Source organism: Lithobates pipiens, unplaced genomic scaffold, assembly GCF_037356315.1.
Source record: "Lithobates pipiens isolate NorthernLeopardFrog02 unplaced genomic scaffold, aLitPip1_a1.2 Scaffold_28, whole genome shotgun sequence".
Lineage (NCBI taxonomy): Eukaryota > Metazoa > Chordata > Amphibia > Anura > Ranidae > Lithobates > Lithobates pipiens.
In genome coordinates, this window is record NW_027507789.1 from 166287437 (window position 1) to 166359525 (window position 72089).

The 72089-nt window shown below is 44.2% G+C and overlaps 1 protein-coding gene across 2 annotated transcripts; it reads right to left on the reverse strand.

Annotated features, from left to right (window-relative positions):
* Nucleotides 1-9842: 9842 nt before the first annotated feature.
* TOP2A (DNA topoisomerase II alpha) lies at nucleotides 9843-57226 on the reverse strand. Of its 2 annotated transcripts, none has more exons than XM_077459849.1 (34): nucleotides 57064-57226; nucleotides 46412-46567; nucleotides 45728-45818; nucleotides 45447-45510; nucleotides 43981-44126; nucleotides 43631-43728; nucleotides 40950-41162; nucleotides 40689-40862; nucleotides 40120-40221; nucleotides 39886-40023; nucleotides 39402-39540; nucleotides 37962-38119; nucleotides 37154-37279; nucleotides 36955-37065; nucleotides 36746-36851; nucleotides 34812-34921; nucleotides 34604-34696; nucleotides 33208-33322; nucleotides 32854-33124; nucleotides 32501-32732; nucleotides 32128-32262; nucleotides 31839-32039; nucleotides 28938-29133; nucleotides 28761-28852; nucleotides 28031-28171; nucleotides 26408-26491; nucleotides 23533-23733; nucleotides 20133-20268; nucleotides 19906-20055; nucleotides 16449-16614; nucleotides 15425-15570; nucleotides 14991-15185; nucleotides 13483-13670; nucleotides 9843-10757 (listed from the first exon to the last, which is right to left on the reverse strand). In XM_077459849.1, exons 1-34 carry the CDS (start codon nucleotides 57082-57084, stop codon nucleotides 10617-10619), a joined length of 4836 nt encoding a protein of 1611 aa, XP_077315975.1. In that variant the 5' UTR covers nucleotides 57085-57226; the 3' UTR covers nucleotides 9843-10616. The 2 variants fall into 2 exon arrangements, with proteins under 2 accessions (XP_077315975.1, XP_077315973.1); XM_077459847.1 differs by having other exon boundaries at nucleotides 14991-15188.
* Between the last annotated feature and the right edge of the window lie 14863 nt (nucleotides 57227-72089).

The window sequence follows — 72089 nt, forward strand, 5'->3', positions numbered from 1 at the left end:
CAAGGGAAATTTACTTCACTCTAATCTAATTTTCCCCTTTTGGGACATCATATAACAGTGAAAACAGGGGCCGCCTTACCTCATAACCATGTATCACACAACAAATATCTTATTACTTTAATGCAAATGCGATAGACAAGAAAAGCCAGATATAGCAAAAGTTTTGTGGGTTCCGGGGATAATTGCCCCATTACCCTTTTTTTCCTTCTCCTTCCCTAAAGGAGCCTAATATTAGGTTTTTAAACAGAGTCCCACCAAGGACACAGGCTTCTCATAAGCCACAGGCTTCTCAAAAGCCACTTCTTAACAGCCTGGTCCGTCTCACAATTCTCTTAACTAAAATTTATCTGGCCAGGGTTGTGTCTGTCAAAGCTTCAACGCTTGACCACACCCTGCCAAGTCCTAAATTCCTAAATCTCAGCGAGTGCCTCTATTCTGTTGTGATTAAAATGGTATTTCTATATACCTGACAAAGACCAGCTAGAGGTATAACGAACGCAATTACAATACTCACGAAACCCTTTACTTAACACTGCAGTGCTAAGGAGACAACAAGAAAAGAGATCAGCCAAGATTATAGTTCAGCAGTTGTCTGGTGTATTGTGGGAGGGGCTGCATTTTATATGCACCCTTATCAGCCAATCATTGCATAGAACATGGGTGTGGTTAATACAGAGGCATACATTACACATCATCATGACATATCATATTACTCATGCCATCTGCTTCTGAATCAGTCATGGGATATGTGGCTCAGACATATTGTGACACAATTTCTTTATTTAGATAGCACAGAACTGCCTATGCAAGCTATATTTCCTTATGTGCATGTCCACAGAAAAACTGCCTATGTCTGCAGATACAGAGTTTAAGCTAACTAGCAAAGTTACCCAAGTTAGTCCTTTATGAACTTACAAAGATGGAGTCACTCTGGTTCAGCCATATCACAACAAGACGACCCCCGCCCCAGTATATATGAATCACCTTCAACGGGTGGGTCGTTGTATGCTGCCATGAAGATGTGACAGGAAAGGAAAATTACGGAAAGGTAAGTATACAATTTTCCAGTTTCCTGACGCATCATGGCAGCATACAGTCTGGGGAGTAACTCGGTGGGAATGCACGAATAAAATAAATTTATTAACAAGAAACAGGGGAGTTGGCCTTGATGACGGCCCTTCCAAAGTTTACTGTTGAAAGTCGTGCAGAATCCACCTTATGCAATATAAAGGTGTTTCTGGAAGACCAGGTGGCCGCTTTACAGATAGTCTCTGTCGAGACCCTACAATAGGCCGCCCAAGAAGTTGCCACTGCCCTGGTGGAATGCACCTTTAAGCACTCAGGAATTTGTAGTTCAGTGAGTAGGCCTTTTTGATAGACTTTACTAGCCATGAGGCGATGGTGCGAGCCGATGCCGCCTGACCTTTCCTACAGCCATATGGAACAATTAAGAGGTTTTCCGATCTTCTGATCGACTCGGTTGCTGAAAGATACTTTAGAATGTTGCCCCTGACATCCACAGGATGAGGATCACCTTGATCTGTGACAAAGGCTGGAAGGTTGATCTCCTGATTAAAGTGGAAGGAGGACACCTTAGGTACAAAATGGTCTGAAGGCCTTAAAACTATTCTGTCCGGATAGACGACCAGGTATGGTTCTTTGGCCATCAAGCCTTGCATCTCCGAGACTCTCTTTGCTGAAGTTATAGCAATCAGGAATGAAACCTTGAGCGTCAGATCCCAAAGGGAGATGTTGTCGAGCAGAGAGAGAACGGTTCCTTAGACAAGACTCCCAAGACAACTGAGAGGTCCCATTCCGGGACTGGGAATGAAGATTTCCTAGGTGGCCTTAGTTTAAGGCAGGCCTATTAAACTGGATGACTAAAGGATCATGTGCCCATTTGACCCCGGTCAGGGCGGATAAGGCTGATACTTGGACTTTCAGGGTACTGGAACAAAGCCCTTTCTCTAGGCCTGACTGCAGGAATTCCAGAATTTGATAGGCTGCCAGAGAAGATATGTACCAACCTTGTTGTTGAGAAAAGGTGGTAAACTTCTCCCAGATCCTTCGGTAGGTGTTGTTGGTAGTCGGCTTCCTAGCCTGAAGCAATATCTCCACTACCCTCTCAGAACAGCCCTGTTCCAGATACCTAATCCTCTCAGCCTCCAGGCCATCAGATGTAGTCTCTCCGGGTTCGGATGTAGAAGCTGGCCCTGAGAGAGCAGGTCTGCTAACAGTGGGAGAGGAAGCGGATCCACCATGTTCAACTGAAGGAGAGTAGTGAACCATGGCCTCCTCGACCAAAAGGGGATCACTGCCACTACTAATGCTGCCAACCTCTTGAGCCTCAGAAGAAACCTCGCTATGAGGGGAGTCGGAGGGAGATGTAGCCGAGGTTGAAGTTCCAGGGATGTTGAAGACAATCCATGCCCTCCGCTGAAGGAAAGGGGATTCTTGATAGGAACCTCTGACATTTTGCATTTCCTGGTGTAGCCGCCAGATCTATGTCCGGTGGGCCCCAGGTCTGAGTTATGAGCATGAATGCTTGGGGACTCTGCTGAGTGAGTCGGGCCAGGAGATTCTCGACCCCTGGGATATAGGCCGCTCTCAGGTCCAGTAGGTTCAATTGCGCCGACTCCATCACGGGGCGAACTTCCTGCATCAGGGAGGAGCTTCTGGTGCCCCCCTGCCTGTTGATGTAGGCGACAGCCACCCTGTTGTCCATCCTCAGGAAGACTCGTTTCCCTCTCAGGTGAGCACTGAAGGCCAGGAGGGCCTGAAAGGCTGCCTTCATTTCCAGTACGTTTGAGACTGAATCTTGGATCCTGAATGGCCAGCGCCTCTGAGCATGATGTTGGTAGTGTGCCCCCATCCCTCCAGGCTGGCATCGGAGGTTACAGTTTCCTGAAGAGGAGAGACTATATACCTACATCTCCTCAGATTTCAGAGACGGGTCCACCACTGCAAGGATTGTTTGACCTCCTCTGAGATGTAGATCGGTTGGGTCATGGATGAGCCGTCCCACTGGCACACGAAGGAAGTTTGAAGTGGTCTTGCATTCCATTGGACCATAGGGATGGTCGCAGACAGAGAGCCTAGGAGACTGAGACATGCTCTGGCTGGTAGGAATGCTGCAGAGATTGCTCTTCTCACCCTCTGAATTAGTGGGGAAATCTTCTCTACCGTGTTTATCTGGGTACCCAACTCCACACCCAGGAAGATCATCCTCTGGGTGGCACGAGCATTGCTCTTTTTCCAGTTTATTAACCAGCCCAGTCCTTGTAATGTGAAAACTAGGACCTCTCAATGTTGGATAAGGGACTCCTGGCTGTTTGAAAGGAGGAGGATGTTGTCCAGGTAGTGATAGTGAGATTAGGATTGCTCCCTTTTTTAATCTTCACTACTTACCAAGGTAAATCCTACCCCCTTACCCAATAGCCTGACGGTGATCTGCTAGGGCAGTGGTCTCCATGGAAAGGAAATAAGGCAAGCCTAAAGAGATACATAGTGTCAAAAATGTGTATAGGGAATGCAGGGAGGAAAGAGCACAGCAGAGAGGCAGCAAACATTAGTATAGTAACAGGTGTCCACTCATCTAAGCAGGATGGATGAAAGTTTTGTAAGGAAGGTCAGAATACTGGCAATCCAGAGTCTAGGTACAAGTACACAGACAAATTCAATGAAATCCCTTTTAAATCTGCAGCCAGAGCCACGCCCAGGAAGTCTGCCAAAGGATACACACAAGGTAAACAGGCAAAGACAGAGATGGAGACCACTGCAATTTATCCAAGCCTGTTTAAGGCTTATGTGCTGAGTATATCGCTAAGCCTGTTTAAGGCTTATGTGCCAAAGACATTGCCAAGCCTGTTTAAGACTTATAACAGGAGCTGTACAATACTACTAGAGCCTGTTTAAAGCTCCAATCATAGGCAGATAAAAATGCAAGCCTGTTTAAGGCTTATTCAAGGTCACAGAGAGAGTGCAACATACCCCTGAGATCACCAGAGTGGGGTTCCTTCCACTTAGCTTCGTTTAGAGGCTGTACCGGTAAGGACTTCCATCCAGGAGAGGCTAGAACCTGGCTGGGGCGAAGCGGTAATGATCCGTGCGGTCCCAACAGGTGAGGGAAAAGTAAGAGAATACTGGGGCGGGGGCCATCTTGTCATCTTATAGCTATGTGGTCCTATCAGGTTGTGGAGGCGGAGTCACAACCCAGAGTGTATGCTGCCATGATGCGACAGAAAAGCGGCTGAGCTTGTTCCCCCTTGGCGATTTATGTACGCCACAGCCGTGGTGTTGTCTGACTGTATCCTGGTCGGACATCCTTGAAGACACGTCGACCATGTGTGGAGACACAGCCTGATCGGCAACTTGGATTCTTCCATCGACCAGAGGCCCTGAGCCAACTGAATCCCCATGACTCCACCCCAGCCGGACAGACTGGCGTCCGTAGTGACCACCGTCCATTTCAGAGGAAGGAACGACTTTCCAGACTGAATCACCGGGGACCTGAAACACCAGATCAGGGAGTCCCTGACTGGCTGGCTCACCTGGATCTGCCGATCAAGGGACAACAGAGATTTGTCCCATTTTGTGAAGATCTCCTTCTGCAGGACTCTGGTGTGGAACTGGGCATAAGGTTCTGCCTCAAAGGAGGCTACCATGAGCCCCAGCACCCGCATGCAAAAGCGGAGTGATGACCACCTGCGGGTCATCAGTAGTTTGACTGCAGATCTGAGAGTCAGCAATTTGTCTGAGGGGAGAAAAACCCTTGCTTCCCTGGAGTCCAATAGTAACCCCAGGTACTCCAGATGCTTCTTTAGGTTCAATAGCCACCCAAATTCTTGCAGGGACTGCAAGGGGATCCCCACATCCTCCTTTAATTCTGAGGCGGAAGAAGCTCTAAGGAGGAGATAGTCTAGGTAACCCACAATCCCACATTGTCTAGACGCAAATACTGGAGCCAGTACTTTGTTAAAGACTCGGGGGGCTGATGCCAGGCCAAAAGGAAGAGCCGCAAACTGGTAGTGGGCTTCCCCGACTGCCAAACGCAGAAACTTTTGATGCCGAAGGCATATGGGTATGTGCAGGTAGGCATCCTGAATGTCCAAGGACACCAGGAAGTCCCCTTGATGGAGTGCAGCGACTACTGAGCGAACTGAATCCATTCTGAACCTCTGCACTTTTACAAAGCAATTTAGGGCTTTCAGGTCCAATATTGGACGTACCCCTTCCTTCTTGGGAACCACAAATTTGAGTAGAACCCCAGGAAGCGTTCCGATTCTGGAGCCGGTACAATCACCCCCTGATTCAGCAAGTCCCCCCAGCGAACAGGGGACACGGGTATGGTGGAGGGAAAGAATCTGTTTGGCAGCCAAGAGAGAAACTATCTTGTAACCTGTGGAAATCAGATCGCAGACCCATTGGTCCGATAACCGGGAGGTCCAACGGGCTGCAAACTCCCGAAGACAACCCCCCACCCGAGACATGGGTGGGGGCAAACCTTCATGTGGTAGCACTTTTGTTCGCAGGTTTGCGGTTCCAGGGACACTTCTGACCGTCCGTGGGTGTCCTGTCGGGCTGGGGTCGTTTTGCCAAAGCACCGTGCGGACGAAAAAGCCGCTTGTGAGCGGAAAGAGAGGGCCCTTGCCTGCGGCGTCGTTCCTTGGCCTTCCTGGCCTGTGGGAGTAGTGTACTCTTACCACTCGTGGCATCTTTAATAATGTCATCCAATGAGGCTCCAAAGAGCCGTTCGCAAAGGAAGGGAAGATCCGTCAGGGCTTTCTTGGATGCCTGGTCAGCATTTCAGCCAAATGAGGCACCTCAGCACCACGGCTGACACTGAGGCCCTGGATAGCAGGGGGAGAGCATCCAGGGCCGCGTCACAAACGTACTTAAGGCCATGCACTAGTTCAGGGGTGCTCAACCTGTGGCTCTCCAGCTGTTGCGTAACTACAAGTCCCATGAGGCATAGCAAGACTCCAACAGCCACAAGCATGACACCCAGAGGCAGATGAATGATGGGACTTGTAGTTTTGCAACAGCTGGAGAGGCACAGGTTGAGCACCCCTGCACTAGTTGGTCTGCTAGTTCCACACAGACAGGGGAGGCATTCTGCTCTCCCAATTCGCAGTGCAAAAGTTTTGCCCACTCAGTCAGTGTCTGCGACACCAGTGCGGATGCCAGTACAGGTCGCAAGGCTGACCCCACAACCGTAAACAAGGAACGAGCCACTGCTTCGGCCTTCCTGTGCGTGAGATCCTTGAATGCAGGAGTCTCCTCAACCGGGATCGTGGTTACTTTATTTAACCTAAATACTGGGGGGTCCACGACCGGAGGAGTCGACCACTTTTTGAGAAGGCTTTCCTCAAAGGGGTAACGCACCGTCAAATTTTTGGAGACCGGAAGGAACCGTTGCGGGCGACCCCATTTCCTGTAGATGAATTTGTCAAAATAAGTCAAATACGGGAACACCTTAGGTGAATGTGCTGGCTTTCGGGACCCAAAAGGGACCGATACATCAGCAGAGGAATCCGCTGGCTCCTGAATCTTCAGGGTATCACGCACAGCTGTGATAAGGGCTCCAACAAGCGCCTTGTCGCGGCCGGACGGGGAATCATCCTTACTGTCCGAACGGTCCTGGTCAGCCACGTCTGATAGGTCAGAGCAGAGGTCTTCAGCCGCAGCAGGGCCCGAGTCTGCATCAGAGCTCTCCCCAGAGGAGGGGGGGGGACGTCAGGGGCCTCTTACGTGCACCTTTCCTGCCACCTCTATCTTAGCAACATAGGAGTCAAGGACCACCATCACTGCAGGTGACCCAGTTGCTATAGCCTGGATTTCGGGGGAAGAAAAACAGTTTCTGAAGCCATGCTGACCCTAGCCTGTCTGCCACCTGCAAGGGGACTTAGGACAGTGAAGGTCCCACCCGCCTGCCGCGTGGGGGGGTGACTTGGTGCTAGACTCACCACCCTGGGGTGTTCTGAGATAGCCACAGCAGTGCCTGTAGTGCCTAGGAGGTTCCCAGTTGCAGAGAGGAGAAAACTGTCAGCAGCTCCCACCAGCGGTGCAACGATCTACAGAGCAGCTTCAGCGTTCAGCAAAGCCATCCAGCATCCTGCACACACAGTGGATACAGGAAGCAGCAAGAGAAAGCACATGTAATGCTGCCACAAGAGGCCAGCGGTGAAAAAAGCACTCAGGCTTTAAGAAAATGGCTGCCAATGTAATCAATAGGAATCCTAAAGAAAATGGCTGCTGAAGCTCACCAGGGGAATTTATAGCTTTCCCAAATCCAAGATGGCCACCAGAATGGCGCCATGCGGTGACAGTCAGAACAACCTCCATAAACATGTTTTGGGACCCCCAGACCTGGACCAACGCCGGCCGCACTTCACAGGTGAGAAACAGCGACCCACACACACCGCCCGCAGCGCATGCAGACACCCCCCTCAAAGGGGGGGAAGGAGGGGTGATAGGGACTTGGGAGAGAAGATTGGAAGGTGAGGTGGCCCCCGAATCAACACCTCAGCTGCTCACCCCACCGAAGCAGGGAGAGCCGTACTTACCAGTCCTGAAGAGCTGGGAGACATTCCATCACAGACCCACTCCTGCGCAGTTACAGGGTGGCTGCTGGCCTCGGTATACTGTGATCCAGACATCAGTAGCCCGGTCATATGTATACCCCGGAGCATTGAAGCTCACAGACCACCTCTGGAGCCGAGGCATGTTGTGGCCTGCCAAGCCTTAGCTGCGGCCTGCTCACGCTCGATGGCTGGACTGGGGAGACTACAAGGATATCATTAACCAGCCTGTCACCCAGTCGGCAGTTGATAGAAGATCTCAGGATCTTTCATCTTGCGCAAAAAGCAGCAAACCTGCAGCAAAAATATGGACCGAGAGGCCCGCAGGGTTTGCTAGGTCATTCTCCTTGCTAGGCAAAATAAAAACCGAGACTGCTGGGAGCAGGAGGGTTGATAGCACGGGGCCCACCCCTCTGGGGCGGGATTAAAGTTGTGTATTGTGTAACAATTTTGCCTAGTTTCTCCTGATGGCAGTCTATACATCCCATTTAGTTACAGAGAGAAGCTGTGTTGGTCAGTGAATATAAGAGAAACTTTAGCTTGTACGCAAATCTCAAAGAGGCTTGGTCCTTAAGTGGTTAACAACCCAAGACCCATCTCCTTACTCCCCTTTGCCCCCAAACTCCTTGAAAGTTTAGTATACAACCAACTGAGCGACCATCTCATTGAGAATAACCTTCTTGATCCCCTTCAGTCTGGATTTCGTCCACAGCACTCCACAGAAAATGCTCTCCTAAAACTCAAACGATTTACTAACAGCTAAAACCAATAGCCATTATCCCATACTCTTACACCTCTGCGCTGCCTTCGATAGTTTATCACCCCCTCCTCCTCAAACTCAATTTGCTCGATATCCATGGCTGTGCTCTCCGTTGGTTTGAATCTTACTTGTCTCACTGCACCTTCAGTGTCACTTACAACTCCTCTCCAACACCTCTTTCTGTTGGGGTGCCCCAAGGTTCTGTCCTTGGACCTCTACTAGTCTCGATCTACACATCCTCCCTGGGGTCAGCTGAGCCTCCCATGGCTTCCACTATCATTTATATGCCAATGACACCCAAAAGCTCTCTACCCCTCAGCTCACACCATCAGTCTCCTCACACATCATTGATTTACTAACAGACATAGCTTGGATGTTGCACCTCTTCCTCAACATGAACATATCTAAAAACTAGCTCATATTTCCTCCCCCACGTGCCCCTACCACTGACTTCTGTCAAGATCAATGGAACAACTATCAGTCCGCGCCCACAAGCCAGGGTGCTAGGGGTAACCCTAGACTCTGAATTGTCCTTTCAGGCCCACAAACAATCCCTGTCCAAATCATCCTGCCACAACATCTCTAGAATATGCCCCTTTTTAACCAAATGACACCACCATAACTCCCTGGTCATCTCTCGCCTCAGCTACTCAGTCCATAATGAATACTGCTGCAAGACTCGTACACCCTACCAACCATTCAGTGTCCTCCATCCCCACAATTTACAAAGCCGGCCACAATTCTGGCCCCAGCTACATCACTAATCTAGTCTCTTCGGTCCTCCCAAGACCTCCTGCTTTCTAGTCCCTTGTCACTGCCTCCCATGCTGGCCTCCAGGACTTCCCCCATCCTTTGGAACTCCCTACCCCAATCTGTCAGACTGTCCTCTAATCTATCTTTAGACGATCCCTGAAAACCCTTCACTTTAAAGAAGCTTATCCTGCTTCTAATACACCGTTTTAATTTCTCCATCAACTCATCCCCCACAGCTATTACCTTTTGTATCAATTGACCATTCCTCTTAGATTGTAAGCTCTAGCAAGCAGAGCCCTATGATTCCCTTTGTAGCAAATTTTAATGTAACTAATGTTAAGCTCTGTGCAAACTGTTGGTGCTATATAAATCCTGTGTAATAATAATATCTATCTGTTCCCACTAGTTTACTTACAACTAGTGACAGTAATGTACATGGCTTCATAGGTTGCAAAAATATTTTCTTGTTCCGCTAAAATAATCAGTTTATAATTTATTAATAAAAATTCTTGATTTAACTTATGTGGCATTAATATCTTTGGCACCTCAAAAAAACCCTCGCCATACCCATCAAAAAATATTTGAATGAGTAATAGTCACCCATCACAGCATTGAAAAATGGCCTGGTAATGAAAGGGCATTACAGGCTAGCACTGGAAGGGGTTACATTACCATCTATATAGGCAGGATAGCTCATCAGTCAGAGCTTCATTGTGACATGACAGCTTAATCAATTGCACTAAACACAATTTGTTTCAATATATTTATTCCAAAATGTAAAGAAAAACTGACAGACAACAGCAATAATATGTACAATGTTCACAGACAACACAGAGTATATACAGTATTAGATTGGGACTGGCCAGCTAGATAAACGCAAGATTACACAAAAAGCATAGGTGATCACCAAGTCGTACAACTGTAAAATAGGAATTAGAGGAAACTGCATAACAGATCTTAAAAAGCTTAACGGGGTGAGTACATCCAACTATTAATTCTGAAAAGGGAATCGCTACTCTGATCCACACACCTGACCTGTTAGTCTCCTGCAAACATTAACTCTGCTCATTCCTGTAAGGCCTCTTCCCTCCTACTGCTCATTACAAAGTAAGAGAAAAGTTATGCAGCCTAAGAGGCAAGCTGGAGGTTGAATAAACCAACCAGCATCTACCTACAATATCGGGCCTGGGTAAGTGGACCTTGAAAAATGTAGTTTTGTATTCTTACAAATTCTTTTACTATGGTTTAAAATACTTTTAAATGCGTTTTTAACACCTACATGGACTTTGTCATCCTAACAGGAGTAAGAATAAATAGCAATTGCTAAAACCAAGCCTAAAAATCGTTTCGTTTTAAGATACACAAATGTCTATTTATTGGAAAGTCTCACAAAATGCTGATAAGATCTTTCCACAATAGTAAAATAACTTTTTTTTTTTTTTTAAACATAGCTGCCTTCACCTTGGATCAAGAAACGTATGACCCAATAAACACAGTGTTTTTGATGGGGAGATCAGTACTTATTACATTTCATCATCGGAGTCTTCTAGGTATGTGACAGCTTTCTTGGCACGGGCTGTCCGGGAGCGCGCGGGTGCACTGCCAAGATCTGAATCTGAACCTGTGAGGTCTATATGGAAGCTGTCATCCATTCCCTTTGGTTTCTAGAACAAGGACAAAAGACATTGATAGTTATCTACAAATGTTAAACCTGCTTTCATTCCTTAAAACTAGAAGGTAAATGTACTAGACAGAATTGGTCTTTTTTTCTATTGACTTGGTGATCATGCCAATAACACTCATCCACACACAGTACTTTATGTATGGGGAAGCGACGTTGTCACCCCAGTGTTCTCTAGACAACAAATACATTCTCACCTCCATTATGTAGGAAGGTGTTTTGTAGTTCATGGAAGAAAGTGTTTGAAATAATGAATATAGGGTACAAGGACACCAATTCTGGCACAGTCACCAAGTATTTTTTCACTTCTTGCAGAAAAACGTACAAGGCCTGAAAAAATAAAACTAATTCAGGTACCATATGGTGGGCTCAAAAACCACCACTTATGCAGACTTTTTTACGCCTATAGACATTAGCCTACAATGAGGCAGAAGATTATTTGATCCCCTGTCGATTTTGTACATTTGCCCACTGACAAAAATGATCAGTATATCATTTTAATAGTAGATTTTAACAGTGAGAGATAGAACAAAATTATCCAGAAAAAACACATTTCAAATAAGTTAAATTGATTTGCATTTTCATGAGTGAAATTATTTGATCCCCTATCAGCAAGATTTCTTGCTCCCAGATCTCTTCTATATAGGGAACGAGCAGAGATTGGGAGCATTCTCTTAAAGGGAGTGCTAATCTCAGCTTGTTACCTGTATAAAGACACCTGTCCATAGAAGCAATCAGATTCCAATCCCTCCATGGCCAAGCCCAAAGTGCTGTGCAAGGATGTTGGGAACAAGATTGTAGACCTATACAGGGCTGGAATGGGCTACAAGACCAATCAAGCAACGTGGTGAGGGAGACAAACAGTTGGTGCGATTATTCGCAAATGAAGAAATACAAAATATAACTGTCAGTCTCCCTCAGTCTGTGGCTCCATGCAAAGGTCTGACCTTGTGGAGTTTCAATGATCATTAGAACGGTGAGGAATCAGCCCACAATTACACAGGAGAATCTTGGCAATGATCTCAAGGCAAAATACTCATTAAAAGGCACCGACAGATGTATTTTCACCTTTGCCATCAAAAAATAAAAAAGTTTAAAATTCTTAAAAAAATAATTAAAAAAAATTTTTTTTACTCATCTCTAAATACCTGTCACTAGGGGGTCCCTCGTAGTCTGCCTTCTTCCTTGCCCGGGCTGGTGACATCACTTCCCCGCGCGCCGCAGTCACCTGGGACCTGTCATGTGTCCCAGGTGACTGCGCCGCTCATGCAATGGGTGCCTGGCTGTGAAGCCACAGCCGGGTGCCCACAGTACGAATGACGGCGCCACGAGCGGAGCAGGGAGCGAAGGGGGTGGGGCGATTCATTCCCCGAATCGCTGGACCCTGGGACAGGTAAGTGTCCAATTATTAAAAGTCAGCATTGAATTTGTATTTGTAGCTGCTGACTTTTTTTTTAGGGGGTACTCCACTTTAAATGCATAGGATGCATTAAAGGGGTTATAAAGGTAAATGTGTTTTCACCTTAATGCATTCTATGCATTAAGGTGAAAAAACATCTGACAGTGCCTGCGTCCCCAGCCCCCCGTTTTACTTGCCCCCCCCCCAAAGTCCCGCGCTCGTCCCGACATCCTTTCCACCGTTCAGCCTGGGCTCCGATTGGCTGGAGTGGATTGATGGAAAGCAGCACAGCCATTGACTCGTGTTGCTGTCAATCACATCCACTGACGCGGAGCGCCGGGGTCGTGTGATACAGCGAGTGGCTATATCACGGGAGCGTGCCCGCAGATGCTTTTCACCATGCGAGGGAGCTCGCATGAACGCGAGAAGCACCTGCGGGAGGAAGCAGACAGCCCCTGAGGGATCCCAGAAGAGCAGGTTCGGGGCCACTCTGCAAAACGAGCTGCACAGTGGAGGCAAGTATAACATGTGTGTTATTTATTTATTTTTTATTCACTTTACAATCCCTTTAAGGTGAAAAAACACGAAGGTTTACAACCCCTTTAAAATAAACCCAACATAAATTATAGACTGATCATTGGTCAGTGGACAAATTTACAAAATCAGCTGGGGATCAAATACTTCCCCGCACTGTATGAGGCCATGTGCACACATGCATTTTAAAAGGTATATTTGATAGGGAGCATTGACAATAAAAATAAAATAAACACACACAAAAGGTGCGTGCAGAGAGGAACTTTAAAGCATAATTTATGCACGTAAATGTATTCCAATGCTAAGAATAAATATTCTGGCCAGTAGACTGCATTTAATGCCATACACATGCTACACAGAGCCCTTTCTCTGCCATGTTCTGGCAGAAAAAAAAATCCAGGTATTGCCAGCCCTGTAAAGAAAAATTCAGTATAAATACTTTTTGATCCAACCCCACGCTAAGCTGTCAGCCACAGCTCCACCATGGAGGCAGGTGCAGAGGACACATCCGGCAACAGAAGCCCCATAGTAACTATGGGTGGCATCATTCCCCATTTTACAGCCATTGTCGGGTGTGTCCTCTGCAGATCTCGTCACTAGAGACCAGATCTGAGTGGAAAAAAAAATAAAAATAATTAAAAAAAAATGTACCCTTATAAGCTGCAAACTACCGATTACATTTTCATTAAAGTATACACTTAGCATATCAGATTATTATGAATTCCACCAAGTTTGGCAGATTTTTCCTATCCAGCTATTTAAATCTGAAACTCACCTTGGCCGCTTTGCCTTTCTGCTTTGGACCAGAGTCTGAGTCAGAATCGGAGTTCTTCCTCTTACGTGGCTTAGCAGTCTTTTTAGGAGGAGGTGCAATGTCATCATCTGAGCTATCTGCAGGTCTTGCTGCAGTACTCTTGGAAGTTTTGGGCTTGGACAAAGCTTCAAAGATGGATGGCTGCTTATCTGGAAAGAGACGACAAGACAAACTCATCAACACACTTGTGGAGGAATTGGTACAATTATCCTATAGCATCTCCTATCTAAATTATGGTTATTGTAAATGCCCAAAATCGTACATCAGTTGACAGATTTTTTTCAATCTACTTGCCACGTGCTTTACTACAAAATGCATGTTAAAGGGGTTGTAAAGGTAAATGTTTTTTCACCTTAATGCATTAAGGTGAAAAAACATCTGACAGTCCCGGCGCCCCCACGTTTTACTTACCTCACCCCTCGAAAGTCCCGCGCTCATCCCCCGACGTCCTTTCCACCATTCAGCCTGGCCGCTGATTGGCTGGAGTGGATGGAAAGCAGCGCAGCCATTGGCTCGCGCTGCTGTCAATCACATCCTCTGACTCGGAGCGCCGGGGCCATGTGATACAGCGAGCGGCTATAGCCGCCGGCTGTATCACGGGAGCACGCCCGCAGATGCTTCTCACCATGCGAGCTCCCTCACATGAACGTGAGAAGCACCTGCAGGAGGAAGCCGAGACAGCTGCCGAGGGACCCCAGAAGAGCAGGTTCAGGGCCACTGTGCAAACGAGCTGCACAGTGGAGGTAAGTATAACATGTTTGTTTTTTTAAATTCACTTTACAATCCCTTTAAGCTGAGCTTCCCCTTTTTTGGTGGAGCTCTGTTTTGTCTTCCTCCTCCCTCCTCTTCCCCCCATTGAGGGCTGGGGAGTAGACACCCCCCGCCAGCTGCTGATCCATTCAGAAAATGCTCAACACTTGGCGCATGCGCAGTATTGAATCAGCTGTACAGCTGCAAGGCTTTACTGGCGGTTTCCCTTACTCAATATGGTGGCGGCCGCACCCGAATGAAAAACTGGCTTGGGTGAAAACACAGCTGGATTCCTGGGCATGTCCTAATATTAAAAGCCAGCAGCTGTAGTATTTGTAGCTGCTGACTTATTTTCCGAAGGAGCCTGGAGCTCCGCTTTAAGTTACCAGCATAGAAAGTTGTGCTGTGTATTCTATGCTTATCCCCACCCAAGTCTATACAAACATATGGACAACCGCAACCCCCCCCCACCTTACTAAAGCCTTTCCCTTCTCAGGATGGACACCTGTATGAAAAACAAGATGCCGATCGCGGCGATATGCCGCGAGTGTTGGCTCCCGTGCGCATGAGTGACGTCATCGCTGCTCCGGCGCTGTGATCCATCGGAAGTCACTCCGGGATCCATTCTTCTTTTCTTTATACTACATCAGTGTGTTGGAAAATAGTTTACATGGGAGAAAAAGATAAGGCCCTTCATTCCTTCTGGATGCCAAACATACCCTTCTTGGTGGCAGCGCTATCCTTTTTCTTGGCTTGTTTCTTGGGTGCTGCCTTCTCACCGGCTGGCTTTGCAGGTTTCTCTTTGGCAGCCTTTACAGGCTTCTCCTTTGCTGGTTTCTTGGCAGCTGGGATGGCAGTGGTGGCTTGTGGCAGTGACACAGGAAAATCATCGCCACCATCAGTATCAATGGCACCTGCTAAGACATGGTTTAAATACCCCATAAAGAAACTGAATATTGAAATCTCGATGAGTGACACACAAGAACCAATTCATAAAAACTTGCAATAATGAGTAATAAACACATTTTATTTGCTCAGTTAAATAACTGAACAGCTTATTGCTAGGTTAGAAATGACACAAAAAACCCACCACCTTCACAGGGTACCCAGCACTACATAACTTTAATCCCATTTTTCACCTAAATTTCCATACCTGTTGGGGATGGTTCAGGTTTCTTTTCTGGACTGGGATCCTCCTCGGTAGTTGTTTTAGGCACTTCTGATTCTTTTGGAGAAGTTTTTGGCTTCTTGCTAGTCTTAGCTGGTTTGTCTTTGTCTTGACTGCCACCCTTAACACGCCTGTATAAGAGGAAACCAAATTTTAACTTTCAAAACTTTCAATAAAATGCATTTCCTGCCAATATTGATAGCAAGTCACTGTGGAACACCAGTAAAAACCTAGGCAAAGATTTTACACAACTCCCATACACCCATTTAGTTTGCACCTTTCTCTGATTAACCACTGGAGAGAAAAGAGGAACTACCTGGTAATTTGTAGTATATGAGTGAAGTATATAACCCTCCCTCATCTCCCCTCAGGATGCAGAGCTTGGCACTTGAGCAGCGGCTGCTAATCTCACCTTGTCACACAAGGACACTACCCCACTTTGCTTAAAGTAGGGATGCACCGATATTAGCCGCCAAATAGGTTTTCGCCAGTTTGCCAAGAGAAAAAATAAATATGATTTTACTGCGTCTGAGTTTCATAGCTCACGCGACAAACACACCAAAAATGTTTTTTTTTCAATAGGGAGGTGCAATTTTGAAACTTTTTATAACTGACCAAATATGCACAAAATTTAAGCAAGCAGGATTAACACCGCAAGGGAAACATTTAAATGTATGTTTTTTTTTATAGTACTTGTGCGCAGCTATGTATGTAAAATATAAAATGCACACTTGATTTTGAACAGCTGCAACCATTAGTGGCCTAAATATAAAGGATTGTAAAAATGGGGCGCTCAATCCGTGAAAAGCAAAAAATAGATATACAAGAAACCCCAACAATACAGCAAACTTCCCAACCTATATACTTTGACCATAATCAATGTTCTGTAATAATGTCACAAACTACTAATCAAAAAAAACAAAAAAACAGCAATCAAAATCATAAATATCCACATAAAAAGATGATCCAATCATTTCACAATATATAAATTCTGAAAGGGACTACTCACTTGGAGGCAGCTTTTGGCTTGCGTGCAGGTTTAGAAACTACAAAGGATTCATCATCAGAATCTTCACATGGGTCGAACACATCACTATCAATGTCACTGGTACCAATCTCTTTGTTGCTGCCAGCAGCCTCTTCCTCATCAGAATCCAATACATATTTTATTTGAGCTAAAAAGGAAATAAATAGGTCATATTGCTGTACATAAAAGTATTATTCTTAGCCTTGTAGCAGAAACCTGCACTGATTGGCTATAGCATAGTTTGCAGACTGCAATAGAACGGTAATCATAATGGTAACCAAATACATGAAACAATTTCCATTAATGAAAGCTTTACTTTGGAAAAGCTGAAGGTCTACTTTAGTCCTCTATGCTACAATACTGTTTGGGGGTTAGCTTCAGTTTGGTGTCCGACTGAGTCAAGTCCTCTGCCCTCAGTAGCCTTAGCAAACCATATATTTGCCTTTCCTTGTTCCACTGAGAGCTTCAATCTTGATGCCTACTTGGCGTCTCAACACTGAAAATCTTCACTTTTAGGACTCATGCAATGCAATCCCCATACCGTTGCTGGGAACAGCAAAGCATCCATTAGAAAGCATGAATATTGTGGTGCACATATGCAGGCACTCTGCATGATGCCCAGCGAAAGCCTTGGTGTAGTAGGGACAAGTACATAGCTTTGAAGGGCTGTTGAGGACCTTCCAAAAACCACACAATATATTTTTAACGCCAATATTTTTTCTCTCTCGACAGAGTTGGCAGGAAGGTTAAAACTGCTATTAGGATTTGCTTCGTCAACAGAGTTTCAGCAAGGCGACCTCCCCTTCCCATTGGAGGATTTCCTTTCTATTCTTGTTGTGCTAGCAACTCAAAAATTTTGGATTTACTCGCCATAGGTGGGCACAGCCTATTGCGTTAGGGTGTGCACTCCGAAGCTCAAGTGTGTGTGTGTACATACACACACATATGCGGACGTGTCAGAAGGGCGGCAGAACTGTCTGCCAGAACATTACCTTGACCACTATTACTCAGGCAGCTGCAAATGAGGCGTACCATAAACCTTGTCCCCTGCCTGGGTTATAATATCCATTGAGACATGTTGTAAATAGCTAAGCAGACATTAAAGTGGAACAAAAGTCCCCTGTCCTTTACAGGTGAGGAAGGTGCCATCTTTATCTTTGATCTGCAAGTTTCCATAGTTCTGCACATGTGATGACAACACACATTTGACAGTTTGGTTATGAGCACAAGCAAATTTGAAATTTATAATTCTTGGAATGCCTTGAATGTATTGGAATTTATGGGTTTAGTTCCGTTTCAAGGCATCATAACATCTGAGTTTCTCCTCCCAAAATGCAGGATTTATGGTGTGTGTTACCTGATTCAACACTTCTGCATGCGCGCGCCCGCCCCCCCCCGCACTGCCAGACACTGGTCCCAACAGCTTCTCCCATATGCTCTGGTGGTCTAAGGATTTCTGCCGTCATCAAGACCAATGCAAGGTCAAGTGGGAAAGCCCACAACCAAAGGATGAGAGAAGCATCCATTCAAACCCTCCATCTGCTGGAGTAGCAGGAGGATGATGTAGGTAAAAATTCTCTCGCTGCCCCAGGACAGAAATGAGCCATTGACCCTTGCTGTGCAGGAGCAGCCCCACTGTAACAGAGAATTTTTAGGTTTTCTGGAGTTGGACTTTAAAGAATTTGCCTTTTTGAAGAGAGCTATAATATAGCATTAATTGAAATATTTAATATTAATTGAAATATTCCTGCCAGTATTAGACATTTCTTTACAAATCATACTTGTTAGTTATTGTAAAGGGTTCAGGTTTATCATAAAATATGAGGTGGCAGCTGTTTTGGTGTAAACCAGATTAACTGCGTAGTTAACCAACATCAGTGTAAAATCACTGTCTGCTGGCACCTAGATTGTTGTCACATGAGCCAACAATCTTTGTGCAGGACAACACTCCCTGGAAAATGACTGATCAAGACTTTGTGTCTTTGAAAGTTAAAAGCTCGTGCCTTGCAGTGGAATGAACACCTTACCACCCTGACAGGTCACCCAATACTACAACTACTGGTAAAGCGGCTCCCAATAAATAACTACCTGTTAAAACACATCATTAGTTAACCCTGTCAGTGGTCATTGTTGACCAAACAAAATCAGAGAATACTGGCTCTCTGGTAGAATGCATTAAAGTGTAAAAACCTTTTCGTGATGCAGCCTCCCCCCCCTTTACTTACCTGAGCCCCGATCTTTCCAGCGATGGGGAGCACCGCAGCTGTCTGAGGTCCTCATTGGAAAGATGGCAGCAGGAGCCATTGGCTCCCGGTGCTGTCAAATCCAGTGACAAGGGAGCCAGGGCTGAGTCCTGCAGTCTGCGTCAATGGACACAGCAGCAGGACTTGGAAGCTAGCCCGCACAAGTGCCCCCAAGGAGAGCAGCTCTTCATGGGGGTTCACCAACGAAGAGGAGCCAGGACTGCCACATGGGAACCCCAGAAGAGGCGAATCGGGCCACTTTATGCAAAACCACTGCAGAGGTGGCAAGTACAGGATGTTTAACAAGGAAGCTTTACAAAATCACTGAGCTGCTTGCCGACCATTCGCCGCAGTATGTGAACTTGTGCCGATTGGCCAGCGGGGGAGCCAAACGCGATGTCAGCAGGCCGCTCGTTCCCTGCAGAGACAGAACGGGGATCTGCCAAAGTAAACAAGGCAGATCTGCATTCTGACAGGGGGACGACACAGGATCTACCTCCGTTGTCCCAGTCAGACCTTCCCCCCCATACAGTTTGTAAATACACTTAACCCTTTGATCACCCCTGTTAACTAACCCCTTCCTTGCCAGTGTCATTTACAGTGATCAGTGCATATTTTCTAGCACCAATCACTGTAATGCCAATGGTCCTCAAAAAAAATAGAGCGTCCAGTGTGTTCGATCTGTCCGCTGCAATTCTGTTAAAAAACACTAATAAAGGCCATGACTAGAAAAATTATATATATATATATATATATATATATATATATATATATATATATATATATATATATATATATATATATATATATATATATATATATATGCCATAAATCTATCCCTTATTTTGTACACACTATAACTGTTGCGCAAACCAATATTTGCTTATTGGGATTTTTTTTTTAATCAAAAATATGTAGCAAAAAATACATATTGTTCTAAACTGATTAATAAATGTGAAAAAAATTGCTTTATAGCAGAAAGCTATTTTTCCCCAAATAGTTTTTTGGTTTATAGCGCAAAAAAAAAAAAAAAAAAAACCCTGCAGTGATCAAAGACTACAAAAAGAAAAACAAAGGACATTTGGGTACAGCTTCGCACGACCGCACAATTGTCAAGTAACGCAGTACGCTATGGCAAAAACGGCCTGGTCATTAAGGGACATATCCTTCCAGTCCTTAAGTAGTTAATATCTTACCAGTAGCCCGGCGTGGCTGAACGGCACGTGGTACCACTTCTTCTGGTTCAAACTCACTATCAGAGTCCATTTGTTTCTGAGGTTCTTTTTTCACAGGTTTGAATGGAAGAGTCAGCTGCTTCTTCCCTTTAGTGTCTTTAGCCTTAGCACCTATTAAAACAAACAATCATTAAAATGCAAGGACTTTTGTTTTAAATATAGACATGTTACATTATAGCAACACAAACCTGGTTCTTTCTTCACTTTCTTGGACAGTCTCTCAGCAAGGGTCATCTCTTCAGGACTGTTCCCAGGACTGACTCCTGGGCTATCCCTTGCCTCATCGTCATCACCGAACTCCATCTTCCTGGCAATGTCCTCGCACTAAAAGTACACATTGCAGTTTTAATAAACTTAACTGTGTTGTATCACATTTGAGGGCACCTATACACAACTAAATACATCCTGCCACTAGAGCTTTACAAAAGTTTTTCACTAGCTTGACTGGCGACATAGGATGAAAAAAAAATAAAAATAAATAAATAAAATTATACATACACATATATATATATATATTTTATACGAAGCAGTATTCTTGAGGTTCTTGTTGAAACAATTATCTTCTGAGAAATTACACAACCATATTGAACCATTATGAAACTTATGACATGGTCAAATGTATGTTATGAAGCTTATGACACCACCAAATATATACAGCCTATTTTGAAGAACTAATGGCCAATTATGACAGAAGGCAATGGTCACTAGTATGCAAATGTACAGCATTTATGCAATAAAGCTGCGTCTTTCTGATGAGACAGAGGCCTAAGCTGCCCATTGTCTCAGGCTCCAGCCAAACTGGTTCCCAATAGAGGTCACAGAACCCACAATACATCTAGTGGCTGACCAGCAAAACCTCCCATTTTAAGAGAAAAACTAAACCGAGACTGGACTTTATAGCACTACCGCCAAAAGTAATGTGATCAGATCCTTGCAAGGGACCCCTTTGTGAAAGTACTTGTAATGAATCAGTACGGACAACCTACTGGGAAACACTTTGCACACAACTGAAAGTTATTCTAACTGAGCTCACTGACGGCAAGGTCAACGTTGGACAGTCGTCAAATCGGTCAGTGCTTTAAATGGGTGTTTATTGCGATATTGCGTAGACAGGTCTTGGCTTCCTGCATATACTCTCTCGTGGTCATACTGGTCATTTTTCATTGGCGATTAGGGAAGGTGGGAATTTGTAAACATTATGATTTCTGCTACAAGTTATGCTCCAAAATGTTACATCCATCTGTACCAATGTAGCAAACATCCTTGCCACCTGCCTATTTGGTTGCTTGCCTTATTGTTAGTTGTGGATCACTATTTTTTACTTTTTGTGCTTTCAGTTCTGTAAAAATCTAAATAAAACACAGATTATAGATTTTTTTGGTTGTTTTGTGCTCTAAAAAAAAAAAAAAATAAAAAAATAAAAAAAAAGGAAGGAGCCCAGATTTTGTTCTTTTCAGACTTGCATCACAAAAAAAAAAAAAAAAAAAAATCTACATTTCTTACAAGTTCTAAAGGCCAAGGCCTGGCACTGTCAAGATCACTCAAGATGTTGCTTAACTCAAAGCCTAGTTAGTACACAAGATGAGATTATCGGACAATTTTTTTGCATTCTAGTCACCATATCGAACATAAAAAATCAGAACTACTGTATGTACTACTGTAAAAGTTGTATGATCTGGTATCATACGAGAAAAATGTGTTAGTCTCTTCGGACAAGCTTTCTTTACCAATGATCAGAATATCTAAAGCATAATTTTTCACTCGATTCTCATCAGTTTTAAATCTGAAGCCATCATACCAAGTACCCCTCCGGATCCCTCCAATGTTACAAAACTAGCTGTGGATCAAATACTTTTCCCTCCCTGTATGTTTCTCTCTCTCGACTGAACATTTCTTTGGCAGTAGATAGAGGTTTTGAAGCTGTTTGGCAACTCAAACCTTCAGCTCCCTCCACATATATTCTATAGGATTCAAGGGGTTGTAAACCTCCCTGCATCGGTAAACCCACTAGAAGAGCTCTTGGGGGGGGCTACCGTGCATGCGCACTCCCGAGTCTAGCGTCTGCGTCTAGACACAAAATGCTGGCAAAGGCGCCCGTGTCATTGGTTTTGATTGACAACAGCAGGAGCCAATAGCTATTAGGCCTCATGCACACGGACGTTTTTACAGCCGCTTTTTTTGCAGCTTAAAAACGGCTGTCCATGTTAGTCTATGGCTTCATGCCCACCTAGACGTTTTTGAGCTGCAAATGGCATAGGCGTTAAGCTGTAAAAAAAACCCAGGACCAGTGCGTTCCGTGGCGTGGAGCTAGAGCTGTAAAAACGCGAATCGCGGGAAAACGCGCAACATATTTTCTTTGTTTTCTGAGTCCTATAGCCAAGAGATGTGTTTCTTAAAAAAAGCTACTTAACGCTAAAAAACGCGCAAAAACGCCAATGCAAAACGCGGTAAAAATCACGTTTTTAACAACAATTTTTCCAGGCATCGGAGCTAGCTTTGCAGCCAGTTTTTTAAAACGTCCATGTGCATGAGCACTAAATCTAACCAAGAGCAGACAACCCCAGCCAGAAGTAGAGCGCATCTCCAGCGGGGGAACGAACAGTCTCAGCCGAGCAGATGTGCTTTCTTTAGCAGGAGGACCTAATGGGCGCTGCAGGATTTCATTTTATCACCGTGTAGTGTGTTACCAATTGTTTTCTTGGTGACTATGGTCCCAGATGCCTTGAGATCATTGACAAGATTCTCCCGTGTAGTTTTGGGCTGATTACTCACTGCTCTCATGATCATTGAAACTCCACGAGGTGAGATCTTGCATGGAGCCCCAGACCAAGGGAGATTGACAGTTATTTTGTGTTTCTTCCATTTGCGAATAATCACACCAACTGTCACCCTTTCACCATGCTGCTTGGCGATGGTCTTGTAGCCCATTCCAGCCTTGTGTAGGTCTACACTCTTGTCCCTGACATTCTTGAACAGCTCTTAGGTCTTGGCCATGGTGGAGAGATTGCAATCCGATTGCTTGTTTCTGTGAACAGGTGTCTTCATACAGCTAACAACCTGAGATTAGGAGCACTCCCTTTAAGAGAATGCTCCTAATCTCAGTATGTTACCTGTATAGAAGACACCTGAGTGCAAGAAATCTTGCTAATGGATTGGGGATCAAATACTTATTTCACTCATTAAAATGCAAATCAATTTATAACTTTTTTGAAATGCATTTTTCTGGATATTTTTGTTATTGTCGATCGCTGTTAAAATAAACCTACCATTAAAATTATACAGATTTTTTTTGTCAGTGGGCAAATGTTCAAAATCAGCAGAGGATCAAATAATTGTTTCCCTATCTTATCAGTCCAGTAAACACTATGTTCAACAGTGCCAAATCCTGATAAAAGGAGACCCTGTGAACCCCAAACACATCTACAGCTTTGAGAGATCCAGTGCCTCACATATTTATTGTACTTCCCAAGTGACCAACTCCAATCACGTAGTTTCATTACTGGCTAAAACGGACAAGTCTTCCAATAAGCTTGGATTTCAGCAAGTCACTGAATCAAAAGGAGCTGACAGGAAAGTATTAAAAAATACCTTGATTCTGTTTTTAATTATTTTCCTGGTGGCCTCAGCTTTCATAGCTGTTGTAATTCTCGGAACGACACGTCTTCCATGAGGGGATGGAAAAGTCTCCTGGTGCTGCAGCTTTTTCACCTGTGGTTTCCCACCCTTGCCCTTCACCGCTTTTCCCTGGATAGCATAGGCATCATCTTCCCTCTGCTTCTCTTCAACACGCTAGAGAAAGAAAAAAAAAAAAAAAAAAAAACACAAATCAGAGTTTGACTAAGCAAAAGATAAAAAGGTAATTGACAATAAGTCACTGAAGCAAACCTCTAATGAAGCAGGATAAAAATAGGCTTTAAAATAAATATATATATATATATATATATATATATATATATATATATATATACACACACACACACACACACACACACATACATATATATATATATACATATATATACTTTAAACCCCAGATTTTTCCGCCAAACTACAGTACTTAATCTCATAGGCGATGCTTTAAAAGGCTCTACAGGTTACAAGTTTAGTTTCAGAGGAGGTCCATTGCTTGAAATATTGCTCTCCCTTAGACATTTGCAGCAATAACTCCTGTGCGGTGAAAGGAGTTTACATATGTTGGCGTGACCTACGTATGTGTTCACTACTGCGCATGGGGACGCTTTAGAAAGAAAATGTTTTAATTGTATTAATTTTTAACCACTTACCGACCACAAAAAAATAAAAATAGAAATAGAAATGCTATAAATCTATCCCCATTTTGTACACTATAGCTTTTGCGCAAACCAATCGCTTATTGCGATTTTTATTACCAAAAATATGTAGACTACATATCGGTTTAAAAACTGAGACTTTTTTTTTTTTAAAAGCAAAAAGGGGATATGATAGCAAAAAGGACAAAATGTTTTTTTTCCCCCCAAAATTGTTGCTTTTTGTTTATAGCGCCAAAAATTAAACTTCAGAGATGATCGACTACCACCAAAAGAAAGCTCTATTGGTGGGACGGACGGACATAAATTTATCAGCTAAAGCGACGGAGTGCCGAATCGCAAAAAATGGCTTGGTCATTCAGCAGCCAAATCTTCCGGGCCTGAAGCAGTTAAACTGTCCCTAAAGAATTAACAACTTTTGACCATTGCAAGGAATGTAAACATTCCTTGTGAGAATACTACAGCATGACAGGTCCTCTTTATAGATCTGGGGTCTAAAAGACCCCAAATGTCTCCCTTTACCCTTAAAAGCAAAAAATGTTTTGTGTTAACCCACTTGCCACCCAGGCTAATTCTGACATTTCTCTCCTACATGCAAAAATCATAATTTTGCTAGAAAGTTATAGAACACACAAACGTATATTTTTTTTTTAGCAAAAAACCTAGAGAATACAATAGCGGTCGTTATAACACTGTATTTGTGCAGCAATTTTCCAAAAGCTTTTTTTTGGTAAAAAAAAAAAAAAAAAAAAGCCAAATTTTTTTCCATAATGTGAAAGAAGTTACGCTAAGTAAATAGATACCCAACATGTCACGCTTCAAAATTGCACCAAACTTCGGTACTTAAACCTCATAGGCGGCGCTTTAATTTTTTTTTTACTGGTTACATATTTTGAGTTACAATGGTCTAGAGCTAGAATTATTGCTCTCGCTCCAACGTTTGCTACGATACCTCACATGGGTGGTTTGAACATAGTTTTCATATGTGGGCGGGACTTGCATTAGCTTCTGCGTGCAAGCACACAGGGACATGGACGCTTTAAAAAAAAATAAAAAAAAATTTTGTTCATTTTACTTTATTTTTATTTATTTTTTCTAAAAAAAAAAAAAAAAAAAAAAAAAAAAAAAAAAAAAAAAAAAACTTTTTTGATCCTTTTATTCCTATTACAAGGAATGTAAACATCCCTTGTAATAGGAATATGGCATGATCGGTCTTTACAGTGAGATAAGGGGTCAACAAGACCCTACATCTTATCTCTAGGCTGGGAAGCCTGAAATTAGAAAAAAATAAAAATAAAAAAACTCAGATTCTGGGCATAACGTCACAACATGGCGCCCGGCTTCCGAAAGATCCAAGACTCCGGCGACCATCTGGTCCGCCAGAAATCTCTATGGTAAACATCCGGGGCTGGCAGATCCAGTCTCCAACTCACTGATGGAAGCGATGAGCTGATAGAAGCGCCAGAGGGCTTTACACAGCCCGAAAGACGTCATGACTTTGCTCCGGGCCTTTAAGGGCATAGAGACATTGCTTATCTTTATTGGAAGACAATGCTGGCGTTGGATGGTTCCCAGGCTTAGCGATCGGGAAGCGGCAGAAGAGGTGACCCAGTTTTTGCACAGAGAACCCCCGACCCTTTTCTCGCACCTCCTCTCAGGTAGCTTACAATGGGGGCACCCAAGCAGAGGCTCTGCGTGTCCATTCATACACAGCAGTAGCTCAGCCCACCCCCTCTCCTCAATAGTTCACTGGCTGTGACAGTGGGAACCAATGAGGGCAAGTCCCTGGAGAACTGAGGCACTCATACTCATAGCTATAGTCAATGAAGGTAAAAAAACCTTCAGCCTTTACAAACATTTTAGGAAACTAGTTTGAATCTTGCCGAATACTATGTAAAATCCTAATGTACAGCAAGCAATCTGTGCAAATGAGGGATAAGTTTGGTTTGCATTGCTCAGTTTAGAGCACCTGGTAGGGAGAAAGTATATGTAACAGTTGCGGAGAATTCCAGTAAGCAGAAAATGCATCTTACTAGTGCTTTAGTTGGGCCCATAAATAAAAATAAAGAAAATCACTACTGTATTTACAAAATCCTTTTGCAAATGGCTTTCTGCAAATTCTGAATTCGATTTAAAAGCGTAGCTACAACTGCTTTGGGTTATCCAACTTGACTTACGTCTAACTCTTCAATGAAGGCTGCAAGATCACCCTTCCACAAGTCAGATGGAGATTTCCTCTTAAGATCTTCCAACTCTGCAATCTGAAATAGATATAAAGCTAGATGTGAGATGAGAAATTCTACAAAAAAAAAAAATAAAGTTTATTTACATGTACAATCGTATTGTAAAGTGAATCACTTGACATCTTCATAGAACATGCAGTATACAAGATAGGACTATGCTGCCACTTTCAGGTGATTGGCAGAAGGGAAAACAAATTGGGAAACACTGGTCCCAAAGACCAAAGTAAGAGGGAATCAGAATCACATGGAACCGACACAAAGGAATTTTTGCAAGGGGAGCTATGGCTAGGTTCCTCCCTACCCGATAACACAGTCTCACCACCTCTCTGCTGACACATGGCCTGTTCAAAAAAAGTGAAGATTCTGAAGAGCATCTCATTCAGCTGAGGAAGTATTAACACCAGCTAAACCATTACCCTCAATGCTGTGGAACCACACCCCACAAAGGAAATAGGTGGCTTTCCTTCTAAGCCAGTGATCCACTTTGAAAGCAGGGAACCATCTGTCTGGTGTGCCTGCAACAAATGCTTTATGCCCTTGGGGCAGCTGCTCCTCTTCCACTAAGCAGAGAGAAAGTTCAAAATGGCTGCCTGGATAACTCTGACCATGCCATCATGGAAAAAGCATCACAGATCCAGCTGGGAGCAGCTGGTGGGTAGAAGGCCTGTCCCGCCAAATGGTGCAAAAGCTTTCCAACCTCACATGGGCCACTTCTGCAAGTGTAGGTCTCCAACGGACGCAATGTAAAAGAAAACCCCCTTGAGGACAGCACAGAGAACAGAGGACGTGATAAATAAAGTTTACCGTTCTATGCCGCTTCCAGGTGAGCAAGCCACTAGTGTCTTCGGGGACACAAATGTCTGGCTCAGGATCACCAGCTTGGACCTGTATAGCACTCTGCTAGTCCAACCAGGCAATAGAAAATTGCACAGGGTCTGGTGCCGAATGGCAACATTACAATAAATTGCGACCTGTATTTTTTAGGTCCTGGCATCATTCCTATTGGTCCTAGGGTTGTAAGCAACGGATAAGGATAGAGTCTCTGGTTCCCAACAGGAAATCTTGAGAAATGCTAGCTAAAAAAATAAAAATGTATGCGGAGACAGCACACATGACCACACTTGCAAAAAACTGAGGCTGGGAGGGGATTACTATCTTTTTGTCAGTGTCCATGAGAGGGTGGCAGCATAACCTGGAAGACACAGGCTCTGGAAGACAACAATGACGTGAGGGAGGGGGTACAATTCACAGGTAGCCTTTATGTTCCAATACATCCTAGCGCAGATTCCAGAATATGCAAACTATTTTTGCAAAGTAATTGCATGGACGGCAGGAAGTTTCCACATTTATCCATCCATTTTGAAAATCTGCAGTGGTGCCCATAAATAAGCAGATCTTAGCTGTACTGCACAGTCTGGTTTAATGAATGTCTACCTAATGAAGTTTTGAAGAAGGGACATAACAAACTGTTTATCCTGATGGTCAAGGATTGTGAACAATGAAGGAGTAGGGAAAAAAAATCTAACAAATACACAAATGTTTCTTGCTGAAGCACACCTTCGTATCTCTCTGCTTGCACAGCTCCTCTTTCTTCTCTTTGGTCAGGTACCACATGGGCATGTTAAGGAGATAGTTGAAATCTGGACCAGTACCAGAAGCTTCAACTTCATCCTCTTCAATCAGCTCTCCAGTTTGCTCCTGTGAGGACAAAATAAAACTAGATCAGTATTCTATTAGGAAATGAAGAGAGTGCATATTTTAGGAAATGTAAGGCAGGCAATGCAATTTTCTTTCCTGAAACATGGGTTACCATGGGTCCCTGCTGGAAGAACACTAGATTATCGCTATTCGAACCATCTATGGCTAACCTAACTTTCCCAAAGCCACCCAACTTCAACTCACAGCACCAGTCTGAAAGTAGCTTCTCTGTGTAAACAAAGTAGTCGTGCTTATTGCTAATCCAGGCCATAGCAGCTTTTAATAGAAACTATCTGTGTAGCATGCGATGCATCAAAACATGACAAGGTCCACTGTGTGCATTCTACAGATAACTTGCCCGATACAGAACTATAAATTATGGTACACAGGGCGCTCTATTGTGTGGACATTCCTGGCACTCAGATTTTTCCAGCCCGTCAACAAATTTTACATCATAAAAAAGGCTTTTCTACAAAATCAAAGAAATACTGACATTACATGTTATATACAAGCTCTGAGCCAGCGAGTCAAGCATGGATGCTAGAGATGGCCAGGAAATAAAGATTGCCACATACAGATATATGCATACCTTTTCTTGGGTTTGCTTCCAGGCTTTCACGGGGTCAGAGTCATATCCTCGTTGGACCAACATCTGAATGAGTTCTTTCTTGGGCTTGTTTTCTGGGAAAAAAAAAAAAAATTGAAAAGCTTTAGAAAATGGTCCCTAACATTCGATTTAGTACAGCTTTTATTGCCATTCTCTTACCAATAACGAGAACGCCCTCAATCTTCTCCAGAATAAATCTAGCCTGGTTAGTAAGTTTGGAGGTTTCAGCAGTTAGCATGCCCAACATCCAATCCTTCCTGAGTCCATAGTAGCGGAGACGCAGATCAAAGAACTCTCGCAAAATATCCATCACGGTCTCATATTTCCTCAGGCATCCTGTATGATCAAACAGCACCTAAAAATGCAATAGTTAGACAGCGTACATTTAAAACATGTCAAGCGATTAGTCCGTTTTTCAAACTTTTTTTTTTTTTTTTTGAGACCTACACCTTTACATGAGTAGCTAGGCATGTTGCCTCTCCATTGGCTTAAAGCAGGTACATATGGACATATGGAACAATAAAGAAATCTAAAAAAGATGGCCAAACTATCCTTTAGAATTGCCAGCAACTATGACATGCAATGGCCTGGTTGGATACAAAATGTAAAAGGATTGTTTGTTTAGGTAGACTTTACCTTCACATTTACATCGTGAGAAGTGCACTTATAAGTATTAAAGCTATACTAAGAGCACAGACAATAAATTTAAACACTATTACGCAATAGACCAAGTGTATATAAACCTACTTTGTGTGCACCAATAGCAGGGACATCACTATGCAGTACAAAGCCTGTGCAGAGAGGGAAGAAAACAGTGACTGGTCCCTATCCACTTGCTGGCCAACACACACGGAGTACGGTGGCAGAGTGGCTCTCCTGTGCTGGATCAGGTACTAGGTATGCGATTCTAGGACGTCCAGGTAGGAAGCACGCCCGCTGTGCTGCATTTAGACAGCACAAGCCGATCAGCAGGTGCCAGCCAATAGATTACTGCCAAACACATGCTGATTGGCCAGGATGAAGACAGGACAGAGCACAGTCCTGTCACAGCAGGGATGTGCTGGTTTGTTTCCCTGCAAAGCACAAAATAAAAAAAAAATGCACACCAAGAAAAAAACAAAAAAAAACTAATCACTATTAGGCACACATTTAACCCTTTGATCTCCCTGGATGTTAACCCCTTCACAGACGGTGTCATTAGTACAAATAGTTAATTTTAGCACCGATCCCTGTATTAGAATCACTGGTTCAGTCTTAGATTTCCAACCATACTATCACAGTCCCATTATAAGTCCCTGATCTCTGCCATTAAAAAAATTAAATAAATTATAATAAGAAAATTATACACACAGTTTGTAGATGCTATAACGCTCAGGTAAACCAATATAAGCTTATTGGGATTTTACAAAAAAAAAAAAAAAAAAAAAAAAAAAAAAAAAAAATGTAGAATACATATTGGCCTAAATGTATGAAATGCGATTTTTTACTTTTTTTATTGGATAGGTTTAATAGTAGAAAATAAGAAATGTGTTTTCAAAATTGTTGTTTATAGCATAACAAACAGAAAACCCAGGTGTGATCAATATACCAGCAAAAGCCATTTGTGTGAAAAAAATAAAATATCGTATTTATCGGCGTAAGACGCGCCAGTGTATAAGACGCACCCCAAGTTTAGGAGGGAATTTTAAGAAAAAAAAAAACCCTTACATTTAAATGCCCATCAATGTAGCCTTATCAGTGTCCATCTGCAGCCTTTTCCAGTCTCATTGCAGCCTGATCATTTTTAAAATTAGCGCCGGATGTCCTGTGTACTTGGCTCCTCTCGCAGTCCCGCCCCTTGGCCCATCTCCTATGATGGACATAACACAAGTCCAATGGTGGGACTGGGCATGATTGCGAGCAGAGCCGAGTACAAAGTACACTCTGCTACTTCAGCGGCGCTCGCTCCTCTCCCCTCACAGTCAGCAAGGATTGGTGTATAACACGCACCCACGATTTTTCCTTGATTTTAAGGGGAAAAAAGTCTGCTATATGGTGATAAATACCGTACGATATATAAAAGCGTAATTTGTGTACAACATTGCATGACCATACAACTGTCAGTTAAAGTAACACTGTGCCAAAAAAATGGTCTGGTTATGGAGGTTAAAGTAGTTGTAACCCCCCCCAATTGTGAGTCTAACCTCTAGGTAGCAAAAATATCTCCTAAACGTGCGACTTTTGGGAGATATTTGCCTGGAAAGTGCAACGATGATGTAATCTGCGCATGATATGCGAAGAAACAGACCTCCGTGCTGTTTCATCCAGAGCGTGTGCTGTGACTGGCGGCTCCGGCCAGTCACAGAGCCAGAGTCCGCAGCCTCGGAAGGGAGAGGGGTGAAGATGGATGCTTCCTGCAGCTGGGACAACGTGGGCTTAGTTTGCAGGTAATTTCCACATAATGGGCTAGTATACAATGCATACTAGCCGTATGGTACATACTAACCGTATACAATGCATACTAGCCCATTAGGGTTTTACTTTGCAGGGTTTGCTGGATACAAGAGAGAAGTAAAACCAATCAAAACCTAGAGGGCAAGTGGTCATTTACAGAAAGGTCCTGCAGAGGCAACGTTTCACATTGGATTACTACACAAATCCTGGCGTTCAGCTGGATGATTCTTTCTGATGCATTTGATAACTGTATGGGTTGACAACTTGAAGCTTAGGTTCACACTGCTGCGGTTCAGACACTGCATGTAATTCGCACAGGAATCGCAGCAGTCTCTGGGGTGAGATGTATTTATATGGCTCAAATCGCCACATTCGTAGCAAACTGGTGCAGGACCCTTTTTCTGTCCACACCAAAATCAGATTGCATGAGTGTTCACCCTCATGCGATCCGATTCTGCAAATCACACTGTTTTGCAAACTGTGGTGTGTATGTTAACGACACCCCGTAATCTGTTTGCATGGATAGGATGCGATTTAGATAAGGTGTCAAATTTGCTGTAAATTTTCACCCCACCTAGTGTGAACCTAGGCAAAATGTCCAGAGCAAGTTACAGCATACAAACCTACCATAGAGTTACATGTAAGAGGTGTTTGGAGCTTGAAGACTTTGTGCAGACCAACTGCCTCGGCCTCAGCCAGCTTTTCTTCAGTCATCTTAATGATGAACTTGACTGTGGTGTCTGTGTGATATTCTTTGTAGTCTGTAATTAGAGCAGGAGTCTTTTCGGTCCCATTTAGCATGGACTCCAGTACCTGCTCCTTGTAGTTCTGTATGAAAGGTTAAATATGACAGATTATAAACCATTCAGAACACAACTGGGGAAGAAAAGGAATGAATTGTGCTGTTGGCACTTACCTGTGTCCATGTCCTGATCGGCAATTCAGAGATTTCAAGAGTAGTCGTGTCAAGAACGGAGATCTCACCATTAATGATGTACTGGTTAACAGCAAGCGCTTGGATCATTCCCTTAAAGTTCTTGTAGCTTGGGAGCTGTGCAAAAAAAAAGAATCTCTTATTTACACGTCACAGCATAACTGAACAGCAGATGAACCTCATTTATCAAGATCCGAAATATGGCGCATTTCCGCTATCTAAAACAATTTATAGCCGAGAGTGACGGTAACGATACCATGACACCCTTTGATATAGAACGCTACTGCTATGTATATATTAGATCATACATGTGTTGACAATTCAGCAATTTGAGCATTAAAACTACAAGCCTCACCATTGGCTGGGGTTCTTCTCCATCCAACATCTTTTGAATGTTGCCCACTATTTCCCGGATATCATAATTTGGGATTCTACAGGACCAGCCGGTACCAATACCCTCTGCACCATTCACCAGCACGGTGGGGATGATTGGAATGTACCACTCTGGCTCAACCTTTTGGTTGTCATCATAGATGAATTTCAGAACACTGTCATCCATTGGAGGGAATAAGAGGCGAGCAAGAGGGCTGGAAGAAAAATAAATAAAATAATCGGGTGCAAGTTATAAAGAGGGAATATACACTAAATGCATTATTTGATAAAGCTGTACCGCTACTTCCTCTTCATTCTTTCCAGAAAAAAACTTACCTAAGCATAGTGAAGATATATCGAGGGCTGGCAGCATCTTTGCCACCATGCAATCTGGTGCCAAACTGACCAATCGGCTGTAGGAGGTTGATGTTGTTGCTACCCACAAAGTTTTGTGCCAAATTGATAATGGTCATCATCAATGACACCTCACCATGATGATATGCTGACATTTCAGCCACAGAACCAGCCAACTGAGCAACCTTCACCTCTCGCTTGTCATTCCTCTTAAAACACGTGAAAAGCACTTTCCTCTGCCCGGGCTTCAAACCTAGAGCCAATGTATAGTTTTAATAGAAGTTTCATGAATACATATATAAGCACAACAGCTAGATATGAAATATGCATACATACCATCAACCAAAGATGGGATGGAACGTTCATTGTCAGAGTTGGAGAACAAAATTAGTTCTTTGTTAATGAAGTCGTTGTAGGTCAAGTGCTTTGTGGCCTTTCCATACAAGAATTCCTGAGAATGGTAAAAAAAAGGCACAAAATAAAAAAACTGATAAAAAAGGAGGTCCTATTATATACGAGCAATCAAGCAAAACCCCAGAGAATTGCATACAGGAGTCAAAAACCTCACCTCTACTAGTTTTCAAACCGCACAATAAAAAAATTATTAATATAAAAATGGAGTGGGGCAAGACTTTCCCTCCCGCTGCCTGGGATAACAGCCGAGCCAGATCGGCAGTTATCACCAGATAGCCGCCTGGCCACTCTGAACAACAGTCAAGCCAGTTCACTCTTTCACAAAGGGTGAAATAAGGCCAAGTCTTGCAAAAGAAAACAATCACATTTTTGTACTCCCAACTGAGTGACAAACATTCTTAAGCTCCGTGCACACGATCCGAAAAGCGGACGACAGATCAGCTGAAATTGTTTTTTGCACGCTAGTCGTATATCGAACATGAAAAGCTTACTAAGGTTACGAAAATTCTCATACGTCAAAAAAGGGAAACGATGTAATATGTTGTAGTTTCGGATGGCAACTGTACTGACTAAGTGAAAACAGTATTATCTGGAATCGTACGAAAAAAAAAAAATAGTGCCGATATCGGACTGTTGTGTGCGGCTCTCAAAAGCTCAGTGCCAACGATCAGAGCATACGATCGATTTGAAATTGGTATAGTTCATACCATTTTTTGATCATGTTTACGGGCCATTAGACTGTCGGGCTGTACTGCCACTTATGGGAAGAATTGTACACTGGCTGGTCCTTAGGCCAGCATAGCCTCTTCTCTATCCAGAATGTCACAATTGTGTAGAAAAGCCATATCAGACCATAATATAAAAAGGAGGAAGGGGTGAAATCTGTGTCCATCTCCCTCAGTCAATTCCGAAGAGATTTTTTTTTTTTGTATTTTCTCTCTCAATTGAGTCACAGGCATCCTTAGACTACTGGCATGCCGAGAAGCACTTTACTTAAGGGGTAGGCGAACATGGAAAAAAAAAAAATGGTTAAGACTTCTCAGCAAAAGAGGGGAAAATTTATATATATATATATATATATATATATATATATATATATATATATATATATATATATATATATATATATATATATATATATATATATATTTATTATCACACCACACATTTATCCTCCCAGGACTAATCCTCCTCAGCAAAAAAAAACTGAGGCAGTCATTAAATCAAGAACTGCAGGCTATTTCCCTATCCCACGCTCTCCTAAAAGGGCTAGGGAAGAGTAAAATTTCACTCTAAAAGAGGTATTGGTAAATCTTACCTCTGGCAAGCCATGCAGTTTCCGCTGCCTACGGTTTTCCATGAAGTTTGTCAGCCATTCCTTGCGGTCATCCACCTTCTTCTTGCTAAAGGCCTAAACAAACAGAGTACCTGTGTTATTTGTGCTTCCTCGCAGCGAAAAAGGCACACGTATATAGACCACAGAACTGCATTATAGTATACAGCCCCCTGCAAGAACATCCTCTTACCAAGGTGATCGCAGCATCATCTATTGGGCCACAATATTTGAAAGGAATTCGATGTCTCTCCATATCAGCAAAATATTCCTTTGCCTCTTTAGATGTGCTGGTCCCCAGACCTAAAGAATCAGCCAAATAAAGAACATGTAAATTGATTGCCAATGCAGTAACAGTTTTGGAATTAAGGCACAAGGGGAAGGGGGAAATTAACCCAGGTTTGAGCCATTTATACATTACTCTCACACGACTTGCTAGACTGTTTTAGCCTCTACACAAATTGCAACAAGCAGATTTAGATTGTAAAGCTTTGCTTTTAAAAAAACATTTTATAATTACCCTGTACAAGGGTTTTGCACTGCGTGGCCTCAATCCTTTTCTGCGCCATGCCCAAGGCACTCTTGGCTCTTCTTCGAATGCCCCCTTAGAGAGCTGCTCTTTCAAGGGGGCATGCTCCCAAGTCCTGCTGTGTCCATTGACACAGACAGCAGGACTCGGCCCTGCTCCCCGTGTCACTGGATTTGACAGCAGTGGGAGCCAATGGTTCCTGCTGCCATCAACTGATCCAATGAGGACATGAGACAGCGGCTGGAGCTGCTGTGCTCCTCCCCGTCGCTGGAATGATCAGGGCTCAGGTAAGAAAGAAAGAAAGAAAAAAAAAAAAAAAAAAAAAAAAGGGGGGGGGGGGAGGGGGTGGGTCTGCTGCAACACAAAAGGTGTTTCATCTTAATGCATTAAGGTAAAAAAAAAAAAAAAAAAAAAATTTAAAAACGCATGTGGCCGATTATATGTTCCCTTTTAATAGAGAAAATTCTTCTCTCTGAATCTCAAGAAATGTAATTTCCTTCCAAAATTTTGTGTCTCCACCATGAGTAGTTAAGAGTTTGTCCTCACCTACATTTCCACATTATGGAGAATCCAACACTTGAAACATGACAATCCTTTAGCCTTGTAATGGCAATGACAAAACTGGGAAGTGTGGAGGACAATAGACATTGAGTGATACATAAATTGAATAAGGTTTTATTTACACCCCACCAGGGATCCTATTTTGCAAAACATTTAGTCACTTGGTAAATTAAAGCGACACTAAAAACTCTAAGGGCCGATTCACACTGCGGGCGATGCGAGGTGACACGACTCGCCGCTATCTTACAAGTCGCCCTCGTTCTGTACAATGGAACCGTTCTGAGAGGAGCGACTCAAGTCGCTCCGACTCAGAAAAAAGGTTCCTGTACTACTTTCGGGCGACCTCGGGGCGACTTGCATTGACTTCTATACAGAAGTCATCTGCAAATTGCTGCTGAGGTCGCGGCGAGGCAAGTCGGTGTCGCCTCGCATCGCCTGCAGTGTGAACCGGCCCTAAGCAGAAAAATGTAAAAAAAACAAAAATTTATATATATATATATATATATATATATATATATATATATATATATATATATATATATATATATATATATATATATATATTTTTTTTTTTTACACACGTGCACTTTAAAAAAAATGGGATCCTAAAGCGAATATACTTGGATGCAATTTTATATTAATTTTGCAGTTCAAATAGTGTTCCGTGAGAAAATATGTAAACTTCTTAGATGTGCTCACCAAGGGTATGTTTTCACTGTTCCAAAAAGTCTTAAAATAACTGTGTAGCATTTTTGGGCACCGTGCCACACTATACTGTTTAGTGCAACAAAACTGTGTATATTTCAGTGGTCACAAGATGAAACTTTAAAGTCAAGCATTTACTACTTACACTATGGGCATTGCTTACAGTTCTGTACAAACATGACTGCTGCCCCCTAGTGTACAGACATTCATAAGGGTGACAAGTAGAGGCAAATAAGTCCACACCACTGTGATACCCCTCCACCAGCACAAGCATGGAAAAAGTTGGTTCTTACTTGCCTGCCAAGCACTACCACACAGGGTTTAGAACAAACCTTTGTAGTACTTTATTTTCCAGCTCTTGTGACTTTCAGTGACGTTCTTCCACTCCTCAAACTCAGGGATGCTGTAGAAGGAGAGTTCTTGCTTATTTTTGGAAACCTGTGTGGAAAGGAGCAATTGAAATATACTGTAGGTTTTGGTTTTCTATATATACAGTATAAACACTTGAGAAGTATTTCTATAAAGTAAAAAGGATTCACACCTTAATGATGGGGGTAATAAACTCTTCCAGGAAACAGTGCTTCAGCAGAGAGGGCCAGTTGTGATGAATGAAGTTGATAAGCAAGCCTTTAATATGGGAACCATCTTGATCCTAAAAAAAATTAAAATAAATATGAGATGCAAGTAAAAGGGTACAATGAATATATCTAGTCAGCCTGAGAAGCTGTATCCCCCCTCACCTGATCGGTCATAATCATGATCTTTCCATAACGAAGACTTTTCAGAGATTCTTCGTCTTGATAGTCCTTCTTGTACTGGAGACCCATGATCTTAATAATGTTGTTTATTTCTGCATTTTCCATAATCTGAAAGCACATAAACATTTTTTTTTAAAAAAACAATGAAACACCCAAGCTTGACATCGTACAAGGTGATGGATAACAAATGTGATACACGGATTAATCATTTTCTATGGGCTGGGGCTTGGTAGTTTGGCATTTTAGCTTTATGTCTTGGTGGGTAAAGAAACATTTTCCATACAAACCATCTGAATAAACTCAGAAAAATTTAGAATGCGGTGTGATTTTATATTCTACCCATCATTGGATCAGCAATGTCAGACGACATCCCCATGAGAGGGTGACAGGATACAATAGTGTGTGCAGTCAGAAATGTATATTCGGGCACAGTGATGCCTGTAGAACACATAAGGCAAGAAAAAGTAAAATTTGTTGGGGATTTCTGAAGTCTCCAATATGTATTGACTCTACCACCAGGGAATATGTATACACTACTTTCTTCACTGGAGGTAGAATAGAAACCATACATATGGCTTATAAGCAAATAAGGAATTGCATTGTGTAAAAAAAGAACTCTGCACTAGGTTCCCTATGGTAAAAAGCAGGAAAGCCAATTGTAGTAGTTCCAGTAAAAGTATACGCATTTTGCTGATGTAGAAAGTCACATGTGACGAAAGCAAATAGAAAATTTTCAAAGTAAATTCTCAAAACAGGGTGAAGTATCATTTTGATGAGAAGAGACTATTACCTGTTTGTGTGAGGCTTCCCGAACGTTGAGCAGTTTACCCCTCAGTGGGAAAACCCCAAACCGATCCCTTCCAACCACACCCAGGCCAGACACAGCCAATGTCTTGGCTGAGTCTCCTTCAGTTAGGATGAGAGTGCACCGATTGGAGAGTTTGCTCCCTGTAAAAGAAAATCCAGATAAGTTTAAACACTTTTTCCTCCCCCATCCTATGTAAATAGAAAATCTCCACACACACAATCCTATACCTACAGTCGATCCACAGGAAGGTGAAAATACCAATAAAAGCAGGGATCTGCAATTAGTGGACCTCCAGCTGTTGCAAAAATACAAGTCCCATCATGCCTCTGGGTGTCATGCTTGTGGCTGTCAGAGTCTTGCTATGCCTCATGGGAGTTGTAGTTCTGCAACAGCTGGAGGTCCGCTAATTGCTTATGGCTGCAATAAAGCATGGTCCAATTTGTTCCAGCATGGGAAACAATCCTTCCTGATCCCCCCCCGAGGAGGTAAATCCGATATAACATGGACCGACAATCCCTTTTAAATTAGGCCTCATGCACACTGCAGCTGCCGCAGCTGACTTTTTTCTGCACATAAACGTCCCGCTGTTAGCCTGTGTGTCCATGCATACATAGGCATTTAGAGGCAGGGGTGTTTGGGCAGAAATCTGAACAAACCAAAATCATTCAGGAAAGGAGCTTTTGGGCAGAACAAAGCAATCACGCCCGAATTGTCTAAATGTGCTAGGTGCCTCGCTTGAACTTTATTCCATTTCAATGGCCAGAATACTTGGTCCAGTGAAAGAAAAACACCCAAATGGGTGTGCAAAAACACAGCCTGGGCGCGTTTTTGAAGCTGCTTTTCTCCTGCTAGGGAAAAAAAAAAAAAAAAAAAAAAAAAAAGCGTTTACACGAGCCTCAGTGGGCAAGCTTTGGAGAAAGATCAGTGGCTTTAGAGGGGTTTTTTTTTTTTATTTAACCTCTTGGCGCTGGCGATTCCTCGCCCTTTAAGTGGTTTAAGAAGCCGGGATGCTGGGTTGACGATCATGCGACTGCCGTGATTGTCTGTCACATGATTGGAAAGCTCCCAATCGCAAGCTTCCCGTTCTCGGCACCGCTGTATCTGCACCAGTTAATGAAAATGTGTGGCCACTCAAGGCCAAGGCCCACCTGCCAAGAGGCAACATATTTGCGTGTGGCCGGCACCAAGGGGTTAATGTAGAGAAAGCATTAAGGGAAAAAAAAAAAAAAAAAAAAACCCCCACACAACCTTTACAACCAATTTAAGGGTAAGGTTATTTTAAATTGCAGCAAAACAAAAAGCGCAAGAACTTTATACATCTGATATAGCACCAACACTTATTCTCAGTTTACAACAGAACCAGTTACAAGAGGAACTACAAAACAATGCAGAATTATTCCCCATATGTTCAGTGATATGTACCAGCATCGTTGGCATCATCAAGTTTAGGAATGCCTTTAATCTTCGTATGCTTGACAGCAGAGCATTTCTTATTCAGCTGATTTTGTGCCTTAAACTTCACCCAGTTCAAGATGCTTTCCACAATCCCACAGCTTGTGGCCTAAAATAAATGTATACAAAAAAAAAAAAAAAAAAAAAAAAATTAGACACGCTTAACGCTAGCCTAAATCTATTTAACCAGTATGGCAGATTTGTTGGCCAAATAGTAAATTGTTGGCTTTTTTTTTTCAATTTTGAAAAGAGGACCCTACCTACACAATTCATAACATCTTTGCAATACAAGTAAATTTTTTTAAATAAAATGCTATTCACAAAGCTGATTTTACCACCCAGAGTTCCCAAAAAAAAAAAATATATATATATCACAGTTCCCATAAAGGTAAAACAAACAGGTGATTACTTAATGTATATATGTTAAAAGATGATATTTTCCGTTAAAACTCACAGATTTTATGAATTTCTCAGACAGTACACATTTAGAGCCAAAGCTCTTTGACTGCAACGTCATGTTCTCCTTGGTCTGGGAGTCAAACGTTGGGTTCTCAATCAAAGTGTTCACAAAGATCCACATGTGGTTTTTCACCTGCAAGGAAACATTGGTTTATTACAGAACTCATAATGTTAATACAGCTTAAAAACAGTTTGGAGACTTCAAACAGCAAATTAACCATGTACATACCTGGAAAGGTTTAACAGCCACTCCACCCTTATTCTTCTTCTTTACAACATCAATGATTTTGGTGACAATCTGATCAGCGACATAGTCAACATGTCTACCACCCTGGTAAGAACAAATTAAATGATTACCTGAGCAGAGATCAATGTAGATAAATACGGCCGCCACACGGACATTTTAACCATGTCAAGATACATATACACATTGCCGGTTTAAAGTGGTTTACTGGCGTTATTGGCAGAGGCCATCAGCCATAACCCCGGTATTTTTTTTTTTCCAGCCGTTGGCCGGCTTTCTCCTGAAAGCGTTCCAAGCAGCTCACGATCCGCTGGAACACTTTCAGAAGTGGCGGGATGTTCCCCTCCCTCCCGTGTCTGTCGGGCTTACAGTTCCCACCGGTTCGCCTGAGACCTAATCAGATGGTGTGGCGGGCTGGTCCCAGAGGAGATCAAAACTTATGGCCATGCAAACCTGACAGAGGTTATAACTCTTCCCTGTTCTAACAAAAAAAATCTTCTTGAAGACACCACATTAGTAGTGAAAAAAATATAAAACGAAAAGAGCAAATATACCTTTGTGGTTGCAATGCTGTTGACAAAGCTGACTTGCTGAAAACCCTTTTCACTCATGGTCAGACACACTTCCCAGCGATCGTTCACCAACTCATGGATAACCTTCAAAGCATTTCCTGTCTCATCCACCTTATCCTTAACATACATGTCCACATAACTGCGAAAGCCAGTAACCTGAAGGGCACACATTTCATTAGAACCAAGAGAAGAAGTCATAAAATGCCACCAAGATATTATTTCAAATATTTGGACACCACCTACAGGAAGCTTTTTGCCATTGAGAAAGACTTTCACTCCTTTGGAAGAGCCTGCTACATCATAAGCTCTTCGAGCCATCAGAGCCACAATGTCTTTGTCCAGAATCTGCATGCTGAATTTGCTTAGGTCTGGCTGGAAAGTGATGCAGGTATAATCCTCTCCATCAAATGGTTTAATCTTCGATTCAGAAGCTTTTGCCATGTTATTGGTCCAACTCTGTTGAAAGAGCAAGAATAGCAAGTTCATACTATATACAATGATTTAGGTGCTATGATTTCAATAAAATACAAAAAGCAAATAGGCCACTGGCACACGTTCCGCAGCTTCTTCCCCTACTTTCTGCAGGAGTCCTCTGGCCCCTAACCCTTTGTTGGAAATATTTCAATGCGGGTGCGAGAAACTTAAAAATTCAGTGGGAATGGCTTAACTACTGTTCATCCACTAGGAGGAAAGTCATCTATAAGCGATTGTAAACAGATTTTTTTTTGTTTATTTGTGGTGAGGTTTTGTTGATTACTTTTCATGGCTAATTACTGTGGAAGAGCGTTTGAGGAACTGATGGATAGAATTCATGTCTTTCAAGGGTATGAATCTTGACCAATTTTTTTCTCAAACTTAAAAAAAAAGATTGGAGAAAAAGTCATACCCGTTTTGGACTAAGCGCTATTTTGAGAAATATATTGATGAAAAGATCCCCCCATGGTGATTGAGAATTCATATTTTTCCAAATAATAAAAAGTGGATCCGGAACTAAGAGGGGACTGGGAAACCTATATCCAGTCCTGTTTTTTTAGGCTGCATTTACACCTGAGCATTTTCAACTCATAAAAATACCCAACAAGCAAAATCCCATTAAAGTGGTTGTAAACCCTTACAAACCACTTTGACCTACAGGTAAGCCTATATTAATGCTTACCTGCAGGTCCAAGAAATATCTCCTAAACCTACACGGTTTAGGAGATATTTGCCGAAAGACAGGCACCGCTGTCTATGGCGCATGCGCCGTAGACAGCGGCGCGCAGGCGCACCGCAGTTAACGGCGATATGCCGCGAGTGGCGGCTCCCGTTTGGATGCGCGGGAGTGACGTCATCGCGGCTCCAACGAATGACAGCCCCGGAGCAGCGAGACCCACCAAGAAGATGGAGGCTCCGGACTACAGGGGACAGCGGTGACTTCGCTGGCTCCTGTGTCAGGTAAGTGACACATAATGGACTACTATGCCATGCATAGTAGTCCATTATGCTTTACCTTTGCAGGGAATCAAAGAGGAAGTAAACCCATCAGGGTTTACTTCCTCTTTAATTTCAATGGAACCAGTTCACATCTGAGCGTTTTGTCACCTGAAGCATAACGCCCCGAGATCAAAAAAGAACATGAAATTCTTTGGGGCAGATTATAGGCATTTTTCTGCCTTTTACATTGGTGTTTGAACAAAATCACAGTAAAAACGCACGACTTCCAAACGTTCAGGTGTGAATGTAGCCTAAAGATGGACCCATTATGTAAACAAGTATACATCTCAATTGACACTAAAAATAAAAGGCTTTATAATGAAAATATACATAATTACTTCTCATGCAACTTTTAGCCAGCATAAGGAATCTCTAAAAACTCATTTGGAATACATTGTGGCCGACATCTTAAAAACAAGAAAAAAAAATTCCTGCAGGATAAATTAGCATACGATTCAAATTCTGCTTATACATGGACCCCGTGCAATAATAGGAAAAGGACTAACACCCAACTAACTCATATTTCAAATGATCTAGATGTATCTCTTTCCTCTGTTTCTTCTACCCGGTGGCAGTGCCACGTCCAAGACACTTGACTCATGCGTCACAAAAAAGGAAAAAATAAATAAAAAATTAAGCCACTGGTACCCACTCTTCTGCTGCCAACAGATGAAGAAAGATTTTTTTTTTTTAAACAGGATCTGCGCTTTTGAAAGGGTGGGGGGGTGGGGAAGACTGCAGATATACAAGAAGAAAAAAAAAACCCTTGAGGATTTGTTTAATCTCTGTATCATCTGAGGCTATTCACTTCACTGGGTATAGGTGAGGGTTTACAACCACTTTAATCTACCATCTTTGCTGCCCTCATTGTCCATCAGGCCCAAACTACAATACCAATTCCAAGCACTTGAAGGATAAGCTCACCTTTCGTGACACGTACACTCATATTCAGGGTGTAACATGTTACAGACTGGCCCCCACACCCCAATTTGAGCGGGGATCTCCTTTTCCCAGCTGTCTCAATTAGAAAAAATGTTCCTGAGTGGGGACACCGAGTGACACCCAGCAGTGTCACTCAGTGTCTTGTGCATAGAAAGCTACAAGGTTTCAGGATGCATTGCAGCTGTTGGCTTGTAGTTTTCACTGAACTACTATGGCGATGTGATAGTTCATGGAGTCTTCCTCATATGAGGAAGCAGATACACCGACATGTCTGTAGGATTTCTGCATGGCATCAGCGATCTGTTGATCGCCGGTGCAATGCTTTACAGGCTCCTAAAAAACAAAAATGCATTTTTTTTTACCTGGAAAAAATAATAAATTTGCAATTATTTTGTTAAAATGCGAACTTATCCTTTAAGACAGAGAGCTGGAAAATAACATTCTTTGGTAGATTAAATGGCTGCTTCTATCACTATAGGTATACATTATCCAGCCTCTGCGGTACATACCTGTTTGAAGACCTTCTTGTACTCTCTACATGCAGTTTCCACTGTAAATTTGGTGCTAAAGATGTTACACAATTTGGCACCATAACCATTACGACCACCTGCAATATGGATGAAAATACATCATGCAAAGCCATAATGTGTAAGCAGTGCAAATACCTAGATAAAGTTGAAATCAACTTATTACAGACAGCAATAAAAACTTGACTGTTCCTAGCCATTCACTATTCTATCCAAATACAAAGTATAGCATGTTACCTTGATTTGTAAGAAAAGAAAGAAAATTTGTTGATGTGGAAACAAGAGCAAGATAAGGTTTTCAGACTACAATTTTTAGCAGGAACAAAACTCACCAGTAACTTTCTTCTGGTCATCGTCATAATTACTGGAGGTCAGCAGTTGTCCAAAGATGAGGGCAGGAACGTAGACCTTCTCTACTTTGTGTTCAACAACAGGAATACCTTTCCCATTATTCCACACACTCACCGTATTGTTCTCACTAGAAGAAAATATAACAAAAAGGTTTCAATTGTCCCATCAAAACTGGGAAAACATTCTGCACTTGCCACCAAGGCCAATTCTGACATTTCTCTCCTACAAGTTAAAAATCATAATTTTTTGCTAGAAAATTACATAGAACCCCCAAGCATTATATATGTTTTTTTTTTTTTTTTAGCAAAGTCCCTAGAGAATACAATGGCAGTAGTTGCAACTTTTATCTCGCACTGTATTTTTGCGCAGCAATTTTTTGAAAAAATAAATAAAATAAAAACCAGTAAAAGTTCACCCCTTTTTTTTTTTTAATAATGTGAAAGATGAAGTAAATAGATACCCCACATGTCAACTTCAAAATTGCACACGCTCGTGGAATGGCGCCAAACTTCGGTACTTAAAAATCCCCATAGGAGACGCTTTAATTTTTTTTTACTGGTTACATGTTTTGAGTTACAGGAGGAGGTCTAGGGATAGAATTATTGCTATTACTCTAACATTCACAACGATACCTTACGTGTGGTTTGAACAGTTTTCATATGTGGACGGGACTTACTTATGCGTTTGCTTCTGTGTGCGAGCACACTGGGACTTTTTTTTATTGTTAATTTTACCTTTTGACACTTTTTTAAATAAAATTTGTGTAAACATCCCTTGTAATAGGAATATGGCATGAACGGTCCCCTTTACAGTGATATATGGGGTCAATAAGACCCCAGATCTCACCTCTAGGCTGGAAAGCCTAGAAAAAAAAAACCAAACACGATCTCGGCTTCCCAGCCGAGGCGTCGCTGTTTGAATGCAGAGGACAGGCACGACGTCATAACATCGCGCCTAGCCTCCAAGTGATCAGAGACTCAGGCAAACATCCGGTCCATCGGAAATCTCTATGATAAACATCCGGGGCCAGCGGATCTCATCTCCGACTCACTGCTTCCGTCAGTAGAATCACCGTTTCTTCCCTCTCACTACCCGTAAGAACGATCAAGTGGCAGAACAGCCGCTAGGGTCATTCTTATGGTGTAGGGCAGGGATATGCAATTAGCGGACCTCCAGCTGTTGCAAAACTACAAGTCCCATCATGCCTCTGCTTCTGGGTGTCATGCTTGTGGCTGTCAGAGACTTGCTATGCCTCATGGGACTTGTAGTTCTGCAACAGCTGGAGGTCCGCTAATTGCATATCCCTGGTGTAGGGAATCGCCGGCTGAAAAAGCCGACATCTGAATGATTGCTTGTAGCTGCAGGCATCGCTCTGATATATGCGCACAAAGTCAAAGATGTCATTTGACGGCTGGCGGAAAGTGGTTAAATGCAACATTCTACTCACGGGTCAATAACAATCTTGATGCAGGACATTGTTGGGTCCCTCTGCTTGTTATCAGCAGCATTTACTGAAAGGGGAAAAAAAAAAATTAAATAAATAAATTACACTACCAACACAGCCTGATACAATGCAAGAGGCCACTGCAACCAATGGCACCTTTTTCTTTCTCCTCAAGACAGACTAAATGAAAGATGCATTACAATTGGCTGCAATGAGTTACTGCATTGTTGCCCACTACTTTAATTTAAAAAGACCAAAATAGCAAACGTGTGATGTAAACTCACCTAAGATTTCATCAAAGATTTTATACAAGCCAGGGACAAATGTCACTTCTCTGCAGTTTAGCCCTTCCTCCTCATCAAACACCCACATTTGCTGGAAAGAAAGAAAAATGTACTTCAATCACAAGCCACAACTTTTCTTAAAACTGAAGATTTTATTTTTATTCAAAATCATACTTACCTAGGTTGATGCAGCATCGGTCCAATGTTGCACCCGCACCCCGGCATAATCTTGCCCCAGTCTGGAGCGGCTCTGTGAAGTCAGCCAACAGCGGGCTTTAGCCCGCTGTCTGCTGAAAACCAATCACAGGAGTGCAGAACAACCTGTACTCCTGTAATCCATAGGAGAAGTACAGTCAAACGAGCTTTGGCTGCATTTCTCAAACTTTGGACAGATAATAAACCGTTTTAAATGCACATTGTTAGTATTTCTGAATTGTAAGATTCTCAGATTGCCAGACCGATCTACACACAGCAACTTGAGGAAACCAAAGTTAGTGAGTTGAGGATTTTCCCGATTCCATCCTCACTACACCGAAAAGCTTGTAGGTTCTCTCTGCCAATTTAGATAAAGTGTGTACCCTTGTAGAAACAGCAGCACAATAATGTTGAACAAGAAAACCCAATGGATTGTCCATACACCACCCCCCACCTCTATATCAGAAGAAATAGGCTCATTACTCTTACCTGCGTAACAGGCTCTACAGAGCCAATGTAGGTATCTGGACGGAGCAATATATGCTCCAACTGGGTCTTCTTCTGATAAATGCGTTCTACGGAAAGGCGTCTGTCATCACCTTTCTTCACCTTCCCCACCGCAGTCTTGTTCTCATCAAAGAGAGGCTGAAAACCACAAAATAATTGAAATTACAATAATTGCAGCGCTACAAATACATTACAAAAATAACAGGATGCTTTTTTTCTTCCTTCTTAATTTTACAGAGGGCTATTAAGTCCTTAGGCAAGAGATTGTTGCGGCACACTGAAAACCATTTCAAACTAGGTCATTACCAATAAAAGGGTTAGTTAGGGCTCATTTACACTTGCTTCGGCTTCACACATTAACGCAGGGGTGCCCAACCAGTGGCCAGCGGAGCCCTTAGATGTGGCCCGCGACCTCCTGCTCTGGGATGGCGGGTTGACAAGCCCAGATTGCAGGTTGTCTACCCACCGTGCCAGAGCATTAGTGTTGTGAATGAAGCCAGTAGAGCTGCACGATTAATTGTTAAAAAAAAACAATCTCGATTCACTCCCACTGACGATCTCTCCAGCTGAGAGTAGGCGATTTTTCATATAAAAAGTGGAGAGATTATCTGCTCACTCAGCTGTCAAAAGAAAGCATCCTGGGCAATCTGCCAAGTGTAGAACTTGAAACATTGTAACTAACTTACTTCTAAGTGCCCGTTCACAATACCGTGACTTGTCAGGCGACTTAGCCGCCTGACAAATCGCGCTCCGTTCTGTACTATGGAACCGTTCTAATAGGAGCGACTCAAGTCGCTCCGACTTAGAAAAAGGTTCCTGTACTATTTTTGGGGCGGCTTCAGGCGACTTGCATTGACTTCTATACAGAAGTCATTTTGCAAGGTGCTGCTGAAGTCGTGTGCAGGTCGCGTCTGAGTCGCGCTGCAAGTCGTGTTGCCCCTTAGATCAAAGGGAAAGAACTTCTTGTGTAATATAATCTGGGCAGTCTGCCAAGCTTTCAATCACAATGCAAGAAGCTTAACCACTTAAAGCGGGATTCCACCCTAAAGTGGAACCTCCGCTGATCGGATCCCTCCCCCCCTCCGGTGTCACAATTGACACCTTTCAGGGGGAGATACCTGTCAAAGACAGGTATTTTCACCCACTTCCGGGCATAGACTCCCGTGGGAGTCTACGCCATTTCCTGCCCTGCCGCGCTGTCTGCTGGGACACACACAGGTCCCAGTGACAGCGCGGAGATTTCCTATTGCGCGGCTGGCGCATGCGCAGTAGGGAACCGGGAAGTGAAGCAGTTTTGCTTCACTTCCTGATTCCCTCACCTAGAATGGTGACTGCAGCAGCCGAGAGCCGAGCGATTGATCGGCCTCGGCTGCCGGCATCGCTGGAACCCGGGACAGGTGAGTGTCCATTTATTAAAAGTCAGCAGCTGTAGTATTTATAGCTGCTGGCTTTTAATTTTTTTTTGGTGGAATCCCTCTTTAAAGTCTAAATCTTTTTCTGACACTTAAAGTTAAAATCAATATTTTTTGCTAGAAAATTACTTGGAACCCCCAAACATACACACACACATACTTATAATCAGAGACCCTAGGGAATAAAATAGCAATTGCTGCAATATTTTATGTCACACTGTATTTGCCCAGCAGTCTTTCAAATGCAATTTTTTGGGATAATAAATAATAAAGAAAAACTAAACCGTAAAGTTAGCACAATTTTTCTTTGTTTTAATGTGAAAAATTATATGCCGCGAGAATGGTGATCTATCTTTTAAGCAAAAAAATTGTGATTCTCATTTCAGCCAGAATCGTGCAGCTCTAGTATATATGGATATATCTGTTTTGCAGTGGTTACTGGGCTGCTTTTAAACTGATCTGCAGGTATAGTGCAGTGTACCCGAGGCATTGAGCCATAGACTTCTGGCTTTACCTGTGGGTTTGGTGCACTTTCAGAAAGTGCACCACACACCTGCAGTTATATGGCAAAGTACAGCTAACCTGCAGGAAAGCCACAGGTGCGGGTAGACCGCAGACCAGTGTAAGAGTAACCTTAGGCCCCTTTAACATGATCTGTCTGACCCAATCAGAGCCTCCATTCACCTCTATGGAGCGGCAGATGTAAATAGCCTTGTGTCCGTTTACACCTGCCTCCTTCCAATCCGATCTTCTCTATGACAAAAAAAAAACAAAAAAAAAAACAAAACACACACACACCACGGAAAGTGCATCCGTCCCTTTCCATTTGATCAGATGAGAGGGCCCATAGAGTAGAGTGGGCTGTGTGCGTCCGCTTTGCATATGCAGAGTGGATGCAGAAATGTCATCTCATTGTTGTGGCCCACGACTGGTTACCAAGTCGCTTAAGTGGCCCTCGCTCTTCAAAAGGTTGGGCACCCCTGCATTAACGGCTAGTTTACACTTGCTTCAAAACAAGTCTTCGGAACAGGCTTTGTTAAAGCTCTCAGAACGCTGTCACTAAATAAAATGGTTAGCTTACAGTCCTGTTCACAGCTACTTTTGCTTCAAAAATTGTTGTCTAGGTAGCTTTAGCGGTGCTTCAAAGCCTCCATAGAAGTCTGAGGCAAAGCTCCACCAAAGCACCATCGAAGCTTCACAAAAAAAGCCGCATTGACGCACCAAGCAAAAGAAACGTGTAAACAGGACTGTAAGCCAAACATTTATTTAGCGACAGGGGCTTTGACTGGCATTCAGAGAGCTTTAACAAAGCATGTCCGAAGCCATGTTTTGAATCAAGTGTAAACTAGCCATTAATGCAGGGGTGCCCAACCTTTTGAAGAGCGAGGGCCACTTAAGCGACTTGGTACCAGGACCAGCTCTCTACTCCATCCCCCTAACAGTTAGAAAGTACCTCCCTAGGGAACACTTAACCCTTTGATCATCCCTAGTGTTAACCCCTTCCCTGCCAGCACCATTTATACACCAATACAGCAAACAGTGTACTGATCACTGTATTGGTGTCACTGGTCAACAAAAAGTCACTTTGGGTCAGATTTGTCCACCGCAATGTCACAGTCCTGAAAAAATAAAAAGATTCAAGCCAGTAAAAAAAATAAAAATAAACAGTCCCTAAATCTTTCCCCTATTTTGCAGACTAACTTTTGCGCAAACCAACCAATATATGTTTTTTTTTTACCAAAAATATGTAGCAGAATACATATTGGCCCAAACTGATAAATACACTTTTATACATATTTTGGAAATGTATTATAGCAGAATTGACGGTCTGTTTACCATGCGGAGTTGCGCCCATACAAAAAGTGTAGCTGCCAACTTAATCACTCACCTGTCCCATGGTCCAGCAAAGTGGTGCAGGAAGCCTCGCTCCCCTCCCCCTTCTCTCCGCTGGCATTCTAACTGTGGCTTCACAGCCAGGCGTGCACTGCGCACGTGCGAGCCATGCTGTGAATTGCCAGGCAATTTTCTGGGACCTGTGACGTGTCCCAGAATATTGCAGGGAGAGGGGGAGTCTTTCCAGCACCAGGGGAGGAAGAGGGAGCTGGGTGCCTGGAAAAAACAGGCTACCCACTCCTCCCCCCAAAAAGTCAAGGGGTCACTAGTACTTAAAGCATTTTTGGGTGGAACTCCGCTTTAAAGGGGGGATAATAAATCATGGCATACCTAGAAACCTGTTCCTGCGAGCTCAATCAGCTTAGGACTTGGAGTGTACCCTGCCAATCACAATCACAGCCCTTGGGGAACTATGGTGGATTCCCAAGTTCCGGCTCCATCAGTGGGTCACATTTTGTGAGTGGACAAGTGGATTCTCAGCCTGGATGAGGGGGAATGGTCCACATATCCCAAAGTGTTCCTTCAGACTTGTCAGTGTTTGAGTACCCCAGCCATCACTGTCCAGGCTCAACCAGAAGGTTGCCAGATCCGAGGACCCATGGGCAGATGCAGTGGATGCCCTCATTTCTCTGTTGCAGTAGTACTCCCTGATTTATGCATTTCTTCCTCTGAAGCTTCTCCCTTGGTTGCTTCCATGGATTGAATGGAAAGCATTCCTGCTCTTTCTGGTGGCTCCGGATTGGCCACACCATGGCTTAATTTGCAGAACTTGTCTGGCTGGTTGCAGACATCCCTCGGTGTCCCCCGATCTGCACAGATCTTCTCTCGCAAGGTCCAATCTACCACCCTGCCTTACAGTCACTGCTGAAAGACATAGGTCTGAGGGTTCATGCCTGACAGTTTTTCAATTGCTCACATACTGCCTTGGTGTGATTGGTCCTTAGCATGGTTAAGGGCCAAATCTAATTTCAGCCTTAAGCCTCGTACACACGATCAGATTTTTGAAGGAAGAATTGTCTGTTGCATGCTAGTCTCAAATTGAAAGTGAAGGTTACTCACCATTCGAAAATTTTCATATGACACAATTCAACTTCAGAAGTGATTTAATGCGTTGAATTGTTTTGTATGCATTCTTTCGTTTCCGAGCATGGGTAGTCTAATAGCTCAAACACACGGTCCGAAAATCGGATGAAAAGTACCGATTTCGACACGATTGTAGATAATCGGATCATTAGTACAGAGCTTTCAAGAGCTGATCAGGACAATTCATTCAATATTATTCGATCGACATCACTTCCATTTTTTGTCTGTCATATGAGAATTTGTGACTTTGGCAACCTATTCAATTTCTACTTACCGTATATACTCGAGTATAGGCCGACCCGAATATAAGCCGAGGCCCCCAATTTACCCCCAAAAAAACTGGCAAACTTATTGACTCGTGTATAAGCCGAGGGTGAGACATGCCTGTCCATCCCTGTGTGTCCGTCCATCCATCCCTGTGTGTGTGTGTGTCCATCCATCCATCCATCCCTGTGTGTGTGTGTCTCCATCCATCCATCCATCCCTGTGTGTGTGTGTCTCCATCCATCCATCCATCCCTGTGTGTGTGTGTCTCCATCCATCCATCCCTGTGTGTGTGTCTCCATCCATCCATCCATCCCTGTGTGTGTCTCCATCCATCCGTGTGTGTGTGTGTGTGTGTGTGTGTGTGTGTGTGTGTGTGTGTGTGTGTGTGTGTGTGTGTGTGTGTCCAGCCTACCTTTGTCCCGAGCCTCCGTCCCGTGCCTTGCCTCCGTGCCGTGCCTTGCCTCCGTCCCGTGTCGTGCCTTGCCTTGCCTCCGTCCCGTGTCGTGCCTTGCCTTGCCCCCGTCCCGTCCCTTGCCTTGCCTCCGTCCCGTGCCCTCTTCGTCGGCGGCCATTGTAAAATTCAAAAGCTGCGCCGCCGCCTTCGCCTGTGATAGGCGGAACACTGAATTTCCCAGCAGCCTGTGTTCCGCCTATCACAGACGTCGTATCATCCTCGTCCGTAGTACGAGGATGATACGATGTCCGTGATAGGCGGAACACAGGCTGCTGGGAAATTCAGTGTTCCGCCTATCACAGGCGAAGGCGGAGCCGGAGGCGCGGCTTTTGAATAGAATGGCCGCTGTCTGTCTGCTCGACACGCTGATCGAGCGGGCAGACAGCGATGACTCGAGTATAAGCCGAGGGGGGCACTTTCAGCCTCAAAAAAGAGGCTGAAAATCTCGGCTTATACTCGAGTATATACGGTACAACTATTAAGCGAAAAAAGTTGGACAATCTGTCGTCTGATTCTCGGCATTAATCACGATTTTTTTTCCTAACAAACTGTACTTAAAAGAAAATCGGATGTTGTATTCATGTAAGATAAATAGTATAGCTTGCAGTTTTTGTTTTCCAAAAATTCGGAATTGGCTGTCGAAAGCACCAGACTAACGAACTGAAAATCGGCAGATTGTTCGTCAGACGAAATGTAACTTCTGATTTTCTTATCTTGTGTACAGGCCTTTGCTTGGCCTCCATTAAGGTTGTGGGACCTGATATTTGTCAGCCTTACAAAAGCTCCTCTAAAAAAAACCCATCAGCAATATCCCCTTTTGACCTAATCACAGAAGGTGGTCATCACTTCAGCTCTTCGATGGCCTGAGCTCAAGGCTCCCTTCCTGTAGGTAACCCCTTTTGGTGGTTACTAAGGACAAGGTGGCTCTTCATCCTAGGCAAACATTTTTGACAAAAGGGGTGTCAGCCTTCCATCTTAACAAAGATGTAGTTTTGCCCTCTGAGTCAATGTCCCTCTCACCTGGGAAAGGTGTCCGTTAATTGCCTAGATGCGATCACGTCTATTAGACTCGATCTGCTTCTTTTCGGAAGTCTTAGGCCCGGGTTCATACCGCCACAACATGAAAGTCACAAGACTTTGCCAGGCAACTTTGGCGCAAATTTGAAGCAACGTCAATTCAAGTCTATGGGTTTAAATCTGACAGAAGTCAGACCAAAGTAATGCAGGAACCTTTTCCAAAGGCGGACCAACAAATCGAACCAGTTAAGATGGCTGTCATAGGGAAGGATTGATTTTTACACGTCATGCGACAAGTGCTTTCAAAGTCGTAGTGATTGTCGCATCAGAGTGAACCAGCCCTAATGCAATGTTAATCATTCTGGAAGATCCTAGACAAGATCAAGCTGCCCTTACACCATTTCCAGATGGATTCATAGAACAGTGGTCCAGACCCATGTTATTGCAGACTGCTAGGCTCCATTCTCAATGACTGTACATTCTAACAGCACGGAGCATGTCCTGGGTTTACCATTCTGCTTCTGTTGTACAGGTTTAGAAGGCAGCTATTTGGTCTTTTTGGCTTGCAGTGCTCTGTCTAGCAGAAAGGGCAACCCATTAGGCATGCTTTTAGTTTTAAGTTGCACCTAGGGTCCTGCTCCTGAAGGTGGCAGCATCAAACCCATCCATGAAGAAGTTCAGCTGTATCCTAAAAGAAGAATTTTATGGTACAAAATCCCAATTTTAACACATACAGCCATGCTACACTAAGACGTACAATGCCCTATATCAGGGGTTAGCAACCCATCAATTGCAGGCAGGTGACGGGTAGATTGCGTTCACATCCCTGCCTTGTTGAACCTCAGCCTAAATTGCTCCTCCCTAACCCGAGTCGTAGGGAAGCAATAAGCCTGAGTATACGGCACTAACACCCGCTGCCTGTATATTGCACTAACCCCTCGCTGTCTCGCCTCTGTCCACCCCAGGCACTTGTGTGGGACATCATGAGGGATTGAAGAGAGGAGCACAGCAGGGATCAGTGCACCAAAACACAGATTATAATGGCAGATTCCTTGTGCCACACTGCATGCGGAGGAAACCATTACTGTACCATGGACTACTGTGCCCTGCTTACCCCTCTCATGGAGGAAAGGCTGGACAGGACCAAGGATGCAAAAGCTGAGTGGTGGATGACAGCAGACAACACTGGGCAACAAATCAGCTGTATGCAGCCACTATGAGGGAGCCTGGAGAGGTTTACTAAATTACTGCAACGTTTAAAACAAATCATTTTCATGTTCTTGTTTTGCATCTCTGTAAACAGTGACATCTATATATCACTGCACTGGATCAATTACTGATCGTGACAAGAAACCTGTCTGTGCCATCTGTGATGGGCCCACTCTCGTGTCACGTCTGCACACGCCGACCCACTCTTGTGTTTTTGGGGCAGTTTTTTTTTTTTTTTTTTAAGAGCAGATAAAAAAATTGAGTTCTGACTGCTTGAATTTTTTTGGATAAAAACCGAGTGCAGTAATCGTGATGCATCGCGGAATCGAAACGTGGACAGGATAATCGTAATCGAATTGCGAGGTCAGTGAAGATGCGCACCCCTAAGCGGCACCATTCATTTGAACGGGCCTCCCCCTGCACCAAAAAAAAGGGTCCTGTATCAAATCTTGGCAGAGCCTGGAGCGTTTGTAGTTGCAATTTTTGTCGTGATTGTAGTGTGATTTGACAATGGCAGCAAAAATCTACCGTCGTTTGGGGTGCCAGTAACAAATAATGCCATCGCAAACTCGTTCCTGGAATTGCATTGATCTGTTTTGTATCCACATTAAAGAGGTCCTCCACCCTGAAGTGGAAGTTCTGCTCATCTGATCCCCTCCCCCCACCGGTGCCACAATCGGCACCTTTCAGGGTGGAGGGGGGTGCAGTTACCTGGATAATCCAGGTATCTGCACCCACTTCCGGGACAAGACCGCCGCAGATGCCGCCCCCCCCCCCCCTTGTGTTCTGAGAAACACAGTTCCCAGGACACAGCGGGGACCAGCAGAGACACGCATGCGCAGTAGGGAACCGGGCAGTGAAGCCGCAATGATTCACTTCCCAATTCCCTGACAGAGGACGGCGGCGGGGGCAGCAGAGAGACGAGCGATTGCTCGTCATCTGCCGCCGACATCACTGGACCCTGGGACAGGCAAGTGTCCATTTATTAAAAAAGTCAGTAATTATTAGAGATTATTCATTGCTCTAGTACCATTACACCAAGGATTTTTTTTTATTTTGTGTGATTTTTTTATGTTGCACCTTTTTCACATTATTGATTTAATAGTTTTCAATCTTTTTTTTTGTGTTTATATCTTGTGTCTTCATTTTGTCAGAAGATAGCAGCATTCACTTCATTTTTTATGGCTTTCATCTAACCTATTTTTATGTAGGCATCATTCACATGGGTGCTGGGGTTAGCGCAGATTAAACTATTATATAAATTAGACACAAGGATCGAGCTCTGTCACCTCCAGTGCCATGTACTAGGTGTGGCTTCCCAATTGTAGATACTGGCTGGGTGGTGACAACACTTACTACCTGGCTCTCAAATGTAGATACTGCTAGGAGCTCAATCCTTGTGTCCTATTTGCTGGTTACAGGGGGTGACAACGCTTGTTCCCCATCTTCAAGTACAGACACTAGGGGTGCCATTTTGTAAAGTACTAAGCAAACCATTATATTAAGATGTGACAATGCTCAATCCCAGTCTCCCAATTGCAGGCACTGTTAGGAGATGACGCTTGATCCTTTTGTCATGGTTGTAGATGCTGGTTATGGGGTGACAAGATGTAACCCTTCTGTCCCAACTGCGGGCGCTGTTAGGAGGCGACAACGCTCAATCCTTGCAACTGGGACACAGGGATCGAGCGTTGTCACCCCGTACCCAGAGTGTGCAACTGGGACACAGGGATCGAGCGTTGTCACCCCGTACCCAGAGTGTGCAACTGGGACACAGGGATCGAGCGTTGTCACCCCGTACCCAGAGTGTGCAACTGGGACACAGGGATCGAGCGTTGTCACCCCGTACCCAGAGTGTGCAACTGGGAAACACGGATCGAGCGTTGTCACCCCGTACCCAGAGTCTTCATTAGGGACCGAGCGTTGTCACCCTGTACCCAAAGCCTGCAACAGGGATCGAGCGTTGTCACCCCGTACCCACAGTCTGCAACTGGGACACAGGGATCGAGCGTTGTCACCCCGTACCCACAGTCTGCAACTGGGACACAGGGATCGAGCGTTGTCACCCCGTACCAAGAGTCTTCAACAGGGACCGAGCATTGTCACCCTGTACCCAAAGCCTGCAACAGGGATCGAGCGTTGTCGCCCTGTACCCACAGTCTGCAACTGGGACACAGGGATCAAGCGTTGTCACCCCATACCCGAAGCCTGCAACACGGATCGAGCGTTGTCACCCCGTACCCAGAGTGTGCAACTGGGACACAGGGAATCGAGCGTTGTCACCCCGTACCCACAGTCTGCAACTGGGACACAGGGAATCGAGCGTTGTCACCCCGTACCCACAGTCTGCAACTGGGACACAGGGAATCGAGCGTTGTCACCCCGTACCCACAGTCTGCAACTGGGACACAGGGAATCGAGCGTTGTCACCCCGTACCCACAGTCTGCAACTGGGACACAGAGATCGAGCGTTGTCACCCCGTACCCAGAGTCTGCAACATGGAAGGAGCGTTGTCACCCCATACCCAGAGTCTTCAATAGGGACACAGGGATCGAGCATTCCTAGTTGAAACCTCTGGTTATGGGGTGACAACGCTTGATCCTTGTGTCAAACTTGCTGTTTGGTAATGGGGTGCCAACGCTCGAGCCCTGTGTCACCCGGTACCCAGAGTCTACAACTGGGATACAGGGATCGAGCATTCCTAGTTGAAACCTCTGGGTATGGGGTGACAACGCTTGATCCTTGTGTCAAACTTGCTGTTTGGTAATGGGGTGCCAACGCTCGAGCCCTGTGTCACCCGGTACCCAGAGTCTACAACTGGGATACAGGGATCGAGCGTTATCACCCTGCGCCCAGAGTCTGCAACTGGGACACAGGGATCAAACATTGTCATCCCGTAACCAGCATCTGCAACTGGGACACAGGGATCAAACATTGCCATCCCGTAACCAGCATCTACAATTATTAGAGAGATGGAGCGTTACACAATGGGACACCCTGCATCTGCAATCAGGAGACGATGTCACCCTACAACCAATGGCTGAATAAGCTCTCATCAGGCTTCCTATGGATTTTTTTGTAATGAATGATTTGATTGGCCAGGAATAAAGATACAAGGGGTCTATTGATGGTTGGGCTGTAGTTGTATCATATAGAAATAAAAGGTCTGCCACGATCTCTAATACTGAGCCCTGTATATACTGGGAGAGTGAGAACCCCCTTCACCCCAATACAGAGCACGCAGCCTCCGATCACCCCAATACCGGGCACACTGTCCTGCCCAGGAAGCTGTACTCACTCTCAGTGGTTCGGTCTCCATGGCTGACGCAATACACCGGACAAAGCACACCGACAACAGACGACACCGACCGACTCCACGCGACTCCTAATCCTAGACTAAGCGCGGACCGTTACCGCACCAACTTCAAAATCCCCCAACCCGCCTAAATCCGACAACCAATCCGCCGCTACGGCGGGTCATTGAACTCTCCAATCACACTTCTGAGGGCGGAGCTGGGTATGAATTCCCCAATCAGCGCGATCTTCCTGGCAATAGTTAAAGTGTATGAAAACCGACCAATCTGAAATGGCGAGGGGAGGGGTTTGTTACTGATGGGTGGGATGCACACCAATGAGATTGAAGTTTTTGTGTTTCCCTTCCCCTAATGTATTTACAAAACAAGCCCGATCGGTTACATTCAAATACAAACGGACGAGATTGAACATCAATGTTTTGTACCATTCATGTGTGCAGCGTGTGTGTGCAGATAACATGCATGCAGTGTGCTCTTTATTCTATACTTTGCATGTCATCAGACTTCCTGGGCAGTGGGGGAAGGGGTATGTTACAGCATGGAGGAGTATCTGTGTCAGGTGACAAGTTGCTGCAAGGTGCTCCTTCACCTGTCACTGCCAGCCACATAAGGTTCCTTGAGGATGGCCAATATATACCAGGAATTCCTTATTTAACAGCTTGCCAACCCTATAATCTAGATATATGGCGCAAAGCAGCTGGGCAGCACCAGGTCACATATGGAGTACATGATCAACACTTCTGGGTAGGGGCCACGCATGCGTGGAGCTGATCTGTGGGTCCCGCAGACTCCATGTCCTCCGACACTGGGGTTGCCACCTTTTCTTTGTCAAACCCGAACATTTTAGCTACGTGTAGCGGCGGCTCCTAAAGAGCACGCGCTATGCGTTTTTCAAAGTTAAAGCACTTCTGCACTTTAAAAAAAATATTAAAATCCAGCAGCTACAAATATTGCAGCTGCTGACTTTTAATAAATTGACACTTACCTGTCCCAGGGTCCAGTGATGTCGGCGGCAGATGACGAGCGATCGCTCATCTCTCTGCTGCCCCCGCTGCCGTCCTCTGCCAGAGAATGGGAAGTTGAAGCGTTGCGGCTTCACTGCCCGGTTCCCTATGTGCGAGTCGCGCTGCGCGTCTCTGCTGGTCCCCGCTGTGTCCTGGGAACTGTGTGTTTCCCAGAACACAAGGGGGGGGGCGGGGGGGGGCATCTGCGGCGGTCTGTCCCGGAAGTGGGTGCAGATACCTGGATTATCCAGGTAACTGCACCCCCCTCCCCCCTGAAAGGTGCCGATTGTGGCACCGGAGGGGGGGAGGGATCAGATAAGCGGAACTTCCACTTTAGGATGGAGAACCGCTTTAAGGTTATACCTAAACTGCAGTTTGGTTTGGGTACAATTGTCTAAATTGGATTTCAGCATCAGTCTGACTGGACTATCAGATGTTCAGCCTGGCCACAGGGGGCACTGTCTCTTCTGGCAGGCATGGAACTATGGTCTGGTTGGGTGCTTAAGTTGCTCTCTCTCGGAGCCCGCCCAGTGGGAGTGGCGCTCTTGCTGTGCTTTCTGGGAGAGGGTATTTAAGATGCGGACATCACGTGGTTCGGGGTTCCGGTCCACAAAGATGTACTGACTTCATGGCCCTGGTCCTCCTGACCAGCCCCTGGGAAGGCTATGGCCTGGGGTGCGGATCCACCCGATCTTGATGTCTCTGGGCTGGCAAACCCGAGGCAAGGAAACTAAAGGAGGATTCTGAGGTGGCTGGGTGCCGTCTCTGGTTCGGGAGAGACCCAGTGTACTTCAAGCATTCCAGGGGAGGACTCTTCAGAAGAACACCACGTACGGGTTGGTTTCTTAGTAAGAGCCTGGAAGGGCTGAAGTACCCAAGAGAATCCGGCCTCATGGATATCGCCAAGCTGGCTGAAAGATCCAGGTATCCCACGAGTGTTCTTCAAGTTTAGTTCCCTACATGTTCTACAACAACGTCTGTGGCAGAGACATTATCTTGTATGTTCTACAACAATGTCTGTGGCAGAGACTTGTTCCTGAGTAAGCACCTTGTTGGCTGCTGGGCCTTGTGAGAGAGGGACTGTCCAACTTGAGTGTTCATCCAGCTGCGAATGGCTATTTTCTGGATGCAGTCAAAGTAAGCAAGTTCTTCAACATTTGACTTTGACACTAAAGAGTACCTGAACTTCCTTTACAACCCTCTGATCCCAATTTAAGAGGCTGTTTCATTGTCTACTTTTTGCAAATAAAATCCATTTAAGTGGATCTGTTGTCAGTCTCTCGAGTTACTGGGCCATCTACCACGGGACACCCCTAGACGTGAAGTGAGGCGAAAAGAAGGTAACGGTAAAGCCCAAATCTAACCAGCAGCCCCTTCGGAGGTTAGTGCTACATGTGGGGTCTCGCAGTCCGGGATTTATCGTTACCCCCGCAGAGAACTGTACACATGGTAAAATATAGGACAGAGGGTTGTGTTTTTGAACTGCGCCATCAGCGCCATCTTTACTCTGACTTTCACTGAGGTGCGTAAGCATGGGAGGAGTCCTTGCCGAAAAGCCCGCAAAGTTATGCAACCCAAGCAACCAGAGGGAGGAGTCTGAGCTGTTCTTTTCCTGCACGAAGCACCGCATGAGAGTATGTTGCGGAAGGAGAGGAAGCTAGTCTAGTTTTTCTCTCACAGTGATTGGAGAAAAAGGCTCTCAATGTGAAAATGTTTCAAGCTCCGGGAATACCGCCTAGCATGGGACCCCGTATGCCGTTGAGAGAAGGTATGATGGGAGTGAGACACTTTGACCGATACAGGGATTCATCTGGCCCTTCAAGGGTGGTTCGTCCTATACGCATCAGGGGATGTTGAGGCCCTGGGGATGTTGTGTGGAAAGTGTGAGAGACTGTTCGTGAACCCCATTTGTCCGTTGCTTTGCCTGTGGGGAGTATTTCTTTAAATTGGAGCAGTCAATCGCACTACCAAGGGCCTACCGCATGGACTGGGCCACGGGTGTGACAACCAAGGAGTTTGCCATCTTCGCCCCTTCGGTGAGGCCTTCCACATTGGTGACACCTGTTGTTGCTGACACCCCTGAGAGAGATGGCGCTGCTTCTACCACTGCGACTGTCGAAGAGACCACTTTGGAGCAGATGGACACTGCTTCTACTACCGTTACTGAAATCACTATGCCTCCTTTTGAAGAAAGTGGGGAACACAAAGTCTTCCCAGAACCGACATGGAAAACCACTACCGAGTCCAGCTGGATCCAATCAGCGGAAGAAGGTTGCTTCAGGAAAAACTAAGACTGTAAGTAAATCTCTAGTGAATTATTTACCGGCAGAGGAATATCGAGATTCAGAGTTAGAGTCTTTGTCAGACACTGGAGATGATGACATTTTAGGGACACTGTCTCAAGAGTTGTTGTGGGCTGGAGGGGATGATGTAGCCGCCACTTGTACAGATGTTTCGGACTGGCTATCTTTAACCTCAGAGGGTGGAACGCCGAGTGCGGAAAACCCCATCATGGTAAATGTGACTCTCCATAAACCCATGAATTTGCCCACACTTCAAAGGGACTCTGCCACATTGGTGCGGCGGTCCCCAAACTCCTGCATATCGCCTGGGGAAGGAAGTGCCCGCGCACTGCAAAGACTTGCAAGGTCGCATAGACTCCTTTATAAGAGAGTATCTAATGAGCACGGGTTGGAATTGCCCTATGTCCCAAGGGACATTATGGATATTATTGAGGAAAACCGTGAGGCATGGTACGAGGACGATGTTTTAAACTACTTAAAAGCACCAAAGCCACTTTGCAAAAACGGCTTTTTCACCGGAACTGTATGAACGGTTTGTCGGATGTCTACAGCATTGGAGTTATGGTCGGCACATTTATGGAGACAAAATTGTGATTTGCAGACCGGACAAAGACAGTGCCGTTTATTTCATTACCACTGTGGATGCACAGGGGAAAGATTTAACTTTGCCTGATCCCCGTTTCTACTGGTGAACTGTTTCTGAGTCAAGTCTTTGAATTTGCAAGGAGAGTTTCTCTTGGTCTTTATCTCTTTGCATTTTGCTTTGGAAATACTGAACTATGGGGTAGTTAGACAGAGCCAGTTACACAGAGAAAGAAACATCCGCCATGTCAAGATCACTTTACCGGACACATAACCTGTTCTAATAAGAGACTGCACATTAGCTGCGCATACCACTAGGTGGCATGAGTCAACGCAATTAGCACTGTTTTATAAGTAGAAAAATAAAAAGGTTTTAAAAGTTTAAAGGTTTAGAGGAGAGGAATCCATTGAGATTGGATGGAACCCTGCCTTCTAATAGTCTGTGTACAGTGTATTGTTTGCATGTTTTTCTTTTCTTTCAGGATTCACCCATGAGCATCTATTAAGCTGCCGGAGAATGGGTGGTTTTAGTAGACAGGTTTGGGTGGTAATCTTTATGTATGATAATTCTGTGTTTAAACAATGTCTTCACACAATACTGGAAAGTTTATTGTTTTCCTTCCCTTTCCCATCCTTACCCTCCACGTTCAGGTACTCAAGTTTTTTTTTTTGACAGAGCTATTTTTTTATCTCTGGGTTTCTTTTTCCTGTCTTTCCCAGACGATGAGGACATTGTCTAAATAAGCAGGGGGAGTGTGTAGCGGCGGCTGCTGAAGAGCACGCACTATGCGTTTTTCAAAGTTAAGGTTATACCTAAACTGCAGTTTGGTTTGGGTATATTTGTCTAAATTGGACTTCAGCATCAGTCTCACTTCACTATGAGATGTTCCGTCTGACCACAGGGGGCACTGTCTCTTCTGGCAGGTATGGAACTATGGTCTGGTTGGGTGCTTAAGTTACTCTCTTTCGGAGCCCGCCCAGTGGGAGTGGCGCTCTTGCTGTGCTTTCTGGGAGAGGGTATTTAAGATGCGGACGTCAGGTGGTTCGGGGATGTTCAAGGATGTACTGACTTCATGGTCCTGGTCCTCCTGACCAGCCCCCAGGAAGGCTATGGCCTGGGGTGCGGATCCACCCGATCTTGATGTCTCAGGGCTGGCTAACCCGAGGCAAGGAAACTAAAGGAGGATTCTGAGGTGTTTGGGTGCCGTCTCCGGTTCGGGAAAGACCCAGTGACTTCAAGCATTCCAGGGGAGGACTCTTCAGAAAAAGACCATGTACGGGTTGTTTCTTAGTAAGAGCCTGGAAGGGCTAAAGTACCCAAGAGAATCCGGTCTCGTGGATATCGCCAAGCGGGCTGAAAGATCCAGGTATCCCACGAGTGTTCTTCAAGTTTAGTTTTCCTACGTGTTCTATAATGTCTGTGGCAGAGACATTATCTTGTATGTTCTACAACAACATCTGTGGCAGAGACTTGTTCCTGAGTAAGCACCTTGTTGGCTGCTAGGCCTTGTGAGAGAGGGACTGTCCAACCTCAGTGAACATCCAGTTGCGAATGGTTATTCTCTGGATGCAGCCAAAGTAAGCAAGTTCTTCAGTATTTGACTTTGACACTAAGAGTACCTGAACTTTCCTTTCCAACCCTCTGATCCCAATTTAAGAGACTGTTCATTGTCTATGTTTTGCAAATAAAATCCATTCAAGTGGATCTGTTGTTAGTCTCTCGAGTTACTGGGCCATCTACCATGGGACACCCCTAGACGTGAAGTGAGGAGAAAAGAAGGTAATGGTAAGCCCAAATCTAACCAGCAGCTCCTTCTGAGGTTAGTGCTACATAAACAAAGCTTCTTTTTTTTTATAGTATAAACTATACATATATTTTGCAATTAAATAACATTTCTGATCATATGCAGTTAATCACAAGAGTTCCTCTTTACATCAGAGTCCACAGAGTTGCCCTTTACACCTTCGTGCCCAAGCCAAATTTCAGCTTTCAGCTACATTGTAACCAAACACATTTTTTTATCATTTTTCTCCCGCATATAGAGCTTTCTTTTGGTGGTATTTGATCACCTATGCAATTTAAATTTTTTGCGCAACAAATAAAAAGACTGAAAATTTTGAAAAAAATAACTTTTTCTTTGTTTCTGTTAAAATTCTTTGTAAATAAGTACGTTTTCTTCTTCAATGACGGGCACTGATATGGCTGCACTGATAAGGCAGTACTGATAAGCAATGATGAGGTGGCACCAATAAGGTGGCACTGATGATGGACACTGATAGGGGGCACTGGTATGCGGCACTGTTGGGCACTCATAGGCGGCACTGATGGACATTCATAGGTGGTACTTATGGGTGGCACTGATGGGTACTTATGGGTGGCACTGATAGGTGGCACTGATGGGTGGCACTGATGACACTGATGGGTGGCATTGCTGGGCATCACTGATTTTATTTGTGCCCCTGCAGAGAGCGCTGTTACCTTTCCACTTTAACTGTTTGATCGCCCCTGACGTTTAAACCCTTCCCAGCCCGTGTCCTTAGTACAGTGACAGTGTATATTTTTAGCACCGATCACTGTACTAGTGTCACTGGTCACCAAAAAGTGTCAGTTAGTGTCCGACTGTCAATATCGCAGTCCTGCTAAAAGTCACTGATCGCCGGTAATACTAGTAAAATTATTATTTTTTAAATCCCATAGTTTGTAGACGCTATAACTTTTGCTCAAACCAATCAATATACGCTTATTGGAATTTTTTTTTTTTTTTACCAAGAATATATAGCAGAATACATATTGGCCTAAATGGAGAATTTTTTTTTTTTTTTTCAAAATTGTCAGTCTTTTTATTATGTTATATAGCATCTAAGTAAAAAAATTTTTTTTATTTATCAAAATTGTCGCTCTTTTTTGTTTATAGTGCAAAAAAATAAAAAACGCAATGGTTATCAAATTACCACCAAAATAAATCTCTATTTGTGTGGAAAAAAGGACATACATTTTATTTGGGTACAGTGTTGCACAACCATGCAATTGTCAGTTAAAGTAAAGCAGTGCCGTATCGCAAAAAATGGCCTGGTCATGAAGGGGAGTAAATCTTCCAGAGGTGAAAGGGGAACTTTAATGGAAATTTGAAAATTTGGGCGAACAGGCAGGAATTTGAATGCAGAAGAGACATGCTATGTCTTTTTAGTGTTAAAGTGGTACTAAACCACTTAAAAAAAAGGCACCAGCCAGTTTAGTTTATAATGCGCTAGTATGCAACACATACTAGCACATTTTTACAGACTTACCTGAAAACAAAGCCCTTCAGCAGCGCGCTGTCACCGCTGAAGGCACTTCCATGTTCACCCAGCCTTTCTTGCGTGTTCGCCGGCTTTGGCGATATGAATGAACGAGCTGGTGACGAGGTCACTCCTGCGCATGTGTGACTCATTACAGCATGCGCCGGTGACATCACCAGCTGCATCTAAAGTACTTTACCCAGTCGCGTCACTAGGGGGTGGCTTTTGGGGCTGTAGCCCCAAATCTAGGGCCCATAGCCCCGAGTCTCTGCAGGGGTCCCCAAGGGGAGGGGAGGCTCTCTGGGGAACCTGATGTAAGTGGGGGGCTCTCTGGGGACCCTAATGCAAGGGGGAGGCTCTCTGGGGACCCTGATTTTAAGGGGGAGGCTCTCTCGGGACCCTGGTTTTAAGGTGGAGGCTCTCTGGGGACCCTGATTTTAAGGGGAGGCTCTCTGGGGACCCTAATATAAGGGGGGCTCTCTGGGGACCCTGATGTAAGGGGGGCTCTCTGGGAACCCTGATGTAAGTGGGGGCTCTCTGGGGACCCTGATACAAGGGGGAGGCTCTCTGGGGACTTTGATGTAAGGGGGGCTCTCTGGGGACCCTGATGTAAGTGGGGGGCTCTCTGTGGCTATACACACGTATGTTACTGCATATACATGTGTATGCCCGCCCAAGCGTATAACTTTCTTTACTTCGCTGCTATGGGCTCTAGCCCCAGATCTTTTATAGACCTAGCAATGCCCCTGACCGTACCTATAGGTAAGCCTTATTATAGGCTTAGCTATAGGTAAAAATCATACAGGGGAGATCACTCCCTTTATAAAGTAACTCACCTACCTATCCACCCTTGTACAGCAAGCCATGCATGTGCAGCTCACTGTACAAATTCAGCAATTCCGAATCCGACACAACACCCACCCACCCCCCCCCCCCCCCCCGCATTGATACGTGGGAATGATGTCATCCCTGCCTGCCCAATGAAAAAAGCCAGTGATTAAGACCCAAAAGCCGGCCGCCTAAAGATGTCAGCACTCAAGCGGGTAACACTGGGACTAAGTGCCAAAGTGAGTATAGTTCCATTTAAAGGTCAAACTAAACCCATTTGTTTATTAACTTCCCCAGTTATATTCAAGGCATGCCATGAATGCTAATGGTCACAGTTGCTTGTACTGTCAACAGAAATGTCAAGCCATTACATGGAAGCACATAACCATGGCAACTGCAGATCAAACTGAGGCTAAGTTGGCAGCTTCCCTGGCAGTAAAGGATAGGAGGGTTTAACTGTGCTTTAACCTGTTTAGGTCCACCCTATAGAAGTTTTACTGCTACAGGGTGGCATCTGTGCGCCGGTTCACATATATACTGTACACGTGATTCGACACTTCCGTGTAGGGGGGGCAAGCATGCGTGCCGCCAGCAGCTCGCTCCTGCTGTCATTACACACAGCAGGAGCTAAATGGCGAGTACTGCGGACTCAGTCTCCACCGGCACCTGCCAATTGTTAAGAAAAGACACAGGAAAGTTATCTGCCTATGTAAACAAGGCAGATCACCGTTTTGACGGGGGGAAGGGATGGAATTTGTATCTCTGAAAAGCAGAGAATAAATTCCATCTCTTTCCTAGTATCTAGCACCTCAGACACTGTAGTAAAACACTGGTTAGGCACACAGTTAACCCTTTGATCGCCCTTGATGTTTAACCCCTTCCCAGCCAGTGTCTTTAGTACAGTTACAGTGCATATTTTTAGAACTGATCACTGTATTAGGCTACTTTCACACTTAAGGCGATTTTCAGGCATTTAGGGCGCTAAAAATAGTGCCTGTAAAGCACCTGAAAACTGCCTCGCATGGCTCCCCGGTGTGAAAGCCTAAGTGCTTTTGCACTGGGGTGGTGCGCTTGCGGGATGGGAAAAAAGTCCTGCAAGCAGCATCTTTTTTGGGGCGGTTTGGGAGCGGTGTATACACCACTCTTAAACCGCTCCTGCTGAAAAGTCATTCGGAAGCGCCGCAATACGGGCGGTATTAACCCTTTCTTCTGCCGCTAGTGGGGGTTAAAAGCGCCCCGCTAGCGGCTGAAAAGTGCTGCTAAAACTACGGTATAGCGGCACCTTACTGCTAATGTAGCCGCGGCTACAGTGTAAAAGTAGCCTTAGTGTCACTGGTCCCCAAAAAGTGTCAGTTATTGTCCGAATGTCCACCGCAATATCGCAGCCCAGCTATAAGTCGCTGATCGCCACCATTACTAGTATAAATAAAAATATCCCATAGCTTGTAGATGCTATAACTTTCCCGCAAACCAATCTGTTTGTAGCGTAAAAAATAAAAAAACACAGAGGTGATCAAATATCACCGAAAGACTATGCAATTGTCAGTTAAAGTAACGCAGTAGCGCAAAAAAAATGGCCCGGTCATGAAGGAGAGTAATGCCGCGTACACACGATCAGACTATCTGGCAGACTTAGTCTGGAGGACAAACCGCCATAAAGTCCGCCGGACTGTCCGAACGAGCGGACCTGCCCACACACAGGACTTTTCCGGATTCAAGTGGTTAAAGCAGAACTAAACACCCCCCCAAAATGCTCACCTCCATCTTCCAGCGATTTAGCGGTTACATCCTTTGTCTCCCCAGCTACTGGGGTGCCTAGTTTCCAGCCTCTTGATTGGTTGGTGTGGGAATGATGTCATCCTGTGCATGCACACATGAGTCAGTCATTCTTGCCCAGCCAAAGTGTGCCAGGAATACATACTGAGCTGGACATAAGCCCAGCTCAGTGTACATTCAATAGAAGACTGTGAGTGGGAAGGTAAGTGTGTGTTGCTGCAGAAGAGACTTACCATGTCTCTTCTGCAATAATGAGTTGCCTGCTCGCAATTTTATTTAAGTTCTGCCTTAAACTCAGAGGAGGACATTTATTATTTATTTGTACTGTTTTAAAGTAGAACTAAAGAACGACATCATTTTGGATACAGTAAGGGGGGGGGGGGGTTATCAACCCTCTTAGTTTTTTTGCCATCCGTGTCCCATAGGGGCAGAGCCAATCAGGAAGTGGGAGGAAACCGCTGGTTGTCACCAGAACTAGTGTCCCCATTGGAAGTTTTCTCCTCTATTCCTGTTTTGGTGACAACCCAAACTTTGAGATTTTCACTGTCGGTGATAACATTAAACAGGAAAAATATAGAGGGTGAATCTCTCTAACAGGGGGGGGGGGCTCAGACAGTAAATAACCTGACCAAGGTTCTAATCCAACTCCACGCTATCCAAAACTTAAAAAAAAGATTTGCATTTATAAGTTGAGTTGACAATACACTAGTAGAGTTTCATTCGAAACATTTGTTCCATTTTCTAATCATTAGTGGGGTCAAATTTGTTTGGTTGTTTTCTACCGTAATTATGAGAAAATTTGAACGGGCAAGATGGAAAATGTTTTGTTCTGGAGAATCCATTCATTCCAAAATGAAATGGTAAAGGCCAATGAAAATTTGAAGTTCTTTTGAACATTTGTCAAGACTATGTAGGGGCACTAAAGGAAAAGTATGGCCAAAGCTATTTTGGCTATGCCTATATTATGAATCACAGGAGTGCAGGTCATTCTGGACTTCTGTGACCCGTTTTCAGCCAACAGTGAGCTAAATTCTGCAGTCTTGGCTCCTAACTTTAAAGTCAAGATCCCCCTCAATGCCTGGACCAGCAGTTAGATCAGTGTCTCAGTGAACCGCTGGGAGCCTGAGCCAGCTAGCTCCGCCCCCTCCACAGCCCGCTGCTCCAGTGAGTGCTGTAGGGGTAGAGCAGAGAGCCAGTGACTGACATTTGCCAATTCTCTGCAGGTTGAAGACTGAAAGCTGTGGGAATCGCATTGTTTGATTGCTCAGTTCTGAGTCTTAGAGGTGGCAGGGGATCGGGGCTGCAGTCATGTACTGTGCCTTGAAAAAAGTATTCACACCCCTTAAAATTTTCCACATTTTGTCATGTTACAACCAAAAACATAAATGTATTTTATTGGGATTTTATGTGATAGATCAACACAAAGTGGCACATAATTGTGACGTGGAAGGAAAATGATAAATGGTTTTCATTTTTTTTTTATACAAATTAATATTTGAAAAGTGTGGCGTGCATTTGTATTCAGCTCTCTTTACTCTGATACCCCTAACTGAAATAGTAGAACCAATTGCCTTCAGAAGTCACCTAATTAGTAAATAGAGTCCACTGTGTAATTTGATCTCAGTATAAATATAGCTGTTCTGTGAAGCTCTCAGATGTTTGTTAGAGAACCTCAGTGAACAAACAGCGTCATGAAGGCCAAGGAACACACCATACAGGTCAGGGATTAAGTTGTGAAGAAGTTTAATGCAGGGTTAGGTTATAAAAAAATATCCCAAGATTTGAACATCTCATGGATCAACTGTTCAATCCATCAAAATGGAAAGAGTATGGCACAACTGCAAACCTATCAAGACATGGCCGTTTACCTAAACTGACAGGCCGGGCAAGGAGAGCATTAATCAGAGAAGCAGCCAAGAGGCCCATGGTAACTCTGGAGGAGCTGCAGAGATCCACAGCTCAGGTGGGAGAATCTGTCCACAGGACAACTATTAGTCGTGCCCTCCACAAATCTGGCCTTTATGGAAGAGTGGCAAGAAGAAAGTCATTGTTGAAAGGAAGCCATAAGAAGTCCCGTTTGTGAGAAGCCATGTGGGGGACACATGTGCACTACCGAAAAATTTGTTTTCATTTTCTATCATTGTTTTTTTTCCGTTTCTTTTGTTTATTGGATCATTCGTTATGATTGGCATTCGTTACGTCGGATCATTTGTAACTTCAGATCCACTTGTATTCATTCTGTTCCATTTGTTAAATGCAACATTTGTTAATTTAGATAATTCAAAATTTTGGATACATTTGTATTTGTTTTGTTCCATTCGTTTAGATATGTAATTCGTTACTTCTCTGTGTCACAAGAGACTCACAAATCCAACAAAACAGTGCCACCAGCCCACCACACCCTGTCTGGACTCTGGATAGAATGCAGTCTGACATAGAAAAACACACACGGAAATAAGGGACAAACTTATTAGCCAGAGATAACACACCAACACTGCCCATTCAAAAGTCGAACGAATCCGAATATATCCAAAAGAAATACAAATGCAATCATCAATTATTTCTGTATTTTCTCTATGCGATAACGAATAGTCGGAAAGAATGAAAAAGAAAATGATTCTGAATGCAATCTATTTGTTAACCACTTGCCTACATGGCACTTTTACACCCTTCCTGCCTATGCCAATTTTCAGCTTTCAGCACTCTCACTCTTTGAATGACAATTGGACAGTCATGCAGCACTGTACCCAAATTAAATTTTTATAATTTTTTTTCACACAAATAGATATTTATTTTGGAGGAATTTAATCAGTGCTAGTTTTTTTATTTTTTGCTATAAAAAAGTCTGAAAATGTTAATAAAAAAAGTTTTTCTTCCTTTCTGTCAATAAATTTTGTAAATAAGTCATTTTTCTGCTTCACTGGTGTGCGCTGACGAGGCTGCCCTGATGGGTACTGATGAGGTGGCACTAAAGGGCACTGGTTAGGTGGCACTAATATGCTGCACTAATGGGCACTGATAGGTGGCCCTGGTATGCAGCACTGATGAGCACTGATAGGTGACAGTGGTGGGCACTGATATTTGGCACTGGTGGGCACTGATGGACATTGATGGGCAGCACTGATAATCAAGCACTGATGGGCACAGAAAGGCAGCACTGACTGCCATTACTAATGGGCACCGATTGATGTCACTGATGGGCACTGATTGGTGTCACTGATGGGCACTGCTGGGCCTGTACATGTCTCCCCTGCGAGGAGATGCCGCTGATTGGCTCTCCTCTCTTCAGACTCTGTTAGTGTGAGCCGAAGAGAGTCGGTAAACGGCACTTCCTTGGTTACATTTGACCCATGTGATTAGCTGTGTCCAATCACAGCCGGTCACATGTAAACAAGGAAGTGCCATTTATCGTCGCTCCTCGGCTCACACTGACAGAGTCTGAGGAAAGGCGAGCCGATCAGCAGCATCTCCTTGCAGGGGAGACATGTACAGGTAATGAGGACACTGATCATCAGCGCCCTGATTACAGTACAGCCCCAGCAGTGCCCACCAGTGACTTGTCATGATCCTAGGACACAGCGCGGTTGCGATCCCAGCACTGTGCGCCTCTGCGGACGCACAAGAGTAGGCGTTCTGGGGCACCGTCATATGACATTGTCTCAGAAAGAGAGCGCATCCTGTAATTTTACTATATGGGTGGCGGGAAGTGGTTAAACTCATAGGCTGATTTGTTTTCATTCTTTCAGATTTATTTATTTTTGGATTTTCGTTCTTTTGGATTTTTGTTCTTGTGACAATTCGTTTTTGTGCGCATTCGTCAAAAAAGTCTTTCATTCATTCGGACGCTCCCAAATGAACGAATATGCAGAATTTCATGTCTAATGTGGGGGACACAGCAAACATGTGGAAGAAGGTGCTCTAGCCAGATAAGACCAAAATTTTACTTTAGGCGTAAAAGCAAGATGTGTGTGGCAGAAAACTAACACTGCATGAATGAATGAAATACTTATATAGCGCACAATGCGAACTGAATCGCCTCTAGGCGCTGTGGCGAGCTTTGATCATCTGCTAAAAGAGGAAGGTCTTGAGTTTTTTCCTAAAAGCCAGGTGATTTTCTTCCAGGCGGATGTTGATTGGTAGAGCATTCCATAGCCGAGGCCCTTGGACAGCGAATCTCCGATCACCCTTGGATTTATACCGGGCTTTGGGCACGAGGAGGAGGTTTTTGTTGGCTGATCGAAGACTGCGGTTTGGTGTGTAATGATTTATTTTCTCCATTAGGTATTGCGGAGCTTCTCTATGCACGCATTTGTGGGTGAGGCAAAGGGTCTTGAACATGATCCGATTTTTTACGGTTAGCCAATGTAAGCTCCTCAGTGAAGGAGAAATGGATTCCCAGGGTTTTTTTCCTGTTATCAGCCTTGCCGCCGTGTTTTGGATCAGTTGTAATCGCGCAAGTTGATATTGTGGTAATCCTATGTAAAGCGAGTTTGCGTAGTCCAGTCGTGAATTAATGATTGTTCCAACTACCACTGCTTTGTCATTCTTTGGGATAAAAGGGATGAGTCTGCGAAGCATGCACAGCAGATGGTGAGATCGACTGACTACAGATCCTATTTGCGCATCCATTGACATTTGTGCGTCTAAAATAACCCCGAGACTCTTCGCTTTGGTCTTTGGGGAGATAGTCTGCCCAAAGACGGTTGGTGGAGACCAGGAGGTTTTGGTTGCGGGCTTATGATTTGGGTGTAAGATAAGAAGCTCTGTCTTTGATTGGTTCAGCTGGAGGGAGTTGGTGGTCATCCAGTCCTCTATTGATTTGAGGCAGTTTTCAAGTTGTTGGTGATCTTTTTTTCCATTGATCCGGAAATAAAGTTGCATGTCGTCAGCGTAAGAGTGGAAGCAGAGATCTGAGCATCTGATGATTTGAAGGAGTGGGCGAATGTAAATGTTGAAGAGAACGGGTGACAACGGAGAGCCTTGAGGGACTCCGCAGGTGACTGCCCGAGTTTCGGAGAGGAATTTTCCTAGTTTCACTGTCTGTGACCGATTTCCTAGGAAGGACGCGAACCAATGGAGATCTATGTCTTGGACTCCGGCTACTTCTGTGAGGCGGACGAGTAGAGTATTGTGATCTACTGTATCAAATGCTGCACTTAGGTCTAGCAGTACGAGGAGACATGGCTCTCCGTCATCTGCTGCTTCGAGGGCGTCATCCAAAATCTTGAGGAGAGCTGT

Coding starts and splice junctions, on each gene's coding strand:
- TOP2A (XM_077459847.1), bottom strand. CDS start 57,084: ATGGAGACCGAACCACTGAGA. Junction 46,568..57,063: donor TGGAGACCGAACCACTGAGA/GTGAGTACAGCT, acceptor TGTGGTTTTCAG/CCTCTCTTTGATGAGAACAA. Junction 20,269..23,532: donor TAATTAAAAACAGAATCAAG/GTATTTTTTAAT, acceptor GTGTACTTTTAG/TGCGAGGACATTGCCAGGAA.